Source organism: Pistacia vera, unplaced genomic scaffold (genome assembly GCF_008641045.1).
Source record: "Pistacia vera cultivar Batoury unplaced genomic scaffold, PisVer_v2 Contig372, whole genome shotgun sequence".
In the NCBI taxonomy this organism is placed as follows: Eukaryota; Viridiplantae; Streptophyta; class Magnoliopsida; order Sapindales; family Anacardiaceae; genus Pistacia; species Pistacia vera.
The window spans coordinates 143,099-215,187 of record NW_022196193.1 but is presented as its reverse complement, the minus strand read 5'-3'; the positions used below and the strand labels follow the sequence as shown (position 1 = coordinate 215,187).

The following is a 72,089-nucleotide window of genomic DNA, read 5'->3' as shown; positions in this document are numbered from 1 at the left end:
TTTGACATTGTCTAATAAAATTTTACTCACAACATAGGATTCATATATTTCTTTAAAATCAGTAACCTCCAGTCCAGTTCTCAAAATAAACATCTATTCACACAGTTCATTCAAAAATTTGTTTGTTTAATAATTGAATAATGATCCAATTAATTTATGGACTACTATATCAAACAACATAAAAGTTACTTTCGCAATTCTGTCAGACATTCTCACATCTACATTTTCCTGATATAACATTACTGAAAAATTTACTAAAATTAAATGGATAATGGTCCTACTGCGGGACCAACCACAAACATATGTTATACTTGTTTTTATCATTTAAAACAGTAACAAAAAATTTAATAATTTGAAAACTATAATTGATTAGAAATTTCATACTTTCATTATTATTTTAAAAAAAATAGATTTTCATATATAAAAGTATATCGAACTATTAATGTTGTGATAATCTATCTTAAAAAATTGTATTTCCTCAATGATGTATTACTATCAATAAACTATAATTCAAACAAATCTCATCCCATGAATAAATATTGACATAAAATCACATGAATTTCAGGGGACAGCATGCATTTAATTTTTTCGCAGTAACATCTATGAAGTAATACACTATCTACTACGGCTCAAAATATCAAAACTAAACCATAATGTTTTATACTAATTGTAGTAAACAATATGTCGAACCTAGAATTATACCTGATTATTAATCACTTTTTTGTATTTCTATTGTTGTTATGCGTTATGTATTTCGATCATATTTCATATTCCAAACATACAACTTGATCGTTCGTAGAGTCATAGGTTCAATCAATTTAACTATTTAAGAATAAAAATTTTGAATTGCTGAATATTCAATTCCAAATTTTTGAATGCCTATGTAATTATTACGAATCTTGTGGTTAAAAACCATCATAAAAATCAAAATATGATTGTTCTAATCTCGTATAATACACATATGGGATTACAACAATCATATCTTGATTTTGATGTCACTCATTAGTTTGACTTGTTTTATATAAACAAAACCTTGAAATTGAAGTTGCAACCAATATATCTGATTTCCCTGGAATGCTTCTTTTTTTTTTTTTACGTGAAATATTTTGTTCACTGTTTTATACTAATTTCGGTTTAATGTTATATTTATTTATGTTGGCATCCATCAATCAAGATAAAGTATTTACACAAGTGAAGTCGCAATTACACTATACACTTAATCCATCAAACGTGACATGATCACTTTATCAAGACTTCAACTTTTTTCTTGGGTTGCTTTTGTAACTCCTACTGTTGCTTTTAACATTCTCATCATCATTTTCTTTCTGTTCATTTCCTCATTCCCTCTCTTTCGATTTGTCTAACATGTCTGTATAAGAATTCTCTATTTTGTCTTCGGCATCATCAGCATCTACTCCTGCCACCATTTTTCAGAACACATCCTTGATTTTTGGTGTCAATATTTTGTATTCAGTCACGTCTGACATCGAGGATTGTGATCCATATTCTCCATTGTTTGCCTGTTGTTTTTTACAAAACATTGATATCACTTCAAAATTATGAAAATTAACTATTTAAGAATAAAAATTATATTGACCTTTTGGAATTCTCACAATTTATATTCATCCTCAAGATTCTCATCAATCGAAAAAAGTTTCGTCACAATATAAGATTCGTATCCTTCCTTTAGATCTATACTTCTCAACTTGATCTTAAAAACAAACATCTGTCCAGATAGCTCACTTAAAACTTTTGGGATATTCTTCTGATCATTACCTTGTTTGTTCAACAGTTGCGAATAATGTACCTCATCAACATCATGCCAAGGAGACTGGTAACATGTTTCAGTGATGTTCTATTTTCAAACATTTCCATCTCAATTGAAACTTGATTCGGAATCTTTTTCTGTAATTGAATTATTGGCAGAATTTTCATTCTGAAATAACAAAGAGTAGATAAAATGTTAAATATCATTCTATTCATGAAATTACTTTAAAGAACTAATTCTTAAACACATACTCTTTCTGTAGAGAATGCACCTCCCCAATATCTAAATTTATATAAATTCTACATGCTGAGGTTGTATTTAGATATAATCGTCTTGTATGGAAAAAAAAAACATAAATTAGTAATAAAAAATATATTAATTCCATGTAATATATTTTTATTACCTTGGAAATCTTTAACATTCATTGAAGTAACTATTATGACAATTGGGTTGGTACTCGCTGATTGCAAATCTTCACCTATTTCTTCAAAAAACTTTCCCCATAACATAATGTCAACTACTTCCCTGAAATTAATATCAGTGTAAATTATTTAAAGTGGAAGAAGAACGTAAAAATATTAAAAAAAACTTATTTTGCCATCTGTAATCTGATGTCTCTTTTTTTAGTCTTTATTGATTTGATCTCTTCAATTTCTCCTATTGCATTCAAAACTCCAATGATATCTACATATAATTTATCATACTTGATGTACAAAAACATTTCTCATGCATTTAAAATACAAATATTCAAATTAACTATACCTGATAATAACCTTGTATCATTTGTCCTATTCTGAAGATCATCAAGACCAGAAAGTTTCAAATTTATATCTCAGATTAACAATCCTCCGTTCTTTTAATTTTTGTACAGTCGTGATCATGAGAAATTGTATACGATATTTTCCCTCAACGGGTCTATAAGAGGGAGCAGATAGTATAACTTTTATATGTTTGATCAAATATATCGACCCTTCATGAAGCTGATTTTTAAACTTTGCAATCCTATTCTTTGGTATCGAGCCATGCATAACTTGATTCTAAAAAACCAATGAAAACCACAAATTTCAACAAACCTGTATAAATCGGAAATAAAATATTTACATTATTTTCAGAGTATATTTTATACCTATTGATCAATCAAAATCATGTCAAGGCTCATAAGTTCGTCACCTATTATGAAATTCCTACACTCCCACAATCTAGATACTCTGATAGTAACTATTCAATCATCTATTGATTCATCAATATCTTTAAAAAAAATTATTAGACACTGTTATGAATAGCCTGCAAAAAGAAAGTCATCCTTAATACAATTCAATAAAAGAAATAATGATACCCAATGGAGATTTTACAATTAAAGCAAATGTAGGTGTATCACAATTATAAATAAATAAGATAATGTTCGATTTTATAATCTAATTCATACTATAAATATTTCTTATCACAATTTAATAGTATGCAGCATTTTTTTATTCGGCACTATAATTTTAAACTCCAGAAAAGAACTTACTAATTTACAATTGTCACTACAATATTGTTTGTCAATTTCTTTATTACAATTCTATAATATTATTATACGCAAATTAGTAGCTTTTGTAGACGATTTCATAACCCAACATATGCAATGTTACAATAGAAGAATGAAAATAATTGAAGATATCACATTACCTATAACAGGAACTATATCTGAACTATGCCAACAATCTGTTTGTTTGTTTGTTTGTTTTTTGAAACAATGATTTGATGATGTACTTTCAAGTACCTTTACTTATTCCTCTTAATCGTGTACGACAACATTAACAACCACATATATGTAACAAACACATTAATTTAAAAAGTTATGTATAAAATCTTTCACATTTAGATAAACACTCTTCACACTTCACATTAATTTCGCATTAATGATAATACATAGCAAATACAATTTATCGATCTCTTCCGGATAAATGTCTATCCACAAAATTGCATCAACTTCAATAACACTTAATAAACAACTTAACAATAATAACAAAATTAAATAACGACTTGGATTTTTTTATTTTTTTTATTTTTTTATGTGGACAACTATAATTCTTATTTAAATTGCATTTGACACAAACTTATACTATTATGTAACATAAACAATACCATTTATTTCATCAACACTTTAATGAGAACACTACATTAAGAACGACATTAAATAGCAGAATACCAAACATCATCATAATACTGAACACATCAATAAAAAAGGAAGTACATTAACCCATAATTAAACCAAAATTTTGATATCCTGACCATTAACAGTAATATCACATTGAAAGTATCACATAACAATACAATACATCAATCAATTTTGAATAAATGTATATCTATAAGTATTTGCAGCGTCAACAAAATGTACCTACAAAATTATTAATAGTACAAATCCAATGCATCAAAAAGGAACAATTGTAAAGCTACAAAACACGATATCAACAGACTAACACTATTAAGAACAGTATTAAAAATTACAACACCAAACATGATCAAAATACCAAACATATCAATGAAAAAGTAAGTGTATTAACCCATTGGGCTACATGATTAGTTTGGCAGCTTGTTTGATACAATTTATCCGCATAAAATACCATGATTTAAAAACCACAGCTTTGACATATTGAATAAATTATAGCACAGCAAATGGTTTATTACAATACAAATCATAAACATTATAGTTTGTAGATTGATACTGAAATTTTATCTGGGGCAGACATTTAGCCACTTCAATTTTTTCACTAATATTATAGTTCGGCAACTTTGCTGATATAAACTCAAAGAGAAATTAAGCTACTCCATGTTTTTATTAATATTATAGTTCGGCATCGTTAAAAAATTGTCTAAAGAATTGTATAGAATTTGTTGCCTAACCATTCTCCATAATTATAATTGTTCCAAGCCTGCTGTGGTCGATAATTTATTGTCAAACCATCAATTTGGCTATAGAATGGTAATAGCGCAAATATTGATCCATAATTTTATCCATCATTTAAGAATGCTTAGAATTTCATCGAGACCCAAATTCCATTGCCAAACCATAATCACGATATAATTAATTACATTTATAATTTCTTAGAACTTTTCTAGGAACAGTGATAAACCATGAATTTGGATACTCACCCATGATTTAAGGATGGACAAAATTTGGATAGCTTTATATACGAACTAATGATGTACAAACACATTAATTTCAAGAGTTATGTATAAAACCCTTGACATTCAGATAAACACTCTTCACAATTCACATTAATTTCACGTTAACAATAATACATAGTAAATACAATGTATCGATTTCTTTCAGATAAATATATATCCACAAAATTGCATCAACTTCAATAAAACTTAATAAACAACAAAACAATAATAACAAAATTAAATAACGACTGGAAGTTTTTTATTTTTTAATGTGGACAGCTGTAATTCTTATTTAAATCGCATATGAAACAAACTTATATTATTATGTGACATAAACAATACCATCTATTTCATCAACACTTTAATAAAAACACAATATTAAGAACCACATTAAATATCATAATACCAAACATCATCGCAATACCGAACACATCAATAAAAAAGAAAGTATATTAACCCATAATTAAACCAAAATTCTGATATCCTTACTATTAATACTAATATCACATCGAAAGTATCACATAACAGTACACTGTACCTATCAATTTTGGATAAATATATATCTTACAGCAAATAGTTTATTACAATGCAAGCCATAAACTTTATCGTTTATATATTGATATTGAAGTTTTCAACTAAAAGAGACTTCAAGCCACTTCAATTTTTTTTATTAATATTACAGTTTGGCACCTTTAAAAAATTGTCTAACAAATTGTATGGAATTTGTTGCCTAACCATCGTCCATAATTATGATTGCTCAAAGCTTGTTGTGGTCGATAACTTCACTGTCAAACCATCAATTTGGCTATAGAATGGTAATAAGGCAAACACCAATATATAATTCATCCATCATTTAAGAATGCTTGAAATTTCAACAGATGAAGGTATCATCGAGGTCTACATTGCACTGCCGAATCATAACCATGATGTAATTAATTGCATTTATAATTTGTTATAACTTTTCTAGGAACACCGCTAAACTATGAATTTGATCGGAATTTGTATACCTTGATACAATTCCACCCGTTACTATATTGATCGCTTTCAGGTTATTTTTTATAGTTGAAGTATCAGACAATAAGATTTAAAAATATTTCATTGATGTAGGTCCAAAGGAAAGGATAGTAAATATTTTGTTAAACCCACAACTTAGAAAACATTATAAGGATGTCAAAATGGTTAGATCTTTGGGATGCCAATGCAACACCCACATATTGTTAAAAGATATAAAAAAAACTCGATTTTTTTGTTATAATTCATTCCCATAAAATATCATGATCTAGAAAGCACACCTTTGATATATTGCCTGAGCATTAATAAATACATAAGATTTCATTCATAAATCACAAAATTGAACCTCAACTACTATTGGATAATGCTACTTTGTGATAACGGTACACCAAGCAACACAAATCGATAATAGCTGAGGGTCGATTGTGTCACCTAAAAATAGAGCCAGCAAAAAACAATACTCATACAAGCCTTGTTAACATAAAACGTTCAGTCCCAAAACAAATACTCACATATCGATTCGGACACATAGATAGCATGATAGAAAAAAATAGTAAAAAAATATTTAAACAAAATACAAACTATCAACGTTTAATGTTACTCAGCGTCAACAATACAGGGAAAAACTAATTGCCCATAGTGTGAATATACCGACAACAAATACTCACTGTTCGGCTAAAACTATAAGCCGATCGATTCATGTTATTTCATGTAGTTCACATCGATCGGCTACAACCACAGACATACCAAATCAATAACCTCACCGAAGACTTAATAAACACAACTTGATACAGAACATGCTGACCATTGTATGAACACTTCAACTTTTTTCCCTGTAACCTGAAAACGAAATCAACAAAATCAACAAATTAACATCTCACACTGGTCGATCGGCAGAATGGACGCAATGTAAAAATGACTCTACAAATGAAATAACAAACATATATCCTCATCCCTTTGAAAACAAACACAATAAAACGTAATCGATCTTCATGTCAACATCGTTAATTAATAATTATCCATTTGTATAAAAACTAGTACCTGGAAACGGCAACAACAAAATTTAATTAATCTTCATAGTAAAATTATCAAGGAACTGGCTGACCGTATAGAAAGGAATACAATTAATCAATCAAATAATTTGACCGAACAAAAACAATCATTAAATCTAACAATAACTGTTAAAATAGATAGGAGATATATTTACAGTTTCACATTAAAATAGTTAGAAGATATACTTACAGTTTAGAAGAACAAATCAAAATAACAACTCATCTGACAGTGTCAATCATACAACATGTCTTGATTCTGTGCCGATTCATGATCTTTGACCTGTAAACAACAACATAAACATAAATAATTAAAAAAAAAACATGAAGAACATACATATTATTGATACAAACTAACATGACCTATAAACAATTAACAAAAGACCAGACATATTGTTGACGCCAATTAACAAATTGCGATGATCCACAACTGAACATGCGCCCCTTTTATAACCCCTTATTTAGACCTTCCAAATACCAATGCAATTAAATACAAATTCAATACGAAGAGAGTTTTCCAATGTCAATACAATGCAATAAGTAATAGCAATCCAATACATTTGTATACTTGTTATTAATTCACATCTTTGGAATGCCAATGCAATGCACATGTATTATTATTATTAATTATTAGATGATGCAATAAATACCAACCCGGCGTGTGAAGATAGAGCAATTTGACTGTTCAATGTGTCAAAATTGAGCAATTCTAGATCTTCCAAAATGTACCACATGGCGAACAATCCGCATGAGTATTCATGGCGAACAACTAACATGGGTATTCATGAATCTTAGAGTTAAAAATATCTCCTTAAACCACACATCCAACGTGGCAAGAGAGAGCGATTCTAGAGCTCCAAAATAAACCAATTTTAGAGCTAAAAAAAAAAAGTGTCATACGTGTCACTCAATTAGGCATGCTTTTACCTTTGGATTTGGAATACCAATTCAGCAATTAATATCTCTCTACAACATCACCAATAAAATTTAACCACATAGCAACCACAAATCCTATGTGTCAAAATGGAACAATTCTATGAGTTCCAAAACGTGCCATATGGTGAACAACCCACATAGGTATTCAGCTTTATATATATATATATAGATAGATAGATAGATATAGAGGGAGAGAGAGAGAGAGAGAGAGAGAGAGATGTTTTAAATATATTATTGAATTACAAATTAAACAAATAATTAAAAAATTAACAAAGCTTAAAGAGCAACAGGTGATATTACTATATCTAATATGTATATACAGTAAAACCTCTCTGTAGCAATAAATTGTACATAAGGGTCGTTTGGATCGGGGATAAATAAGATAACGGGGGTAATATTTGTTTATTTTGCAAGATTCCTGTGTTTGGTTTGCAAGTAATAAAATATTACGATAATCTTTTATTCCAAATAGTGGTTACTGTTGGTAATGTGGGGGGGTAACCTTATTACCTTGCTAGAGGCTGTTATTAAAACATTACCAGGGCAATATGATTTTTCTTCCCATTTTGCCCTTAATTAAAAACTATTTCAGACACAATTACCCTCAAATGTCTACCAAATAATAATTTCCAGCCCCCCTATATTTGAGAAATTAGCTAAAACACCCCAGCCAAAAAAAAGTTTAAAAGTTAACAAAATACCCCTAGCCACCCAAGACCACCGCCGGCCGTGACTCACCACCATCAACTGCTGGCGTAATGGTGTACGATAGGCAGGATCTGGCTGGTCATGCGCCGGTAAGGCCTTTTTTGGCCATGGATCTAAAATGGCTAGATCTATTTTTTCTATGGCTGTTTCACGGCCAAAGATTTGGTCTTTTCATTGCTAGATCTGTGGCCGTTTCACAGCCACATCTTTGGCCGTGAAAAGGCCATGGATTTGGGATTCATAGCCATTTCCAGCTTTGTTGGCTCATAGCCGACCATATACGGCCAGTCGTGCACCATTCCGTCGACTGCTGGCAGCGGCCAGCAGTGGTGGCTGGCAGTGGCCAGTAGTGGTGGCTAGCTGTCGGTAGTGACTTGGGGTGGGTGGGGGTGATTTTACTATAAATTAAAGTTTTATATGGCTGGGGTGGTTTAGCAAAATTTCAAATGTAGAGGGTTAAAAGAAATGATTCAAAAAATAATAATAATAAATACTATTATATTAATATTTAAAAAGGAGGGCAAATTAGTAATCTATATAATATACCCATCCATTTATCCTCCCAATCAAACATATTATTTACCAATTTATTCGAACCAACCAAACACATTTTCTAAACATTCCCGGTAATCTTCAATGTAATCTTTTTTTTCGTTAATATAATATATCTTATAATAAATCATTATATTATCCAAACGCCCCCATAGTCATAAAAAATTATAATCTCAATTTGGGATAGTTATAAATAAGAATAAGATTTACATTGTAATAAGTTATAATTTTTCTAATTCCCACCTTAAGGAAAATTGCCTCTACGTAGTAATAATTATCTGTATATTACAAAAAATATATATGTTATGCTACAATAAAGGTTTGAGATGAAATAAAATATTTATCTAAAGTTGTTTGGGACAATGATTTATGTTTTAGAGTTGTTACCACATTTTTTACCTTGCGAGTACGTAATAACTCGCTAGCATGGATACATTTTCATTGACGCGAAAATATTTTTAACTTCTCAAGCATGTTTAGAGCTTCATAACACAAAATTTTTTGTATTTCCATACTATCATCCTCAAGATTATTTCTTTTCTCTTGTCTAATTGCAGAAATGATTTCTTCTTTAGTTAAAGTATACACAATTTGTTGCTCATTTGGATGATCGAGGAAGACATTAATATCAATTCAATTAGTGTATTGAAGTTGTTGAATTTGATCACTCAATTCTGCAATGACTCTTTTATTTTCCTCATTCATTTCATTTGTATGCAATTCATCGATATTGGAGGTTCTAATTTTGCAGTGCTTAAAACCATGGCAATTGTCTATGGCTTCACATTAATTAACCATGTATTAACTGCATTTACAGTTCCATCAATGACACTTGTCTTTACTGGTTCCAAGACACGATCTTCTATCCGTTTTAAAAGTAGGCAGTTGAAGCGCTAAATTGAAATCATAATACTACTAAAACATGAATTATAAAATAAGAAATCAAAACAATATTTTTTGTAATTACACTTCTATTAAGTTATAATCTCCTTATAGTAATAAAATTAGTTAGTCTCACCATTATGACTATAGAGAGTTTTTACTGTATAATTTTAAAGTATATTAATTATATCATGTGAGAATATATAAACTTTATTATTAAAAGTGTTTTATTTTAATAATCTAAAAATTCTTTCATGACATAAATAGTAAGAATGTGCAGTAATCTCGCCTTATAATATATTTCATAAATTTAATTAATTTTTATAAATTTTCGTATCTTTTGAACATTAAAATAATAAGAAGCATAATCTAATTAAATACCGTTCTTAAAATTTAAAAAATAAAAATATTTTTATATATAAACCGGTTGACTAATATTATCTTATTATCTATCTCATGATATTTAAATTAATTGTTTTGCTTTTCATAAAATCTAATAATCTTTTATCTTATTCTAATAATGTAATAATCTTTCATAAAAGAACACTGTGTACATCTGCATCTTTTCTTTTGGGCTTTGGCCCAAGCTTCACACATATATTGGGCTTTGCTTTCTTTTCATAGGTTGGCTCATTCGGTTGTGAAGCCCATTAAGAAATGGGCTTAGTTCTTTGAGTTTGTAAAATGCCTCTCACTTGGCCATCCATCCAATCAACTAATCTATGATTACATACATACTCTATTATCATTTAAAATTAGGGATGGGTGCGATTAAAATTAGGGATGGGTGCGGGCCGAGGACCCCATTCCCCGTCCCCGTTGCCCACTCCCATGATCGTCCCCACCCCGACCATCCCCGGCCTGATGAACGAGGCTTCGCAAGGAATCCCCTCGCGCGGGGATTTATCCTTCGAACATATGAGTTGAAATGTTGGATTGCTGGAGTACTTGACAACTCCAACAAGAATTAATACAGTAATTATATTCAATCTTAACATAATTTATTAGGTAAATTGTTGAATTATTCAATTTTATGGAGGCTTAGGTTTAGTTAGCCATGTTCAAAATCCCCGGCCCGTCCCCGGATGCGGGGATTTTTCTAAGGACCATCCCCGGCCCTATCCTCGATTTTTTCAAGGATTCCCCGCCCCATTTGGGCCGGGTCGGGGCGGATCCCCGCAGGACCGAGGCAAACGCCCATCTCTATTTAAAATCAACCAATGTACCAACAGATACCGTGATATAGCATCAACTTAATAAATACAAAACAAGGTTGAATGACAAAGTAATATAAGATCGAATTATTTGTTAAGAGATCGCGTAACGGAAAACATATATTCGAGATGAATAACATAAGATTAAAATCACACAACATAAAGAGACATGATATTTATGTGGTTTAGTATAATTGATATTCAAGAATACACAACATCAGAAACTCAATACATAAAACAGAGCATAAATAATCCTAGTTTCTAACCACGCTCCCAGTACCTAGAGTGAAAACGATCACAGTTTCTAAGATACTCTCCCCATAGTTTTTAATAACCTTTTACACCAAATACTTTGTATTCTCACGTTCTTTCATAACCTTGAATTAGTTCTCACCCCTAATACGAGACGTTATAGTTCTAATAGGATTAATATTTAATAAGACTCCTATAATTATATTCATATTTATAATTGTATTTTTATTAAAGATATACAATTTTACATGGGAGCAAATAGGAAAATGAACCACAATATCCTAATATTATTTTATATTAATGTTTACAGATTCAACTGCATTAATCTATTTTTCCCCTATTTTATATTTTATTATTTTGAACTTGCCTCACGAGGCTACCACTTCATGTAGTAAAGTAATAGTATGGCTAAATCTGAAAAATTCAATAATACATCATATAGTATGAATTGATCTCCTGTAGACAAAAATTGAGTTGACATTGTTCCCAACAAAAATATCTCATTCAAAACAAAAAAGAAAATTAGTGGGAGGGACTATTTTGGTTGTGAAACAGGAGTCATAAATGGCATAAAGTTAGTGCTTTTCGGTTACGCTTACTTGTAAAACACTATTTTCTACAAAGAAAAGAATAAGAAGAATAGAAGCAACAAGTCACATCACATGATGAGGTGATCCCAATTATCTCTGTCCCCACCTCTATATATCTCCTTCAATCCACTCACCACCACTACACAAGCCTTCAACCTTTCATTCTTCTTTCTCACTTCTTCTTTGATCACTCCTGTCTCTTTCATTATCTTGAATCCTATTAATCTGATTTCTTCATCAAACTTTACTTAGTTTTTTTTTTTTTTTTTTTTTATCCTAAACACCAAGAACTGTTAAACTCCTCCCCTATCTTTCTCCACAATCCCAGCAACAAAACCCAAAACAACAAAATATTCTGTTTTTTTTAGATCATGTTTTCATCTCCTTACCTCTATTCTTTTGCCCTCTTTCTCTCTCTTTCTATTCTTTTCTTCTTCTTCGCCCCTCAAATTCTCCCTCCCAAACACTCCCAATCCATCCCCTCCCTCTCTGACGACCTCGACGATCTCTCCCTCTTCCGCAACGCCGTCGCCACCCAACAACAAACCTCCGCACGCTCCGCCGTCTCCTCCAAAATCTCCCATTTGTCCTTGTCAAATTCCAAGCCCAAAATCGCCTTCCTCTTCCTCACCAACTCCGATCTCGTCTTCGCTCCCCTCTGGGCCGCTTTCTTCTCCGGCAACAAAAACAAAAACCTCTTCAACATCTACGTCCATGCCGACCCCTCCGTCAAACTCAGCCACCCTCACCGCCTCTTCAACCACCGCTTCATTCCGGCCAAAAAAACCCAACGCGCATCGCCGACACTGATCTCCGCCGCCCGGAGACTCCTTGCCAACGCGCTCATCGACGATCCGTTGAATCTCTACTTCGCGCTTTTGTCTCAAAGCTGCATCCCTCTCCATTCTTTTCAATATATTTACCATTCCCTCTTCGGAAATTCTTTAAATCTCTTCCGCGCTTTCGCCTCTCAACATAAACACAAAAGCTTCATCGAAATTCTCGATGACGATCCCAACTTGCCGGAGCGTTACATTGCCCGAGGGGAGAACACGATGTTACCCGAAGTCCCGTACGAGCAGTTTCGAGTCGGATCTCAGTTCTTTATTATATCGAAACGCCACGCGTTACTTGTGATAAAAGAGAAGAGATTGTGGCGGAAGTTTAAACTTCCGTGTTTGAATTTGAATTCTTGTTATCCGGAGGAGCATTATTTTCCGACATTGTTGTCGATGGAAGATCCGACGGGTTGCAGCGGTTACACGCTGACGAGAGTGAATTGGACTGAGAGTGTCGACGGGCATCCGCATACGTACCAGGCGGCGGAGGTGTCGCCGGAGCTTATTGACACGTTGAGGCAGTCGAATTCGAGTTATTCGTATTTTTTCGCGCGGAAATTCTCGGCGGAGTGTTTGAAGCCGTTGATGAAGATTGCAAATGATGTCATCTTCAAGGATTGATGGAGAAATCAAACTAAGGTATGTTGATTGCTTGATTGCTGGTGTTATAAGTATTCACTTTCTCATTTTCTTTTCTTACCCGTCCGTCTGGTAACGTTACCGAAGCCTTAACGAAAACCATTAGAGATTAGACCAGCACCGCATTGACGATTAGATTACGATCTGTTTTTTTTTTTTTAATTAGGTAGATCATATTAATGGCTTTATTTAAGCTTCCAATTTCTTTAAAAAAAAAAAAAATTAGTTTGGGCAATTAGTCTTTTCACTTGTGAGAAAAACCCTATCAACATGAACTGATGATACCGATAATTTTATATATGTCAATCTTATAGTAGTTAACACCTGAAGTCTTTTGTATGTGAAAAGACGCTTTTGCCCCTCAAATAAACATTATTATCGGATGATTTTAGGCTTTATTTTCATTTAGCTTATATGAGATTAATCGGTTTGAAGATGGAGTTGAGGGGTAATTTATATTTTCGATATTTTAAAGACATCCTATGTGAAAATGTTTGTTTTATTACTTCAATCTTATTATTTGTTTGGGACATATCACATGCTTATGATAAAAATTAGTTTGGTGTTACACTAGATATACTTTGTTAATTAGGTTCATGGATTTGTTTGCACACGTTGAATTAATTTTCAAATCTTTAAGTAAGATTTAGGTCAAATGAGTTTGACCACTGCTGTTTTTGCATAGATTTTCGTCAATTAATGTATTGGCACGCGCGTCCCCTCATATTTTACTAATATCCCCCTTTGTCGGTGTTTGGGCCTTGTTTGTTCTCAGATATTTAAAAACACTTTTGTATATATATATATTTAGAAGATTATTATTGAGTACAAGAGTTTGCATATATAATATACTTTAAATATATTATTTATATTGGTATTTTTTTTTTTTTTCCTTTGAAGTTTGTATCTTTTAAATGATTTCAAAAAGTGTTTCATGGAACACACTTAAATAATAAAAGTTTTCTCAAATTTTTTTGAAATAATATAACTCTTTTTACTATTAGTAAACCATTAGCATGCTATTAAAGTTTGATAAATGTTAGATGTATAAAAACTCTTTCAAAGAGTTATGAGTTGATAAACATTTACTTGCTTGTCTTATTGACATTTATTTTAATACACAAAAATATAACGATAAAAGAATTTTCATATCTATTTTATTTTTTTGGCCTTTTTCAGGATGAAGAAAGAGATGAACTTGAGGTGTTGGAGTGTGAGTGTTTAGGGGACGTAAGTCATCCCAAAAACACAAAATAATGTTGGTGTTGGCGTAGATAGAAATAGTGTAATTTTGTTATATATGGAAGATGGGTGGGGGCTTAGCGTGGAGTGTGAAAAGCAATGCAAAGGCAAAGGCCCATTGCTTTCTGTTTCTGTTTCTCTCTGTTTTTTCTTGTTACTCTCTCTCCCATTTGCTCCTCCTTCCACTTCCAGTTCTACCAAAGGTGCTCTGATATTGTATATTGTAGCAACAACAACATTATTAATTAAATGCTATTGGGAATTGTAATTATTAGAACACTCACTCTCTCTAAGTCTGCCTTCACGTCACGTGTGGAGTTTATATTATAATGCAAGACAGTGGAGTCTTTGGATTCCAAATATAACAAGTTAGCATAATAATAAATAATTTTAAACCGAATCTGAGTAGCTTGTCTTTGTCTCTGCTTATCAACAATTTCATCACAAGAGTGTCAATCAATTTGAATAGAAAAATCATTAGGGATTTAAATAAAAAAAATAAAAAAACAAGGTCAATTTTAGATAAGGTGACATTGGCTTGTAAAAGTTGGCAGAATTTAGTCCAACTTAGGTCCATGTTCGATGGCCCACTGCACAGCCAAGTGGGCCGAAGGATTTATTTATCAAGTCAGTACGGAACCAATAAGTGGATGGCTCTGATACCAGCTTGATCTTTTCATCACGGATTACTGCGTGTGCGGAGGATTACCTCCCCTCGAATATTGGTTTCTTTAAGTTACTTATTGGTTCCAATTTCTGCGTGTGCGGAGGATTACCTCCCCTCGGATATTGGCNGTTTGTCGGTGTTTGGGCCTTGTTTGTTCTCAGATATTTAAAAACACTTTTGTATATATATATTTAGAGTTTGCATATATAATATACTTTAAATATATTATTTATATTGGTATTTTTTTTTTCCTTTGAAGTTTGTACCTTTTAAATGATTTCAAAAAGTGTTTCATGGAACACGCTTAAATAACAAAAGTTTTCTCAAATTTTTTTGAAATAATAAAACTCTTTTACTAGTAGTAAACCATTAGGATGTTATTAAATTTTGAGAAATGTTAGATGTACAAAAACTTCTACAAAGAATTATGAGTTGATGAAAATTTACTTACTTGTCTTGTTGACATTTATTTTAATACATAAAAATAAAACGATAAAAGAATTTTCATATCTATTTTATTTTTTGGCCTTTTTCAGGATGAAGAAAGAGAGTGTTTAGGGGGCGTAAGTCATCCCAAAAACACAAAATAATGTTGGCGTTGGCGTAGATAGAAATAGTGTAATTTTGTTATATATGGAAGATGGGTGGGGGCTTAGCGTGGAGTGTGAAAAAGCAATGCTAAGGCAAAGGCCCATTGCTTTCTCTCTCTCTCTCTCTGTTTTTTCTAGTTATTCTCTCTCCCATTTGCTCCTCCTTCCACTTGCAGTTCTACCAAAGGTGCTCTGAATCTGATATTGTATATTGTAGCAACAACAACATTATTAATGATTAAAACACTCACTCTCTCTAAGTCTGCCTTCACGTGTGGAGTCTTTGGATTCCAAATATAACAAGTTAGCATAATAATAAATAATTTTAAACCGAATCTGGGTAGCTTGTCTTTGTCTCTGCTTATCAACAATGTCATCACAAGAGTGTCAATCAATTTGAATAGAAAAATCATTAGGGATTTAAATTAAAAAAAAAATAAATTGTGGAGGTCAATTTTAGATAAGGCGACATTGGCTTGTAAAAGTTGGCTGAATTTAGTCCAACTTGGTCCATGTTCGATGGCCCACTGCACAGCCAGGTGGGCTGAAGGATTTATTTATCAAGTTAGTACAAATGCTGAATGAAAATTCAATAGGATAAAATAATGCAACACTTTTCAACTTTTTTTTTTTTTTTTTTTAACTTTTTTTGTGACTTAGGTGTTCGAACCAGTTTGTGTCCATCTCAACTAATCTTTGGGACCCTGAAGTTAATAGTCGGATAAACCTCTAGTGGCTACTCTTATTAACAACCGAGGTGAATCGAACTCAGAACCTCTTAGGTAATACCCCAAGAGTTCTTATTCAACTACTCAACCACCCAAGGGTGGTTAATAGTTATCAACTTCATTAGATTTTTTTTGAATTTTCCTTCTCAATATATATATATATAGTAAAACCTCTCTATAGTGATACTCTATATAAGAATAAACTCTACATAGTCATAAAAAATTATAATCCCAATTTGAGATAATTAGAAATAAGAATAAATTTTCTATTGTAATAAGTTATAACGTTTCTAATTCCCGTCTTAAGGAAAGTTGCCTCTACATAATAATAATTATTTGTATATTGCAAAAAACAAAAAAAAATATTCTATATTACATTAAAAGTTTCAAATGAAATAAAATATTGATCTAAAGTTGTTTGAGATAATGATTTATGTTTTAGAATTGTTTGAGACATCTTTTATCTGTGAGTATATAATAATTCGCTAGCATAGAAACTTTCTTGTTGCAGCCAAAATATTGCTAACTTCTCAAGCATATTTAGAGATTTTTTACGCAAAACTTTTTGTATTTTCATACTATCATCCTTGGGACTATTTCCTTTCTCTTCTTGTCTAATTGTAACAATGATTTCTTCTTAAGTTAAGCATACATGACTTGTTACTTATTTGAATGATTGAGGAAGACATTAATATCTATTCGATTAGTATAGTAAAGTTGTCCAATCTCATCACTTGATTATGTAATGACTCTTTGATTCCCCTCATCCATTTCATTTGTAACTTGCAATTCATCGACATAGGGGATCATAATTTTGCAGTGCTTAAAACATTGGCAATTGTATGACTTTATATCAATTGACCATGCAACAACTGCATGTACAATTCCATCAAGAACACTTATCTTTGCTTGTTCCAAGACATGATCTTTTATCTATTTGAAAAGTAGACAATTGAAGTGTTGAATTGAAATCCTAATACTGTACTACTAAAACATGAATTATAAAATAAGAAATCAAAATAATAATTTTTGTAACTATACCTCTATTAAGTTATAACCTCCTCATAATAATAAAATTATTTTATCTCACTATTATGATTATAGAGATGTTTTACTATATGTAGGTATATATATATCGAGCATATGTTCAATAATAAAATCCCAAAAAAAAAAAAAAAAAAAAAAAATTACTTGATAATTTCAGTAAATTAAATCAATATGAAAACAGAAAAATTTGTTGGAAAGTTAATGAAACTTAAAATTATTGATAATACTTTAATGATGTGTGTGTACATTATTAGATAGTATTATGATGTATTTTTTAATTATTCAATTAATTTTTCATGATCCCAGTATCGATGAAGAGATTATTTCCAAGTAATTAAAAAAAAAAAAAAAAAAAAGTTTATACATCTAAATTGATGTGACATTATCCTTTCTATTCATATTGTTGATCTTCATTTAACAAATTAATTTAATTTTTTGTTTACTTCGTTATCCATTTTTTACTATATTAATTATTTGTATATACAATATTTTGGAAGCAAAAACTTGTATTGGAAATTCTTGATAAATATTGCTGGTATGAATAGGAAAAGGATAAAAAAAGTGCAAGTGCAGTAGGAGAGAAACAAATTCAGAAAGTAAAAAGATAACGTCGTCCCTACCGTATCTACAGAGGGGCCAAAGGATCTGTGAATTACTGAATTATATTACTCCACTTGTCCTTAATCGTGGACATACCGATGTATACATGAGTGGGGGCTGGTGACCCCTCTCAAAAAACAAAAAATTCTTATACTTGTTTTAGTTTTTTTCTACATTTTTTTTTTTTTTTACATGTGAAATTTCGCATATCAAATTATTTGCATAAAACTATAAGAAATGATATAATAAATCTTCATATCAATTTGCTTCAAGAATTTGACAAAACACTTAATCTAGTTAATCAGAAAGTAAAATAAATACAGAGGACTAAGCCTCAATGGGGATACAAAATTAACTAAAACAAGAACAAGTACTTAAACATACATATGAATGCAGCCATGAAAGAGCAGCAATGGTGACTTTATTTTAACATTCAACGCCTACACGCACACAGAAGCAGTAGTAACTTAATTAACCTAATTTGTCTCAAATTTCAGGCCGGATACTTCTAGTTTGATTCCTGTGATTTCATCCAAACCCTCTTCCATTTCAGCTGTAAGAAAATTCTTCCAATCTCCAATGACGCCACGCCTGAAAAACAAACTTTTGGGTATCTTAGAATGAAACACAACTCCATTTTTGTTTACCTCCAAGCTCTTCATTAGCCTGTCCAAGCTTGATCTCCACAACACTTTATCAACCTCATCTTCATTAACAAATGGTCATCCAAGAAACGATGCTAGCCTTTTCACTTCCCCTTTCGGATCTCTTTTAAGATCTTCATACTTCAAGAACAATATCTTGTTAGGCATCTTCAAGCTATCGGACCAATACTGTAAAACATGATCAAGATTCGGTCCGAAGTAGTGAAATCCTTCGCGAAATTCATCATAAAATTTTTCTATAGGATATGGTTCAGAAATTGTTCCTAATACTTTGTTTATGTTGATGTAGTGATATTTTGCTGGAAATGCATCAAAGTTCCTGTTTGCAGTTTGAAAGGTTTTGGCGCCAATTGAGTTCAGTTGCTGCAGTTGGTTTGACGTGTGTAAGCTGAAGAATTTGGTGCTTTTTTGATGATTTGTTTAGGTGTGATTAAGACCTGTAAATGATGTGTTTTGTGTATGCTTTAGTTGGTTGTTAGAGTTTAAATTCAAAATATGAAAATATCCCTGCTGTAGTTGTTGTAATAGTGGATATTTTAGTTGCATTGTTGTATAAATTATCCGTCTTAATGTAATGTTATAAGCCTTCCATATATTCTTCCAGTTTTTGCTTTCTTTTCTTTGAATTCTCCGGCCATAACACCATCAAATGGTATCAAAGCCAGCTTAAGAAATCTGAAAAGCTCTTCCACATATAATCAACCCTTCACTTTGTCTTCAAGAATTCCACTCTGCCTCCAAGAACTCCCTTGTTTCAGACCATCTACTTGAACTAATGGTTGCTCAATCAGCCTTGATGTCACCTCCAGTTTTCAATGGAGAACACTATCATATATGGATTGTAAAAATGAAGGCTTTCCTCCGGGGTCAGGGTTTGTGGCAGTATGTAGAGGAGAATAGGCAGCCATCACCCTTGGGACCAAACCCCACCTTGAACCAGATCAGAATGCATGAAAAAGAAGCTGCCAAGGCACCGAGAGCCCTATCTCACATCCATGCAGCTGTAACCGACCTTGTGTTCACAAGGATTATGGCATATGAAACTCAAAAGGAGGCGTGGGACAAGTTGAGAAGGAATACATGGGAAGCAACACAACAAGGAATATGCAGGTGTTGAACTTGAGAAGGGAGTTTGAGTTGTTGAGGATGAAAGAATCAGAGAAAGTGAAGGAGTATGTTGACAGGCTGATGAGTGCGATCAACAAAATCAGGTTGTTAGGAGTGGAGTTAACAGATATAAGAGTTGTAGAGAAGGCCATAGTGAGCTTACCCGAAAGGTTTGAGTCCAAAATTTCTTCCCTTGAGGACTCTAAGGACATGTCTCAGATCACCTTGACTGAGCTTGTTCATGCACTCCAAGCTCAAGAGCAAAGAAGACTCTTGAGGCAAGAAGACACAAGTGAGGGTGCAATGATAGCAAATAAAAAGGGCAAGCCTGTAAGAGGACATAACAGGAGCTACTGGGGATAAAAAGGGGAAAGAAAAAAGCAATAGTCAGTGGGAAAAACCAGGTAGGGTGAAGGAGTATCCTGCCTACTCTCACTACAAAAAGAAAGGGAATTCCGAGAGGAAGTGCTGGTTTAGACCAGGGATACAATGCAAAGGTTGCAAGCAGTTTGGGTACATAGATAAGGTCTGCACGAACAAGGGAAGTTAGCTACCACAACAAGCTCAAGTTGGAGAAGATCAATCGCAATGTCAAGAGGCTGAACAACTCTTTGTGGCCTCTTTCTACGCATCACAGATTAGCAATGAAGCTTGGCTGATTGATAGTGGTTGCACCAACCACACGGCTGAAGACCTGCACAAATTCATTAATCTGGATAAGTTATATAGCTCTAGAGTTAAGATAGGAAATGGTGACTCTGTGGAGGTCAAAGGCATAGGAGATGTTGCTATCCAAATACAATCAGGTACTAAAATCATCCCTAATGTCTTGTATGTACCTGAAATTAATCAAAATTTGTTAAGTGTTGGGCAAATGTTAGAGAAGGGTTATTCTCTACATTTTCAAAATCAGGCTTGTGTTATATTAGATGGTGATGGAAATGAATTAATGTGTGTGAAAATGATGGGAAAAAGCTTCTCGATTGAGTGGAAGAAACCTGGTAATTTAGCTTTAACATCTAGACTGGAAGAATCATAACTTTAGCACAAAAGGCTTGGCCATTTTCACTATAATGGCCTCAAAGAGCTTAAGAGCAGAAACATGGTTCTAGACCTGCCTGAGATTGAAGAGAAGAAGAGTCTTTACAGTGCTTGCCAACTTGGTAAGCTCAATAGGCCACCCTTTCCCACGAATCAGGTCTGGAGAGCAACCGAAAAACTCCAGCTGATCCACACTGATGTTTGCGGCCTTATGCAAGCTGAATCCATGAGTGGAAGCAAGAATTTTGTGCTATTTATTGATGACCTCACACAGATGACTTGGGTGTATTTCCTAAAGCAAAAGAATGAGGTTGCTGTAGTATTTAAAAGTTTTAAGCTGCTAGTGGAGAATCAAACAGGGCTGAGTATCAAGACTATAAGAAGTGACAATGGGATAGAATACACATCAAAGGAGTTTGATTCCATTTGCAAAGAAGCAGGGATCAAGCATCAATTCACTGCTCCATATACTCCACAACAAAATGGAGTTAGTGAAAGGAAGAATAGGACACTCATGGAGATGGCTAGGTGTATGATTGTAGAGAAAAAGTTGCCAAGAATGTTTTGGGCTGAAGCTGTCAACATAAGGGTCTATATTCTCAATAGACTCCCAACCAAGGCTGTCAAGAATCAGACTCCATTTGAAGCTTGGAGTGGAGTCTAACCAATAGTAAGCAGTCATAAAGTATTTAGGAGTATTTGCTAGTAATGGTTCCAACAAATAAGAGGAGCAAGTTGGATGAAAAATCAAAAGTGGGAATCTTTATAGGGTATAACAGTCAGTCCAAAGGCTATAGGTTCTACATTCCTAAATCTAAAAGAATTGTAATTACAAGGGATGTAAGGGTTGATAAGAAATCAATCTAGAATTGGGAGGAGAAAAAAATTGATGAAGAATGCAAATTACAGTTGCCAACCGAAAGTCTGATTGATGAGGCTGAAATTGAAGAGGATGAAAAGCTTTCGGTTAGAGGGACCAAAACCTTGGCTGATGTTTATGCAAGAAGTAATATGGTTGTGCTTGAACCAAGGAACTATGATGAAGCTACTAAGTCAGAAGCCTAGAGAAATGCAATGTAGGAAGAGATGTCAATGATAGAGAAGAACAACACCTGGGAACTTGTTGACAGACTTGGAAATAGGAAAGTGATCCAAGTGAAGTGGATTTACAAGAAGAAACTCAATCCTGATGGATCAGTCCACAAACACAAGGCAAGGTTGGTGGTTAAGGGGTTTGCACAGCAGCATGGGGTGGATTTTTCAGAAACTTTTGCTCCGGTGGCCAAACATGACATTATTAGGTTACTTCTTGCTTTAGCAGCTCAATTTGGCTGGAAAATTTTCCAGCTTGATGTTAAATCAGCATTTCTAAATGGCTGGTTGAGTGAGGAAATTTTTGTGGAGCAACCTGAAGGTTATCAAGTCAAGGGTGAAGAAGATAAAGTGTATCTACTGAAGAAGGCCTTATATGGCCTGAAGTAGGCACCTAGAGCCTGGTACAACCAGATAAATGACTATCTAAGAAACCAAGGATATGCTAGAAGTCCTAATGAGCATACACTTTATGTTAAGGAGACTAAATGTGACTTGATTGTAGTCTCTTTGTATGTAGATGATCTGCTGATTACAAGGAGTAATGTTGAACAATTGAACCATTTAAGAAGTCCATGCAAAGTGAATTTGAGATGATTGATTTAGGAGAAATGACATACTTCCTTGGTATGGAAATAAATCAGTCTAATGATGGGATTTTTGTGTGCCAAGAAAGGTATACAAATGAAGTTCTTAGGAAGTTTGGCATAGAGAATTGCAAACCAATGGACACTCCATTGGTTCCCAATTTGAAGTTAAGCAAGGATGATGGTGCAATGAGAGTGGATGAGGGGCTGTTTAGAAGCTTAATTGGATACTTGCTATACTTGACAGCTACACGACCTGATCTCATGTTTGCCTCCAACTATCTTTCCAAGTTCATGAGTAATCCGAGTGAGTTGCATTTCAGGGCAGCCAAGAGAGTGTTAAGGTATGTGAAAGGAAGCATCGGGCTTGGCATTTGGTTCAAAAAGTCTGAAAATCTGAAGTTGCTGGGCTATACTAACAGTGACTGGGGAGGATCTTTTGATGAAATGAAGAGCACCTTAGGTTATGTGTTTTACATAAACTCTGGTGCAATTTGTTGGCTGTCAAAGAAACAGGAGACTGTGGCTCAGCCACAGTAGAAGCAGAGTATATATCTGCTGCAGCAGTTGTGAACCAAGCCATTTGGCTGAGGAAAATTCTGGCAGACTTGAAGCAAAACCAGGGAAGCCCAATCTAATTCTGTGTGACAACCAGTCTGCAGTTGCCATGGCCAAAAATCCAGTACTTCACGGCAGAACCAAGCATATCAAGATAAAATTTCATGTTGTGAGGGAAGCTGAGTATAATGGCAAAGTTAGTTTAATCCATTGCAGGGGTGAAAATCAAATTGTTGATATTATGACCAAAGCATTGTCCAAAGCCAAGTTTGAAGATCTTAGGCTCAAACTTGTTGTTTCCAACAAAACTATCAAGGAGGAGTGTTGATGCAGTGATATTTTGCTGGAACTGCATCAAAGTTCGTGTTTGCAGTTTGAAAGGTTTTGGCACCAATTGAGTTCAGTTGCTGCAGTTGGTCTGACATGTGTGAGCTGCAGAATTTGGTGCTTTGTTGATGATTTGTTTAGGTGTGATTAAGACCTGTAAATGATGTGTTTTGTGTATGCTTTAGTTGGTTGTTGGAGTTTAAATTCAAAATATGAAAATATCCCTGCTGTAGTTGTTGTAACAGTGGATATTTTAGTTGCATTGTTGTATAAATTATCAGTCTTAATGTAATGTTATAAGCCTTCCATATATTCTTCCAGTTTTTCCTTTCTTTTCTTTGAATTCTCCGGCCATAACACCATCAGTTTAAATAGTGCCAAAGTGACAAAAAAATGTCTTTCGAGTTTCGGGGAGAGATCAAGATTTGAAGTATCGAAGAATAAATCATATATTTTACTGTTCTTACGTGTTCATGAGGATTTTTCAGTTGAAGCTCATCCTCAACACCGCCATTTGGATCTTTATTTTTTATTCCCATGATGGAAACACAAAGGGCCTTAAGCCATGTAGTTCCTGTTTTCATAGAGGAAGTCAAGAAAATATCGTCAGAACAAGGTTCAAAATGAGAATGAAAGTTTCGAATACCTTGAATGACTTCGGCACTGTACCAAAAGGCTTGCAGTTGGTAAAGGATATGGGAGTTCCATATCAATTTCTTGGGAAGTTGATCAAGGAATTCTTGCTGCAACTATGAATCTTTTTTGATTTCCATGCCTAACAAGCTCAAGCTACTTCCGCTTAATGTTCTAAATTCATCGACAACATATATAGAGCTTGTCTTACTCTACCATAGAAAGTGTGAGGTGGATAGACCAATCATATCCTAACTTTAAATCGACTGATATAGTTAGATGAAAGAAAAACGTGATATAATTTTATTGGATAGATAGGCGATTTTATCTTAATTTTTCTTTCTGCAAAGTTTAGAGCCCGCAATACACACGGGAAACAGCATAGAAGCATGGTTTTAAAACTCAGGCTAGACCAACCGATCCCAAATGCGGTCCACTAAATGACTAAAACTCGTTTTAGCCATTGCACAGATTGACCTAGGGTTGAACCGATTGAACAATGTTGAATCGCCAGTTAAACCATTGGGTCAGAGAATTAGTGACATCAACATGACATAAAACCCCTAAAGTTAGCATAAAATTTATTAATTATTAGAGTTTTAAAATTTTATTACATCATACTGACATCAGTATAAAGTAACTAGTCCGACCGTTGGTCGGACTGTGGACTGGCCACTTGACGGGATCAAAGACGGGTATAAAAACTTTGCTTATAAGTGCTAGGAAAATTTTTGCACATGAGTTATTTGAAGGCAATTAATTTGGTGGGTGAGAGTCTGAGATAGATGAGACAAAATTGATATATATAAAACTAGCAAACTTTCAAAAAGTTTCAACTAACAAACAAATGGTGATGAAGAAGTGTGGTATAATATAACAATGACCATGTGTTACAATTCATATTTTTGTTACTTTTTAAATTAAATATTAAATGTTTCTAAGATGGGGTGGTTGGGTTTTAATACTATTGTGCTGTCAATCTGGAGAGGATAATTCCCTATTAGGAGAGAAGATATTTAGATTGGCTCAATTTATAAGGAAGATATTCATGTTGACTTAGATTCCAACTAAGGTAGTCAAAGACCATGCAACTTCCGAGTCCTACGTATTTGAATCTTATCTCAACTCTATCATGTAAATGAGTGCTATATAAACCCATCACAACTTGTTTTCAAGGGGGCTGGGCAATTGTTCTAAGCAATTTTTCTGAGGAATTATACTGTTCTTTGTAAGCTCTCAAAAACAATAAGATAACAGTGGACGTAGGCTCAAGTTCTAACTTGCCGAATCACTTTAAAAATCTCTCTGCCATTTACTTTATTGCATTTATTATTCATCCACTACTGGTTATCCGTAATCACGCGCACATCCATTCCGGTTCTAACAGGGTCAATCAAAATTCTCTGGTTGGTGCAGATTTATGTATCAACATTTTGGTGCTAGAAGGAAGACTTGATTCATACCAACTCTCCCTATTTTTCCAGCAAGTCTCAACTTCTTCAGCAAATCCCAGCTTCTTTTTCTAGAATCACGTTATCAAATGTGAAAATCTGAGTAGGATAAAGTTTGAATCTGGCTAAGTGGTAGACATAAGAATTGTATCCCTTCAAGTTAGATTTTTGACAGTCTAAGAATCATCCAAATATGAGGTCTGTAGCTCAAGTTATTGTCAAAATACTGAAGCCTGTTCCAAATCAGAGTTCTCAGATTGCACGGCCAGATTGCTCAGATTACACGCTTAGATCACTCTGATCTTCAACTTCAGATCGTGTGGTCAGATCGCTCAGATCGCATGCTCAAATCTCTTAGATTAGAAAGAGCTCCCAAGCTCCCAAGCTCTCCAAGGTTTCTGATCGAGCAATGCTCTCAGATCCAACTCTCTATGCTTTCTAATCAAGCAACGCTCTCAGATTAAGCTCTCATGCTTTCTGATCGAGCTATGCTCTCAGATCAAGCTCTCCATGCTTTTTGATCAAGCCATGCTCTTAGGTCAAGCTCTCATGCTTTCTGATCGAGCTATGCTCTCATGCTTTCTGATCGAGCTATGCTTTCATATCAAGCTCTTCATGCTTTCTGATTGAGCCATGCTCTCAGATCAAGCTCTCCATGCTTTCTGATCGAGCTATGCTCTCAGATCAAGCTCTCCATGCTTTTTGATCGAGCTATGCTCTCAAATCAAGCTCCCCATGCTTTTTGACTAAGTAATGCTCTCAGATCAAGTTCTCCATGCTTTCTGATCAAGCAATGCTCTCAGATCAAGCTCCCCATGCTTTTTGATCAAGCAATGCTCTCAGATCAAGCTCTCTATGCTTTCTGATCGAGTCATGCTCTCAGATCATGCTATCAGATCAAGCTCTCCATGCTTTCTAATCGAGTAATGCTCTCAGATCAAGCTCTCCATACTTTCTAATCGAGCTATGCTCTGAGATCAAACTCTCTATGCTTTCTAATCGAGTCATGCTCTCAGATCAAGCTCTCCATGCTTTATAATCGAGCAATGCTCTCAGATCAAGCTCCCCATACTTTCTGATCGAGCAATGCTCCAGATCAAGCTCCTCATACTTCTGATCAAGCAATGCTCTCAGATCAAACTCTCCATGCTTTTTGATCGAACAATGCTCTCAAATCAAGCTCTACATGCTTTCTGATCGAGCAATGCTCTTAGATCAAGCTCCCCATGCTTTCTGATCAAGCAATGCTCTCAGATCAAGCTCTCCAAGCTTTCTGATCGAGCAATGCTCTCAGATCAAGCTTTCCATGGTTTCTGATCGAGCAATGCTCACAGAGCAAGCTCTCCATGCTTTCTGATCTAGCAATGATCTCAGATCAAACTCTCCATGCTTTCTGATCAAGTTATGCTCTCAAATCAAGTTTTTCGTACTTTTTATCGAGCCATGCTCTCAAATCAAGCTCTCCATGCTTTTTGATCAAGCCATGCTCTCAAATCAAGCTCTCCATGCTTTCTAATCAAGCAATTCTCTCATACCAAGCTCTCCATGATTTCTGATCGAGCTATACTCTTAGATCAAGCCTTCCATGCTTTCTAATCGAGCAATACTCTCAGATCAAGCGCTCCATGCTTTCTGATCGAGCAATGCTCTCAAATCAAGCGCTTCATGCTTTCTGATTGAGCTATGCTCTCAGATCAAGTTCTCCCTACTTTCTGATCAAGCTATACTCTCAGATCAAGCTCTCCATACTTTTTGATTGAGCTATGCTCTCTGATCAAGCTCTCCGCGTTTTCTAATCGAACTCCTCGCACTCTTAGATCGAGCTCCTTATGCTCTTTGATCAAGCTCCTTATGCTCTCTGATCGAGCTCCCTGTGCTCTTAGATCAAATTCTTTATGCTCTCTGATTAATCATAAGCTCGCTCATTCGCTTGAGATCACGTGTTCAAGATCTCTCAGATCTCTTAGATTGCGGCAAGCATAATTCAAGTTCTTCAGTTCGAGACTACAGCCTATAGTGCGACAACCATCCAAATCAAAGACATGAGTTTTTGAAGCGTGATTACGCACTCCAAAAACTAGGGGGCTATTGTTGTACAGTTAATCCGGAGAGGATAATTTCCTATTAAGAGAGAAGATATTTAGATTGACTTAATTTGGAAGGAAGATTTTTAGATTGACTTAGATTCCAACTAAGGTAGCCGAAGATCATGCAACTTCCTAATCATACATATTTGAATCTTATCTGAACTCTATCATGTAAATGGGTGCTATATAAACTCATCATAACTTGTTTTCAAAGGGGCTGGACAATTGTTCTAAGCAAATTTTCCTAGGAATTATACTATTCTTTGTAAGCTCTCAAAAACAATAATATAACAGTGGATGTAGGCTCAAGTTCTAACTTGCCGAACCACTTTAAAAATCTCTCTACCATTTATTTTATTGCATTTATTATTCATCCACTACCGGTTATCTGTAATCATACGCACATCCATTTCGGTTCCGACAGGGTCAATCGGAATTCTCTGATTGGTGTAGATTTCTATATCAACAAATACTATATGGATATCATTTGACAATCTATTATTTCGAAGAGATTTTAGTCTTAAGCATTGTTGATTGGCTTGAGGATATCATTATGTACTGCCTTATTTGCCATTTGAAGATATTCATTCAAATCTATTTTTGTCTAACTCAAGATACTTGTTCGTACAATTTCAATGCCATTTGAAGACATTCATTCATATCTATTTTATCAATCTCAAGATACTTGTTCGTACAACTTCAGGAGATCGAATTAGTTTCCTAATTGTTTCTTGAGTGGGGGTGAAGCTTTGTTTGTGGAAATTATAGTGTGATTCTTAGCAGCTACTTAATGTATGTATGATCACAATCCAAATTGGATTCAAGTTGGTTTATATAACACCCCTAAAAAATTACACATCAGTCCCTAGAGGTTTGAATCTAGCAAAAACACCCCAAATGCAAATCATTGGTCGACTGATCGACCGCAACAACATACCAAATGCAAATCTCACTCATCCCTTGAGCCATTCCTCAGCAAATCTCGCTAAGATTTGGCTAAAATCGAACCATTTTAAGGCAAATAAACCACCGTCGGCGTTGACAACCCAAGTCAAATAGGGCATGTTTTCGACATCGAAAACACCCCTCATCATCACGAAAACACTCCTTTCATCCTCCTGACCAAAACCCATCTCACCCTCCCCTTGTAGGCCCTACCAATTGCCCGCAATAGCCTGCTATTGTGGCCGCACGACTTTTTCCTTTTTCAGTTGTTTTACTCACTGAAAATCACCTTCGTTGCCACCTTTCAACTCATTGACACTTCCTCTTCAAAACCTCAAATAGCTTTACCACCGTTTGCTCACCAATCATCGTCCATAAATCTAGGGTTTGCTTTTTCCATGGGTGAATAGTTCAAATTGGGAACCCGGCCTGGCTAAGGCCTCGGGTTCCGGTCAGACCAATTAAATCGATTGGCCAGCCAGGTTTTAAAACCTTGCTCAAAATACAATATGTTAAAACTTCTTTTTCCTTCTTTTTTTTTTTTACAACACATCTTTAAATTCTCATTAAAAATAATATTTATTAAGTGGGCTACTATCATAAGCATTATTTGCAGTTCAAACAAAATGTATTTCAAACAATTGTAATTTTTTAAATTCAAAATTAAAAAATTATATAATTAAATAAATATATTTCCTAATTGTTGAAATAGGTATTTCATATGAAAATGTATTTAAGAATACTAGAATCTCAAAAAAAAAAATAAAAAAAAAAAAAAATTAAGAAGTTGGGCCACCCAAGCTCCAACGGTGGCCTGCCAATGGGGTGCAGATGTCTACCAATGGGAAGGGTTTTGGTACAGCGTCTATGTTCTACAAACGATGTTAGCCCTCAAATCACACTTCAATGCTCGTTCTGACGATGTCGTCGTGGCTTCATCAATGAAAACAGGAACTACATGGCTTAAGGCCCTTTGTGTTTACATCATGAGCGACCAAAGCAAAGATGTGTTCATGATGAACTTCCAGTGAGAAATGTTGTTAAGCCTTTAGAATATACATACGCCGAAGATTTCAATTTTTCAGGATTAAAATCTCCCAGAATCATTGGCACTCGTTTGCCTTATAGTGATTTCCCAGATTCTATTAAGAATTCTGTTTGCAAAATTGTTTACATAACTCGAAACCCTATGGACACTTTGGTTTCAGTGTGGCACTTTCTCAACAATATCATTCTAGCAAATCAAGATCTGTATCCATTTGAAAAAGCTTTTGATGAATTTTGTAAAGGTGTTCGTTTCTTTGGACCATTTCTTGATCATGTTTTACAATATTGGTTGGAGAGCTTGAAGATGCTGAACAAGATATTGTTCTTGAAGTATGAAGATCTAAAGAGAGATCCCAAAGGAGAGGTGAAAAGGCTAGCTTCATTTCTTGGACGACCGTTTGATAATGAAGATGAAGTGGATAAGGTGATATGGAAATCGAGCTTGGAGAGACTAAAAAATTTGGAGGTGAATAAAAATGGTGTGCTTTACAATTCGAAGATAAAAATACCAAACAGTTCATTTTTCATAGTGTTTGATTTATATATATGTGTGTGTGTGTGTGTACATACATATGTTGTAATATTATTTATTTATTTTTTAAATAAGTTTTTAATCTATTGAATAATGTATTTTAATAGTTAATATTGCATTTAAAGTATGTTATTAGGAAAAAAAATCTTGTGACTTACCTTTATCGGATTAGGCCTATCACTTCAAGTAAGATTTAGGAATCAGGATCCTGATTGAAGTGGAAAGTAAATAGGATTTTAATTCCTATTTTAGATTGTTGTAGGCTAATGGGATGGAACCCGATTTACCTTCACTTACAGGATACTCAAACTCATAGGTTGGTCAATTCACAACATGGATTTAAGTGTATGCCTAATCGAAATTGGGCTAAAACATTGAACTATAATATGCTTATTTCATTATTATACCTCGTAAGACTCAATACGATTTTTTGCCCATACAATCTACACAACTTAATTTATATCATAATTTTAAAGAGAATTACACTAGTTTTATTGTAACAGTTGAAAAAAAAAAAGTATCTTTAAAATATGATCATTTATATCATTGAAACTTTATGCCTTTAAACCAAGGCCAGACCCATCTAGCTTCTTGTTTACAATTTTGTCTAGATTACGCTTCATCTCTGGCGTTAAATAGTTCTTCCAATCCCCAACAACACCGACCCTAAAATAGGAATTGTTTTGTGCTGTTGATACGAAGGAGCTGGTAAAAATACCATTTTTGTTCACCTCCAAGTTCTTAAGCCTGTTCAAGCTTGATCTCCATAAAACCTTATCCAGCTCCTCTTTATTATGAAATAGCCGTCCAAGAAATGAAGCTAGCCTTTTCACCTCCCTTTTGGGATCTCTTTTCAGATCTTCATACTTTAAGAAAGTATCTTGTTCGGCATCTTCAAGCTCTCGGACCAATATTGTAACGTATGATCCAGAAATGGTCTGAAGTGATGAACATCCTTTTTAAAGAAATCATAAGCTTTTTCTAAAGGATATGGTTCTTGATTTGGCCGAAGCGTTTTGTTAAAGAAATGCCTCGATGACACCAAAGTAGTGTCCTTAGGGTTTCGGACTACGTAAACAATTTTGCAGTCTGAAATTTTAATTTAATCATTCAAAGCATTGTAAGGCAAATGAGTGTAAAGAGTCTAGTAGATTTAAAACCTGGAAGATAATGAAGTTGATTTTGTAAATCAAGATCCGAGAATACATATTCCAAACTCCATATATAAGCATGAGGGTTTTTGAGTTGAAGTTCATCTTCATCATCACCATCAGAATCTTTATTTTGACTTCCCATGATGCAAATTTAGACAAAGGGCTTTAAGCCAAGTAGTTCCTGTTTTCATGGAGGAAGCCAAGATAATATCACCGGAACGAGGTTCAAAGTGAGATTGCAAGGTGTTATGCCTAAAAAAGTAGGCTTGACGCAGAGCCCGGTCAGCGTAAATGGTCAGAGCCTAGGTAGATCCTACAGCAATTCAGACGCTGCCACGTCGCATGCTGGCGTGAGCAGCATGCTCCTGCCAGTGTAATGGGTGCGTGCCAGACTGAGGAAAGGCTAGAGGCCGTCCACGTGCCTAATCCCTCTACTAAACGAGGAAATCACTCGAGTGGGTGAGCAACGGGATGCAAAGAAGGATTTGCACGGTATCTGCCCCCTTTTTACGGATTCTGTAATCATTATTCCTATTCATCCCACTATAAATAGAGAGCTCCTCTCCCGTTTGTGGGATTGGCTCATTTTCACTCTGTAATAGCTAAATTCTCTCTGTAATAGCTTATTCTCTCTTTTGTAATCATTTGCAAGTCAGCTCATTGAACGCGACCTAACCCTTCATATTAATACAACATCAATGGACGTAGGAGTCGCTTGCTTAAGCATCCGAACCACTTTAAAACATTGTTTCTTCACCTATTATTCATTTCACTATCCTCATTCGCGTGTGTCTTTTGGGCTAGCTCAGCCTTTCACACGTGCGTTTAGTTGGTGTCAAAATCATGCACCAACAGTTTGGCGCTAGAAGGAGGGTCTGATTTAGTATTCGTCCTTCATCAGGAGAATCTCTGACTAACTAGTCCTACAATAGCAAATGGCTCACCGATTCGAACCTGAGCTAACCAATCATGGTGTTGAGGAGATCCCCCAGGTACAAGAGGACACTTCTCTCGAGGTGCCCTCAGTTCCACAAAATGTCGTGGGGGATATCCCTTCAAGCTCACAACTTGACCCTGTTGTCATGAGCTACCTGGAGAGGTTCAACAATACTCTCCAAATGGTCAACCAAAGGTTGGACCATTTGAACCGGGGTATGCCACCCGAATCAAATGGGGCGGTGCAGCCGCCAAAAACGCTTGCAAGTCACATGAAAGCACAAAAAAGGGCAATAGCCCATGCCGCGCGTACTGTATCGCATCAAAGGAAAGGTAAGCAAATGGCGTACAGCGGGCCTAAGGGCTCCAAAGGGCTGGCAAACACCGACCATGTCCCAAGTAGAATACCCATGGCATTAAAGCTCGGTGACAGGTCGCATCCTAAGCCATCCCTTGCCACGTTGCATGAGCACTCCCATAAAAGTGCTAGGCGGGACGATTCTCATCACCGCCAGAATAACGATCCCGATCGTCATCGTGCAGGAGGTTCCCACACTCCGCAGGGTGGTTTGTACCACCGCGGAGGTCGTGAAAATTCCTCGCACCATTCATCACCATCATACGGCTCTAACCAGCGTGTGTCAAGAGCGACCGGAACTACCGGCCGAGGAGAAGAGGAATCCGACCTCTGGACTTTCCTCAACCGCAATTGTGAGGGTCGAACTCGCATGGGGGAAAACAAACCCCAGATAGCTTCGCTGTCTCAGATTGAGGAGCTACAACGAGCCCTAGATTAGCTAAAAGCTCAGCAAAATGAGCAAGGGCATGTCACAGCAGTGTCTCCCTTTTCTCCGGCGGTATTATTAGCCCTCTTCCATCAAGATTTAGAATGCTCGATATGCAGGCGTTCAATGGAAATTATGATCCGCAAGATCATTTGTATGAATTCAACGACCTGATGGAGCTTCACCAGGTTTCAAACTTGGTAAAGTGTCGTTGCCTGGCAGTAACTCTAACCTCTCATGCCAAACGGTGGTTCAGGTCGCTCCAAGCGGGATTGATTAGCTCGTGGCCTCAAATGAGCACGACGTTCCTAAGACACTTCCAAGCAAACAGGAAGTTTTCAATACCTTTGAGCTACCTCAGCAACATAAGGCAAGAGAAGGATGAATCCCTCTAGTCTTACATTGATCGATTCTACAAAGAGCTTCATAAGGTAGCTCACACTCCCGAAGAGTCTGTTCGGACTCTCATCATTGCGAGAGTTCACCCACAGACCGATCTGTGGAAAGAATGACAGGCTGAGGATGATGTTTCCCTCACCCGCTTTTACAACCTAGCAGAGAAATACCTCCGTATTGAAAACTCCATGGCAGTGCTCCACTGCCACGACCCCAACACTTCAAGTAGTGCACCTGGTCGGGGGGAAAATATGAGGGTTTATTGCAAATGGGCTAATAATGATCAACAAAAAGGAAAGAAACTGCGGTTTGAGCCCAAGAAGTCTTATGCTCTGGTTCCTCATCGCAATCACGACATGAGTCAATATACTCCTTTAAATGCATCTGTCTCGGCCATTCTTGACAAGTCAGAAGAGGCCAGTCTGCTCGGAGAGTTCGAGCCCATTAAAGGTCCCTCTTCATCCAAAAATAACAAAAAATAGTCGTTATCATCGGGACAATGGGCATCACACTAATGAGTGTTGAGCTCTCAAACAAGCAATCGAAAACCTTATCAAGCAGGGGCATTTCAAAGAGTACGTTGATGACTCTACTCTCACGAGGGAGAAAAATCAAGAGGAACCAGGAAAGAAGCGTCGTGATCGCAAGGGTATCTGTAACGTTAGAGTAATCTTCGGAGGGCCGCACCTCGCGGGAAATTTGTGAGGTGCCTAGGAAAGATATGCTCGTGCAGCCCATCACGACCCCATCAGTGTAATGAATACGACGCGGCGACCACCAAAGGTTCGCAAAGAGGAGGAAATTACCTTCTCCCAAAAGGACGCAGTCCGATTGTATCATCCCCACGATGACGCCCTCGTGATCACGTCCCAAGTAGGGCGCTTCGACGTCCACAGAATGTTACTGGACAACGAAAGTGTTGTGAACATCCTGTTCCAAACAACTTTCGAGAGAATGAATTTAGACGAGGCCGACCTGAAGCCTGCCTCGATCCCCCTATATGATTTTACCGGGGACCACCTGATCCCGAAAGGAACGATCTCGCTTCCAGTCATACTGGGTGACTCTGACGAGGTGACCAAAATAACAGAATTCTTAGTAGTGGATTGCCCATCCGCTTTTAATGGAATTCTGGGGTGACCTCTACTGAGAAACTTCAAGGCGGTCACTTCGATATACCATCTCAAGATGAAGTTTTCCACCCCGACGGGGATAGGGGAAGTAAGCGAATCTCAACACGCATCTCGCGACTGTTATGTAAAGGCAGTGCAGATAACGTGCAAAGGGAAGGGCATCTCGCGCGGCATTCCCCGGCAAGCAATGGCGATCAGCCGGATCGAACCGTAGTCTGGCCTGACCGAGGATAATATGGATCCTCGTATTCAAAAATGCCCTTCCAGTGGGCCAGTTGAGGATCTATCTGAGATGTCGGTCGACCAGAGCGAGCCGAGCAAAGTGTTGAGGATTGAAAGCAATCTCAACCCCCAGCTCGCCACCGAACTGGTCGACTTCCTCAGAGAGAATATCGATGTGTTGGCATTGTCGCATGCAGATATGGTCGGGATCAGCCTGAATGTTATTTGCCATGCCTTAAACATCGACAGTGAAGCCAAGCCAATTTGCTAGAAGAGAAGAGCGATGGATCCGGAGTGATATGTTGCCTTGAAACTTAAGGTAGATAATCTCCTTCGGAATGGATCCATCCGAGAAACGCTCTATCCGAGCTAGGTTGCCAACCCAGTTCTAGTAGAGAAGCCAAAAGACAAATGGCAGACCGGTGTTGACTTCACCGACCTCAACAAAGCATGCCCGAAAGATAGTTTTCCCCTGCCTAGGATTGACTTGCTTGTGGATGCCACCTCCGGGCACGAGCTGCTGAGTTTTATGGAAGCATACTAGGGATACAATCAAATTCTGATGTACGCGCCGGAAGAAGAGCATACCTCCTTTGTGACAGATCAGGGGCTGTATTGCTACAAGGTTATGCCCTTCGGCCTTAAGAACGTTGGCGCAACTTACCAGCAGCTGGTTAACCGAATGTTCTCCGAGCAGATCGGGAAGTAGATGGAGGTCTATATGGACAACATGCTGGTCAAGTCACACGTCGCTTCATATCATATAGCACATCTCGCTAAGATGTTCGATATCATCCAGAAATACAAATGAAGCTAAACCCTCTCAAGTGCTCATTCGGAGTATCCTCGACGAAATTCCTGGGATACATGGTTAACCAGAGGGGAATAGAGATCAACCTCGAGAAAATCCAACCTCTCCTCGATATGGAAAGCCCGACGTCCAAGAAGCAGGTTATGAGTCTCAATGGGCAAATTACGGCACTACGTCACTTCATATCGAGAGTAACAGACCGTTGCTTGCCATTATTCAAGTACTAAGGGCCAACAAGAAGTTTGAGTGGACTCCCGAATGCAAACAGACATTCTAGAGCATTAAAAAACACCTCGAAAAGCCACCTCTTTTATCCAAACCTCTCCCGCAAGAGATCCTCCTCATGTACCTGTCCGTCTCTCAGTTTGCGGTCAGCGCAGCTTTAGTTTGGGAAGAGAACAGGGTCCAATGGCCAATGTATTACGTGAGCAAGCGTCTGTTGGATGCCTAGACACGGTATCCAAAAATGGAGCGATTAGCTTATGCCCTGCTGATCGTTTCCCAAAAGTTACAACCTTACTCCATGCCCATACGATCCATGTAATGACCAATTATCCGCTCAGGCAGGTCCTCTAGAAATCAGAGGCATCGGGTAAATTACTTAAATGGGTCATGGAATTAAGTCAGTTCGATCTGAAGTACAGACCGAAAGCAACCATCAAAGGGCAGGCCGTTGCCGACTTCATATCAGAATTCTCATATCATCTGACGAATGAGTCAGAGCAACTGCCCAGCGAAGCCATTCAAGAAACTGCCCAAAATCTTTTGACCTGGAGCCTTTACGTCAATGGATCATCGAACAGAAAGAAAGCCGGGGCAAATCTTCTCCTCTTGAGTCTCGAAGGGGCTCGTGTCTATGGCATCCTCCTGTTTGGGTTCAAAGCGACCAATAATGAGGCTGAATATGTAGCTCTACTCGCTGGATTGTAGTTGGCCAGAGAAATGGGCTCGACTACGATCAGCATCCACAACGACTCCATGCTGGTTGTCAACCATATTTCGGGGGAGTGCTAGGCCAAGGAAGAAAATATGATCAGCTATCTAAAGAAGGCCAGGGTCGTACTCGAGCCGTTCAGGCACTTCACGATCACACAGATTTCTAGAGATAACAATTCTGTGGCAGATGCCTTAGCAAAGATAGCCTCATCGTTAGACTCGGATGCACCGAAAAACATTCCTGTTCGGTTCATAGAGGCCCCCAATGTTAGCTCAACCGAACAGGCCATGAATACTGCAGAATCAGTTTTCTGGATGACCCCTATCATTCAGTATCTCTGAGATGGGACCTTGCCCAACGACAAGGTCGAGGCAAGGACCCTGGGAACAAGATCTGCTCGTTACACCCTTATCAAAGACCAGCTGTACAGGCGAGGGTTTAGCGCCCCTCTCCTCCGATGTGTAACTAGCGAAGAAGTAGACTACATCATGAGAGAGATACATGAAAGGATCTGCAGTAATCACACAGCCGCACGATCTCTCGCCAACAAAGTTGTTCGTCAAGGGTATTATTGGCCCATGATCCAAGAAGACACCTACAACTTTGTCAAAAAATGTGACAAGTGCTAACAGTTCGTGAACATACCGCAAGCTCCTTCCTACCAACTGATAACCATGACCAGCCCCTAGCCATTCTCCATGTGGGGAATTGATCTCATTGGTCCCATGCCAGTTGGTAAAGGGGGAGTCAAATACGCGGTGATCGCGGTAGACTACTTCACCAAGTGGGTCGAAGCAGAACCATTAACTGTAATCACCACCAAAAAGCTCAAGGACTTCGTCTTCAAGAACATTATGTGCCGCTACGAGATTCCTCATACCCTCATCTTAGATAATGGCAAGCAGTTCGACAACGAGGAGTTCAAACAATTTTGTGACGAGTTGGGTATCCATAAAAGTTTGCCTCTATCGCAAGACCGTAAGTGAATGGTCAAGTTGAAGTTGTCAACAAAACCATCAAGCACACTCTAAAGGCCAAACTTGACGCGGCCAAAGGGAATTAGGCCGACGACCTCCCCGAAGCCCTATGGGCATACAAGACAACTCTGAGAACCTCTACCTCAAAAACCCCTTTTTCGCTAGAATATGGCTACGAAACGATGATCCCTATGGAGGTAGAGACCGGTTCACTTCGGAGGGACCTGTTCAACGAAACTGACAATGAAGTGCTTATGCGCGCAAGTCTAGACCTAGTTGAAGAACATCGCAGCAAGGGTCAGCTAAGAATAGCAGCCTATCAGTAACACGCTAAAAGGTTCTTCGACTCTAAGGTCAGAAGAAGAGACTTCCAGGTCGGCGACCTTGTCTTGAAAGAAGTTCTTTTCGGTACTAGGGAACCAAGTGCGGGAGTTTTAGGACCAAACTGGTAAGGCCCATACCGCATCGCCAAAGTGATAAGACCGAGGACTTACCATCTCAAAAGAAGGAATGGTTCTGTTGAATGGTTCTGTAGTGTCACGAGCTTGGAATGCTGAACATCTGCGACCATATTATCAGTAATTCCAAACTCAATTTTTCTTTGTAAAGATTTTACCTTTCTTAAGTCTTTGTAAATAGCAAATGTACAATTCTATAATTCTGTTCGTTTGTAATTATTATCTTCCCATGTGTATGATTTTGTTCGCACAAACTTGTTCCATTGTAATGGTAAAACAATTAGAGTGCGACCTCATGTGTAACAGTACGAAAATTGTAAATATTCATAACGGATTAAGAAAGCCTTGTCTTTATTCATAAAAGGAATACAAAAAGCAAGCATGGGAAAGGCAATACAAAAGTAAAGGGAATCAGTGGCCTTCATCCCCAATTCCTGGAGGAGCGACCTCGTCATCCCCAGGCTGATTGCCAATCACTTGGCCAGCTACGGGCTCTTCGGGGACATACCCCGAATGCTCCTCCTGGTCAGGTCCTCGGGTGGCCTCCGCTGCCTCCTCATCGTTGAGTTGCGCCATAGATCTAAGGATTTCCTAATACTCCTTTGGGAGGTCGAACATATCCAGTCCAGGATTCCTCGACCGAAAGGCTTAGATGGATTGAATTACCCATTCAACGGCCTTCGACTCAATCTCCGCCCCTTGACGCTGTATCTCTTCAGTCAACGAAGTGACTCTTCCCTGACTAGCTTGCAACTCGGCCTCAAGCGCCTGCATTTGCTTTTCGGTGGCCTCCCACAGCTTGCCCTTCTCCCGCTCTGCCTGCACGGCCCGCTCAGAGGTCGTTTTTAGCTCTTGGTCTTTCTCGCCAGCCTCCCTAGTGAGTCTAGCCACTGTCCTCTGAAGCTCTTTCATCTCCTCTCTATGCTTTTCTAGCTCAACTTTCTGGAAGTCCACCATGCGAAGAGCAGCGTTCCTCTCATTCAGGTACTGGTTCGTCGAAGCAGTGGATAAGTCTTTCTCTGCTTCAGTGGCTTCCAAGTCCCGTTTAAGCCGAGTGTTCTCTTCTTTCAGCACGACCATCCCTTCAGCGGCTCCCAGTTGGACCTTTTGTAGGGATAGTTGCATGGAGAGCAAGGCCTGCGAACAATAGAAATAACAAGTTAGTTTCTTTGCTACCGAAAAGAAGCAAAGTCCTCGCCGAGGATAGCTCGTCCTACCTTGCTTAGGTACTGAATGGATGTGGACATCAAGTCCACATAATCGGAAGCCATGAACTCCTCAAAAGCCTCTGCGAGCCCACACTCTAGCAGGGTAAAAACCACCGGCTACAGATGGTCTGGAAGTTGTCCCATTGAGTCAAGCATAGGAGTGTTCGTGTTCGTGCTCATGCCCGCGCCTGCACCTCCAGCAGGAGTCGTGCCGCCCACCGGTTCCTTGCCTGGTCTCCTCCCAGGGTTTGCGATCTCGCTTTTCCTTGTTCGCAATACCCCCGGGGCAATAAAGATATCAGTCATACCCCTGGTAGGCCCTCTCGAGCGAAGTGCTTGGTAGGCCTACGACCTCTCGGGCTGAACACCCAGGTCTTCCGGTTCGAACTGTGATTCTTTGGCCTAAATTTGCCTCTTCTTAGGCTGTTGGGCTGTCATCTTCTGCCTCGGACGAACATCTGAGGGCTGGGGAGCACCCGCAGGTCAGACCGAAGCACTAACCGACGCCTTTCCGACGGGGGGACCGGTGGGAGCACCTCCAGTCGGTCCAATGGCCCCCACTCTAGGGAAGGTGAATTGCCTTGCTTGTGGCAATCTGGACACCTTTGGAGGCATGGTCGCTGCATATGAACGTCGTTAGCAAAACAGTTCGATACACACACAACAAAAATAAACCAAGGTTGCGAAGCTTACTCGGTGGGGGCTTTAAGGTAGCTTCTGAGTTGAAAAAGCCGTATTTTCGCAAGTTTACGGTTGTCACAAGCAATCTAGCGTTGCGACTTTCTTCGGGCAAAAAGCCGAAGGTAGTAATCCTGTCTAGATCCGCAAGGAGCTCTAAACTGGTCGTTTTGTTAATTGCAAAGAAAATAAGAACTTGTTTGCAAAGACCAAAAAAAAGTTCACAAAGCGATAAGGAAGGAAAACCTACTCGGATCCTGGAAGTAGCAAAGGCCGTCATAACGAAAGAAAAAGAACTTCGTCTCATACACCCCCGCATTGCTTGGGTAACTATGTATTCCCGCTCCAATGGTGGTTCGCCTGGAAAGGTAGTAGGAATCTTTGTCCTTACTCTTTTTTAGGATATACGAACAACCAAGCTCTAGCGCAGTTAGCTCACCCAGCCCGTTTTCACGGCACGCAATGTACATGGCCACTGTTATCATGTACGCGTTCGGTGTGTGCTACAAAGGTGCAATCCCGAAATGGTCGAGGACCAGCCCTCGTGGAAGATTCTGAGCTGTGCGTGTCCTGTCTCAAAAGACCTCCATGCTAATAGCGTATTAGTCTATCACCCTTTGGAGCTCTTCGTCAGTAAGCATCGACAGGATCTCTTGAGGGGAACTCGCAGAAGCATCTTGCGCAGTTGAATTGGTCCCTTCCTCGGCTCTAGTCGTTGAGGGGTCCATTCTACAATGGTCTACAAAAGCAACAAGCAGGGAATCGTTCAGTCCTCGTACACTATTCTGTACGATGACGTGGAAGGAAATAATAAATATTTCCTCCCTTAAACCCTAGAAAAACCGTAACAGAGTACTTTTAGAGCCACCATTAATAGCTCAATCCCGAAGAGAGTATTTCATCTTCGGTCAACTACCGACGAACTATCGTCACATGACGACTACCGAAAACAACAATAAAAGTAGTAGAAGGACAATCCTTACCTCCTGAAATGAGAAGATCGATCCTTCTGCTTCAAATATCAAGTGCGCACCGGTCTGAAAAGCAAAGAAATAGAGTTCACGAAAATCTCTTGCTCTCTCTAAAAAGATGAATATTGTGGCATTGCCTGAAGTAAATCTGGGTTTTATAGTGAAGGAAAAGGCGCTTTGGTTTCCCAGATTCAAACGACGTTTGGGCAAAAAATGTATCTGACTGTTGATCATGACCACATGTCGCGAATCAACAAAGAAGAGTGACCATCACGCCTCAAGAAACCAAATCGTCGTTCTTTTCTGTTGAAAAACTCAAGCGACAGCACGTTCTCCCTCCTCCACATTAAATGCGCCCACGTTCGCATTTAATGCTCTGATAGGAAATGTCGTTTCAACATGGCTCGCATTTAATGCGCATGGTTGTCACTTATTGCGCATAAGGCACGTCTGTCAGAACAGAAGGCATTTCATTAAATGCACCTGCAAGCAAAAGCGTAAGGGAAAAACACCTGAAGAGGTCGTTATGAAAAACACTATTCGTCTTGTAAGTTGTGAAGCGACGTAACTCTTCAATCTCATCTCATCAGTTGCGAGCAACGTGATCCTTTGTTCTTAACAAAACCTGCTAAGGGTAATCAGGTCACAGAATTCAGTCCAGGTCGGCATAATCATTATGGCACTGAATACGATCTAAAGTCAGGTCGCTGACTTTATAGCGAATATTGTTTCAGGTTGCTTGTGTTGAAATATGTTCTTGACCTCTTTGCAAGCAGGTGTAGTCAACCATTATCTCTTCAAACGCATCAAGTCAAGGCATAATTATGTAGTTTCCAAGGTTCGATCCTCAAACCTTAAAAACTAGGGGACTTCTATAATGCCTGAAAAAGTAGGGCTGACGTAGAGCCCAATCAGCGTAAATGGTCAGAGCCTAGGCAGATCCTACAACCATTCAGACGTTGCCACGTCGCATGCTGGCATGAGCAGCATGCTCCTGCCACTGTAGTGGGTGCGCGCTAGACTGATGAAAGGCTGGAGGTCGTCCACATGCCCAACCCCTGTACTAAACGAGGAAATCACTCGAGTGGGGTCAGCAACGGGACGCAAAGAAGGATTGGCACGGTACCTGCCCCCTTTTTACGGATTCTGTAATCATTATTCTAATTCGTCCCACTATAAATAGAGAGCTCCTCTCCCGTTTGTGGGATTGGCTCATTTTCACTCTGTAATAGCTAAATTGTCTCTGTAATAGCTTATTCTCTCTTCTGTAATCATTTGCAAGCCAGCTCGCTGAACGCGACCTGACCCTCCATATTAATACAACATCAGTGGACGTAGAAGTCGCTTGCTTAAGCATCCGAACCACTTTAAAACATTATTTCTTCACCTATTATTCATTTCACTACCCCCATTCGCATGTGTCTTCTGGGCCAGCTCAGCATTTCACACGTGCGTTTAATTGGTGTCAAAATCACGCATCAACACAAGACTAACGTATCTTTTAAAATTTCACCGCGTTTCCAAAAACCTTCCCATTCGTAGAGAACTCGGCACTCCAGAATAATTGTTTGGGAAGTTGATCAAGTTCTTCTTGGTTTAACAATGAACTTGTCGTCATTATCACAAACTAAGAAAAATTAACAGTTTAATTTCCTGGAAAAAATTCATGATACCCCAATATATAATTGTAAAGCCTATGTAAACATTTATTGATTATTGTAGATTCTGGAACAAAAATATATTTCTTACTATGTATGAGTTACAAGCTTTATCCAAGATTGGTTTGGCTGAGATTGAGATTGATTTTGATTTGAGTACATTATACATACAATATAACTTCCATAAATTAATATTTGATAAACTAATAACCTCTATTGTATAATAACAAGTTGAAAGGTCCGCGCTAGGCCTGTAATCGAACCGAACACGAACGAACACTCCCATTTGAAACTCATTCGATAAGCATGAAGGAATTTGTGTTCAAACTCGAACGAACACAAGATGACTGTTCGAGTTCGTTTGATTAACAAAACGATCAGTTCGTGATCGTTCGACTTAACTCGTTTGACTAACTCGTTCGACTAACTCATAAATATCTGTTCGAATAATTCGTTCGATAACTTTTAAATACCTGTTCAAATAAAAAATATACACCAACTTTCCAATTCATGCTCTAAAAAAAAAATATACAACAATTTATAATTCATAACCATTTAATTCAGCATTTGAAAATAAACCAACTCTCTATCTATATTTATATTTTAAATAAATCAATAAAAACTCAATAAATTAAAATAAGTAGCCATCATAAATAATAAAACTTCAAAATAAATTTAACAGAACAATAAATCGTTCAAAACAAATTTGGTTCAATATCAAACATGACACAAACAAAAGGAATTTGCATTTTGCATAAACAATACAGCACAACCAAAAGGATTCCAACAAGAGTGAACATGCCACTATATAGTACATAGTGTGAACATACAAAAGAAAAAAAAAATTGAAAATCATTAGTAATAATAGACTGATTTTAAATATGGCTACACTTAAAAAAGTAATCATATATCAATATACTTGATTCAATTGATGGGAAGATCAATCTCCAATTGCTCCTCTATCTAAAATACACAAAGGAAAAAAAAAAATTAAGTTAGAATAAACATCAAACCATTAAAATAATTAAATCATTAGTGGTATGAGGGTTTATTGTATTATATGATCAATACAAATGTGTGATTAATTTAGGTTTAATTAAGCTATTATGTTATTAAATTTGGCATGCTATATATCACTTGAGTATACAATATGTTATGTTCATAAATTTGTCATATTATATTTAATTAAGCTATTATATTATTAAATTTGTCATGCTATATATCACTTAATTATAAAATATGTTATGTTCATCAATTTACCATACTATATTTAACTAAGCCATTATATTATTAAATTTATTCTACTATACATCATTTGATTATACAATATGTTATGTTCATCAATTTACCATACTATATTGATTATTTATTAATTGAAATGATATCTTATAATATTTAATTATTGATTACATTTGGAAAAATATGAAGCTATTATATTATTGGATTTGCTATATCATATATCACTTGATTATACAATCTATTATGTTATTAAATTTGTCATGCTATGCATCATATTAATTTATTACTTTTTAATTAAAATACTATATACTTATATATTTAATTATTGATAACATTTGGGAAAAAAAAAATCCAAAGATATTATATATATAAGAAAAACAAAAGCATCATAATATTTTATTATTGATTACCATAAAAAAAAATTCATCCAAACTAAACCAAACATAATATAAAAATAAAAAAAATATAAATTATAATAATGTATACCATGTTTTTCGAACATAAATGAACGAATAATCAAACAGATTATTCGCGAACGGATGGATCAATCGAACGTATAATGTTCACAAACATAATTGAACGAACATCCCATGTTCGAACTCGAATTGAACATATTATCGAACAAACATCGAACTGTTCGCGAACAGTTTATTATCAAGTTGAGTCGAACAGTTATCGAACGAACATCGAGCTGTTCGCGAACAGTTTGGTTCGTTTGTAGCCCTAGTCTGCGCAACTTATGAAAGTGGTTTTGAGTTTTGATACCATGTTTGTTTGAATAATTAGATGTTTCAATTGGTTGATATCTACTATAAAAGTACAAACATTATATAGGTTGGAGATGATCTACTGAATCTTCTAATTATGTTAGTTATAAATTACAAAATATACTAATATAGTTAGGAAATTATACAATATAAATAGTATCCTAAAACTGACAAAAATAAGAGATTAAAAAATATATTAAATATTTATATAGAGAGAGAGAGATATTTAAACAATCAATACATTAATTTAATAAAGAAGTGATAATTTTTATAAAGAGATGACAGCGTCTATAATGTATTGTGTATAACTGTATATCATATTATTCATTTATCAAGTCAATATATATATAGTACCATATGCATACATTATTTCTCATTCATCAATCTAAATTATCAATGTATATAATTTTTAAATAATAGTGTGTATATGTAATGAAATTTTATTGATTTTATTGACAAACTGTTAAGAGTTGAAAAAGATGAATCCCTTTACACCTATTCTCATATTGGCTTTTGAAGCTAAAACGTGTCAAACTTTTCATTGCCGTGAGCCCGTAACCAATAAATACAGACATTATATATACACAATAAAATTTGTTAACTTATGGACAAATTTGTAAACGGATATTATTCTAATTATTTAATGAAAAAACCCTCAAATCCGATCATCATTGTTTGTGTGATTTACTGTAGTTTGGTTACAAATTATTCTTCTGATTTTTGGTTTTCGATTATTGGTTCAACATGTGGATTTATTTTACAAAAATGTTAGACAAAATACTTGTTCGGCAGGTTCGGCTAATGCCTTCTTACAATTCAACATCCACTATTATGGTTCACCACATGGCTTCTCATAATTTGGCAGTGAAATTGATGTTTTAGCAAAAGAATACAGAACATTAAATTACATTTAGCAAAAAAAAAAAAAAAAAAAAAAAGAATACGAGACATTAAATTACATTTAACAGAAGCTATAGTACTACTCAATAGTCAAAAGAGTTATTACCTTTAGCGCAAAATGGATCAGCAGATGACTTAATACAATCCTACATCACAATTGTAAACAAAATAATGAGTCCGCATGGTTCGACATGTACATTTTATTTACAGAAATATTAGACAGGATAATGGTTCGGCATTATTCGACTATTGACTTCTTACAATTCAACAGCCAATATTATGGTTCACCAAATGACTTCTCATAATAATTATGTAGTGAAATTGATGTTTTAGCAAAAGAATACAGGACATTACATTAAGCAGAACCTATATTACTACAAAAGAGTTATTACCTTTAGCAGGAACTATATTGTAACTATGAGGAGAAGTTTCTTCTTTCCACCAATCGTATATACCTACATCAAATTACAATAAAAAATATTGTCAATAAAGTGACAGTAACAAAACATATCAAATATATACAAATTAAAGATTGAGCACCTCTCTTTATTTCTGTTAATGATGTACCAAAACATAAATATATTTCTACATTTATAGGAATCTCATTAATATGAAGAATACAAAATATCAATCCCTTCATGTTAGGGCCAAAAAATGTCTTCGGCCCAAATAGGCCCAAAGACGAAGACACCTTCAACAAAGCTCGGAATCATGGCCCAATTCCGATTGGGCCCGCAACCGATTTCGCCCACCAGGTCCGTTTGGTACACCTACCCAGTTGCCCACTACTTAGACCCAATCACCACAAGCCCGGTTCATTTAGGCCTCACCGTCGGTTTATCTAGGCCCAAGCCCTATGATCCTAGACCACCTTCTAGACTTAAGATCTACTTGGAGCCAAGGGTCGCCTACTTACCTTGGTACTACCCAAACTCTATCAAAGAGGTCCATCACTATCCTAATTCAGCTAAGATCCGTGTCTTAGACCCACTGGGACTCCCTTTCATACTAAGGTAAGGAAGCCAAATGTTCTCCTTTTTCACAAAACCTCAACTCCAAGGACTCACAGTCCTACCAGGATTTGAAGATCCTACAATCGCTATTTAAACAGAGGTCAACCCTCTCACAAGGGACACAAACATTACGCCTTCAGACCCTGCAGTTCTCACTCTCGAGAATTTCGCATCACAACCGTAGTTATAGTCTTTGACTAGACTTTTGGTAACCTTCTCTCTCCCTAACCCTCACTAAATTAGCCTCACTCGGCCTTGCTGACTTGAGCGTCGAAGTGCCTACGAAAAAACCACCCCGGTGTTTCCCGTTCGCTTCACGCTTGTTTTCTTGCGTGTTTAGGTACAGCGGTGTTTTCTTCATGCTTCTCTCTCCCTAACCCTCACTAAATTAGCCTTACTCGACCTTACTGACTTGAGCGTCAAAGTGCCTATGACAAACACCACTCCGGTGTTTCCTGTTCGCTCCACGCTTGTTTTCTTACGTGTGCAGGTACAGCAGATTGCTAGTGGCCTCAACCTCATGGGATTAGACCCTATTTTCATAAAGGTATATTTTTTTGCATCTATAGTTTGGCGCCCACCGTGGGGTCTCTGGCAATCATTCATCTTTCAAACCCTACTTTATAAGGAAACTCCCTATGATTGAAAATTCAGATAACACCAATCCTAGCCTCGAGGCCAGACTCGAAGCTTTAACTGCCCTTATGCAACAACACTCAGACAAGGTGGCAGCATTGGAAGCTGAAAACACCGCCATCTAGACCGAAAATGCCTCCATCCGGGCCGAAAACTAGTCTGTAAAAGAGAAGGTAGGTCAATTTTATGACCTTGAGCTTCAGTCTTGTTAGGTATAACCCAATCATTTCCACACATCAGTTCCGTTCATGCAGCCTCTCCAGACTCTAGATCATAGACCAACGATCTTGGATACAAGATCGCAACAACTCTATTCATCACTAGTGGACGATTCAGCCCTAAATCCAATTGTGCGGGGACTACCAATGGAGCCACTCTCGGTCGACCTGCTTTAAGCACGAGATCAAGACATCCAAGTTACAGAAAGCCTACCACAACAAGAGCCACCCATCTTTGCCATCCCGTCTCATCTCCAATCAACCATTCCTACCCAAACCCCATTTGGCTCGATTCATCCTCGTGGGTCGAGTGGGCTCCCTCACCTTTAATCCACCCCACTTGACTCCATCTATCCCCACGGACTGAGCGACTCCCAAATAACCCCTCTAACCATCCATGCAGGCTGAAACACCCGATTAGTCACAATGGGAACCATCTAACCGGAGGGAATGAATGGAGATCCGAGTTACCAAGCGGTACATGATGGAATGGTTCGCCAAGCTACCCCACGTGACTTGACCCAAAGAAACGTATCAAGTGTGAATCACATGACCAACCAAGCCAATCAGGCCGACCTGGTGGCCTCTGCCTCGCCCATGGAGCAGATATTGGCCAAAAGATTGGCTAACATAAAGGCGATGATGAGGCGTATACCTAGAGTACCAATCCCAACCAAAAAGAGCCAACCTCACTGCTATGTCGATTCACCCTTTCACTGCTATACCGATTTACCCTTTGTGGATGCAATCGCACTAGCCGAGATGCCACACAAATTCACCATCACTAGCATGAAGCCTTACGATGGCACAACCAACTCGGATGACCACATAGCCTCATACAAGCAGCGGATGTTTGCTACCTCGATACCCCGAACACTAAGGGAAGCCTGCATGTGTAAGAGCTTCGGCTCAAGCCTCTCCAAACCAGCCCTTCAATGGTACATTAACCTTCCAAACAACTCAATCAACTCATTTTCCCAACTCACTGACACCTTCGTTGAACAATTCGCCAGTAGCAAGAAACTAGAGAAGTTATCAGCTGACCTGTACATAGTCTACCAGAAGAGGGGGGAGTCGTTGAGAGAGTACGTCAGCAGATTCAACAAAGAAAAAATCTCTATCCCATCCTATAATCCAGAAACAGTGGTAGATGCTTTCAGAAAGGGCCTCCTCCCAAATGGAGAACTATACAAAGACTTGACAAAGCTCGGCTGCACCACAATAGAAGACGCCTTAGCCAGAGTTGTGATCCAAATCAGGTGGGAGGAAGATGAGGTGAATCGAATGAGGCATGCCAGATATGATGACCGTCACCAAAGGCAGAATGAAAGAAGGCCAGAGTTCAGATCGTTTGAGCCCCCTCCCCGCAATTCGAGCAGAATAAAAAAATCATACGACTGCCAGTCAACTAGAGCCGAAAATAGACTATCTGGATCAAACCAATTCAAAGTTCTAAAGTATAACCTCAACGTCGAACCAGCCCATGTCGTGGCAATCATGAAAGGAATGAGACCTACTGTAAAGTGGCCACCCAAGCTCAATCTCGACGCAAAGAGGGACACGACCAAGTGGTGCGAATTCCACGGCGATCATGGTCATAACACCGTCGATTGCATTGCCCTAAGATTGGAAGTCATAGCACTACTGAAAATGGGACATCTCCAAGACTTATTGACAGAGAAAGCGAAGAATACAGTCGGCAAAGAAGCTCGAAAGAAACATCTCCCCCTCCACGAGAACCAACACTAAAAAGGTTCTACTCTATTATCTCTAGAAGGTCAGAAATCAGTAGGGTGAGTTATTCCTCAGCCAAGTGCTATGCCCAAGCCAACCATCACCTAGAAGTCTGGTCCATTCATCCATCCCCTCGGGTGTAGACCAACCAAGTCATTTAGTTTGAAGATGACGAGCCAGTCACCCTTGTCGCCCCTCATCATGATGCTTTGGTCATCTCCCTCTAGATCGCCAACATCCTAGTCAAGAGAGTATTCGTAAACGAGGGATCCTCAACAAACATCCTCTTCCTTGAAGCAGTGAAGGCCATGAGACTGGATGAATCAAACATCAGCAGATAACCAACCATATCGGTCGGGTTTAGTTCTGAGCAGAAGTACACCATTAGTGAAATTTCCTTACTTGTCTACGCCAGCGGAGTTAACAAGCAAACCATCTTCCTAGTGCTCGATTGCCCCTCACCATACAACGTCATCTTAGGTCGACCCTGATTCCACGACATGCGAGCTATCTCATCCACCTTCTATCAAACTATCAGGTTTCCAACAAAATGGGGAGTAAGAGAAATCAAGGGCAATCCTAAGGCCTCTAGAGACTGCTACAAAAACGCCTTCAAAGGCAAAGGTCATGCTTCATAGCAACTACAATCCCATCTAACCCCTTCGACCGAGTCAGATCAACCATCCATGGAAGAGTTGGATAAAGTATAGATACATCTGGATCACCCCAACCGAAAGACCCAGATAGGCTCTCGCCTTAGGCCTAAAATAAGAGAACGACTTATAGATTTCCTTAAACAAAATCAAGACTACTTCACCTGGTCCCACGCGAACATGACAACAGTCAGCCCCAAGGCAATCATCCACCACCTCCACACAGATCCAGATCACCCTCTAGTGAAGCAAAGGCAAAGGAAGTTTGCACCAGAACACAACTAGGTTGTCAATGAAGAGATTGACAAACTACTGAGTAACGGACTGATAAGAGAAGTCCACTACCCTAATTGGCTAGCAAACGTTGTGGTCGTGAAGAAAAAGAACGGAAAGTGGAGGGTCTACATAGACTTCACGAATTTGAACAAAGCATGCCCCAAGGACTCCTTCCCACTCCCACATAGCGACATGATGGTCGATGCGACAATAGATCATAAACTCCTAAGTTTTATGGATGCCTTCTTAGGGTACAATCAGATTTTGATGCACACAGACGACCAGGAGAAAACAACCTTCATCACAGAGAGGTGAACTACTACTACAAAGTAATGTCTTTTGGTCTTAAGAACATCAGGGCCACCTACTAACGGTTGGTCAACAGAATGTTTGTCAAACACCTCAGAGAGACCATGAAAGTATACGTTGACGACATGCTCGTCAAGTTCTTTATGGCCAAGCAGCACCTCCTTTGCAATTGAGGAATCTAGCTCCCTGAAAAACCTGAAAAACGTAGCACTGGTCAGAATAACGAAAAATCTGGNTAGCAAAACGTTCGACGACAAATTTTGGAGGAGCCTTCAACGTGCGTTTGTTTCTCTTAACTCATGTTGTATATTTATGCAGATTTTAATTTAATATAAATTGTTAAAATCATACCCTTGATCTTGGCTCATGTAAACGATCCTGTTATATTAATTTTTCGTTTCCGCTGCGTATTCGGGACCGTTTACTAACAAGTACAACATGAAGCTGAATCCAGCCAAATGTTTTTTCGGGGTCTCATCAGGAAAATTCTTGGGATACATGGTAACTCAGCATGGGATAGAAGCCAACCCTAACCGAATCTAGGCGATCCTCAACATACCATCACCAACTTGCATCAAAGATGTCCAACACCTCGCGGGATGAGTAGCTGTCTTGAGCTACTTCATCTCCAGATCCGCTGGCAAGTGCCACCATTTCGTCGTCACACTCAAGAAATCCAAGAAATTTGAGTATACCCCCACCTATGAGGAGGCCCTACAATAGTTAAAGAGGTACATAACCTCTCCTCCGCTCCTTTCCAAGCCCGTGGTTGGGGAAAAGCTTTACACCTATTTGGCGGTCTCAAAGACAGCCATCTCAGCAGTATTAGTCTGGGAAGACAATGCGAAGTAGCTACTGGTTTACTATGAAAGCAAATCACTCCTCGATACTGAGACACGATACAGGCAGCTGGAGAAACTGGCACTCGCCCTCATCGATGCATCCAGGAAGCTCATACCATACTTTCAATACCACTCCATAGTCGTCCTCACCTCCTTCCCACTCAAGAAGATACTCCATAAGCCAAAGTTATTAGGCTAACTCACACAATAGATAGTAGAGCTTAGTGAGTTTGATATATCTTTCCACTGGCAGACTTTATTGTTGATTTCACCCCGAACACCACCATCCAGGCAAAAAAGGAGTTATTGTGCATGAACAGCGGATCGCATTCGAAGTGGACTCTCTCAGTAGATGGCTCAAGCAACGTGAATGGAAGTGGGCTTGGCGTTGTACTTATTACACCAGAAAGGGATATCAACCAACGAGCCATACGATGTGGGTTCAAGTGCACAAACAATGAAGCCAAATATGGAGCTCTCATCGTTGGACTCTCTCTAGCCAAAGAGATTGGAGTAAGGAAGTTGGAGGTAAAATCCGACTCTCAACTCGTAGTCAACCAACTACAAGGCACTTACCAAGCCCGAGACTCGAAGATGATAGCTTACTTGAACTTGGTCATAGAAATGCAGACTGCCTTCAAAGAATTATCCATCACCCAAGTCCCAAGAGCAGAGAACACCCATGCTAATGCCCTTGCCAACCTCGGCTCAACCCTTCAAGGCTCCTCCTAATCGTCCATTACACTACTGTTCTTCCAATGGCCAGTCGCTTGGAAGGAACACCCAATAAACAAGTTGCCCAAAGAAGTAATGGATGTCGAACCGGCCAACTCCTGGATGACCCCAATACTCAAATACTTGGAACATAATGAGCTCCCAACTGACAAGAGTGAAACATGTCGACTAAGAGTGAAAGCCGCAAGATTCACCATATACGAGGGCTAACTCCTTAGGAAGTCACTCTTTAGCCCCTACCTTAAAGGCATAAGCCCAGAAGAAGCCAAGCAAGTTCTCGCCGAACTCCATGAAGGAGAATGTGGAAACCATGCAAGAGGATGCAGCCTTGCCCACCGGGTGATCACCACTGGTTACTATTGGCCAACCATACACACTGACTCAGTAGCCTATGTGAAGATATGTGACAACTGTCAGAGGTTCGCCCATGTCTCACACCTCCCACTTAAGCGACTCAACTCCACTCTCACACCTTGGCCATTCATGAAGTGGGGGATGGATATAGTCAGAAAACTCCTGACCACACCCGGGCAGCGGGTCTTCATGTTAGCTGTCACTAACTACTTTACTAAGTGGATTGAAGCCGAAGTACTCACCCACGTCAGAGACCGAGAGGTAAAAGCCTTCATCTGGAAACACGTCATCTGTTGATTTGGAATACCGAAGGAAATAGTCACCGACAATGGATCCTAATTCATCAATTCAGGCTTCAAAGACTTTTGCGACATGTAGGGGATCAAGCTCAGCTTCTCTGCCTCCCGCAACCCCCAATCAAATGGCCAGGCTGAGTCATCAAATAAAACAAGCATGCAGACTTTAAAGAAGTGCCTCTAGAAAGCCAAGGATGCATGGGTAGACGAACTACCCAAGGTCCTCTAGTCCTACCGGACAACATCCCGCTCGTCCACGGGCGAAACCTCTTTCTCCCTTATATATGGATATGAAGTAGTCATCCTAGCCAAAGTATCGGTCCCCTCAACCAGACTCCAATGGTCAAACAAAGAAGCCAACAGCTAGAACTTTTGTCAGAACTTGGACACAGTCAACGAACTACACGAGCGAGCGAACATCCGCAATGTAATCTACCAGCAGCAGGCCGCTCGGCACTACAACCTTAATGTCCAAGTCAGAACTTTCAAACTAGGAGACTAGGTCCTCCACAAAGTCTTTCAAAACACTAAGGACATCAACTCTGGCTAGCTCGGCCCTACCTGGGAGGGTTCCTACAAGATCGCCAAGAAAGTTGGGAAGGGCGCCTACAGACTCCAAACCCCCGAGGGTAAAGACATCAGTAACAGTTGGAATGTAATCCATCTCAAACATTACTATTTTTAGTCAGACTTTCTCCTTGACATTTCTGTTTTCTTGTTTTTGTTTTTAAAAAAGAATGAATGGGCCTATCCACCTCTTTCACCATCAGTCGGCCTCATGGCCTGAATTCAATAAAAGAACTATTCAGTGATAGAGCAACATACACCTTCAATCGGCTCAGACCGATTCATCGGCATACACCTTCAATCGGCTCAAACCGATTCATCAACTTACATCTTCAATCGACTTAGACCGATTCATCAGCATACACCTTCAATCGACCCAGACCGATTCATCGACTTACACTTTCAATCGACTCAGACTGATTCATCAGCTTACACATTCAATCGGCTCAGACCGATTCATCAGCTTACACCTTCAATCGGCTCAAACCGATTCATAAACTTACATATTCAATTGGTTCAGACTTATTCATCGACTTATACCTTTAATCAGCTTAGACCGATTCATCGACTTACACCACCGAATGGCTCAGACCGACCTAGCAACTTAATGGCTTACATATCCGGTCGACCGTACCGACACGCTGCCACGACACTGGCGACTCAGCCACTTGGCCTCGTCCACATCACAGTACAAGTAGTCGGTTCAACCTCCATACATCTACAAGCAATCAACTCATCCATCCACGAGGAAAGCAGCAAAATGGAAACACAAGCAGAAACACAAAGCCTTTAACGGCTAAATATAAGATAAATAAAAAAGCCTCAGGCGGCTAAGTATCGGGTACAAGAAAGGCACACACGCCATGAAAGGGCATCGTAGGCCCCCAAAATACATGAGAAAAGGAAAAATAAACCTAAGGGGCATCATGGCCCACATCGTCAGTGGAAGTCGTCTCACCCGTCTCTAACTTAGTCACCCTATCACTAACCCTAGCGGCCGCCTCTACAACTTGGTCGCCAGCATCCTCCGTAACCGATAGCCCCAGTTGGCTAGCAAGGTCGAATATTTGATCATCTACTCGCTCCTCTGCAAAATCCACACGACCAGTAGCCTCCTCCTATTCCATCTCCTGCAAGAGTTGGATGTCCTCATCCGGGTTCTAGTGGGAGGTGTTCCCAGCCTTTTACTCCAGCATCAGCTCTCCCCCAACCCTGATGATGGCATCATCAGTGATATTGAGGCACTACTCCCTCAGGGACTCGACCTCTGCATTCTTCTCCACCAGCTCCTTCTTCAATCGTTCAAGCTTGGCCTTGACCTCCCTCAGTCACTGCTGGCTCTCTCACTAGGCTTTCTAGGTCGTCGCCTCTCTATGTCGTAGATTGGCATTGGATTTGGATACATCCTGTACCTCTTCTCCAACGACATGATTGATTTCCTGAGGTGTAACAGCTGGTGAAAGCCTGCATGACAAAACAACTCGATTAGTACACAATCACTATAAACACAATAAGGAAAAAATCTGGCTCATACCTGGAAAGCGTGGGAAACCCCCCAGTCAGTAGTCGCGACAATACCCATTTGGTTCAGATAGCTCTCATCCGCTGGGAACAGAAACGAATTAGCCAACTTGCTCATGGAAACCGCGTCCGAATAGGTCAACGCGGAAGCCGGGATACTAAAAGTAAGCATATCAGTCTCCTCATCCAAGACCACGGTCTTGGATGACCCAGCCCTGGCCACAAGTGTCCGACCTGGTGGAGTCATAACCACATCCTCCACCTTTCTCTCCTCTTTGGCCGAAGAGTCCCTCTTTCGCTTCTCGTGACGTCTCGTTATAGATTCACTCACACTTGGGATGATCAACTTCTTCATAAGCTTCTCTGCAATCGTAAATTCCTCAACAGTTAGTGGCTTCAGCCTCGACTTACTGGACAAAATATGATTGCAGTAGCGGATGAGCAGCATACTCCAAGTTTGCTTCAGTGAAGGGAAGGGGATACCTCGCTGAATCGCACCCACTCCGACCCAAAGGTGACTTGTCTTTAGGCTCACCTCCTCCAACACGACCCGTCAACCCCTTAACGCTTTGGGAATAGCAAGAATCTTTTGGGTCTACACGTCCAAGCCATCCCCACTCTGTCCAGTATGGTTGAATTCAAGATCTGCAGAGAGGAAACACAATAAGATTTTAGTAATCAAAACATGGGTAAAGACAAAGTTTCTCACCAATCGCTCGCCAGGTGTATGGAATCTCACCCTGGCCTCTTTCCCCAAAGACCGTTTCACGCCTCATGAAGAAGAAACACTCCTTCCAATTTTTATCACTCAATCGGAGGCCGGTCATGAGGTGAGCCTGATCATGCCTAAGGTTGATCAAGTATCGGCCTTTATCCTTGTCGTTTTCCTTTAGGAAATACGAGTATAACAGCTCTTGCAGCCCAAATGTAAAACCCCTCCCTAACCGGGTATTTCCTAAGTATCCCTTGGCCATTGAGAACCTAGGAAACGCACGCCTAGGAAAGAAGTTTATTTTAAAATCCTATTTAAAGAATAAACCCGTAGTTTAAAAATATATATAATTTTTAATTTAATTTCTAAACTATAATAAGTTCATTGTACAAGTCAAAAAAATATAGTTTCTTTCTTGGAGTAAATTATGAAATCCATAGTAGTACTTACTAGAACATACACACTTTTACAAAATTTACTAGCAATTTGATAAAATTTATTAACACAAACATATATACTCCATTATAACATGGACATATTTACTGCATTATGAGATATAAACATAATTACTACACTAAATACTAGCAAAACCATGCAATAGTCAGCGTCCCTCGGAATCCTCTCCCAGCTTCATGCATTAATCCTTACCTGTAAAACATTTTAAAACATTTCGTGGGGTGAGCGCTAATCGCTCAGTAAGGGAAAATGGCCATTTATAAACTATTAAGGTTCATTATACAAGTATATTACCTAGGACCTTACCTACCTACAAAACATGACCTTCATTCTTTGACAAAACAAGTTCATAAAACATATCATACACTTTGGACTTTTCTCATAAACATAAGTCATAACATAACCATACAGAATATAACATAGAACATATATGACTTATGAAATATTCATATACATGGCATGCTTATTTCTTTTGTCTTTATACTTGATGTTTTAATTAATCTTTGTTATCCGATCAGATTCATTTGAACCATTACCTTGTTCTTGGTCGTCACCTCAAAGGACTCATGGTTTCCATAAGAATTCCATTCCTCTGATCTTGATTTATACCTCAAGAGACTCATGGAATTCATTCTTTAACATTTCATAAGTCAACTAAATAAGCTATATGCATTGCCATTATGAATGCAAACATATGGAATAACATCTCCCATGCTCAATCATACTATTCATTCATTTAACATGTACCTTTGGCCAATTGCACAACTCATCAATCAATTTAGCAAAACTCTATGACATGAATATTCTCCTACTAAATTCCTTAACTTAATTCATTCAATTTCTCATACAATACAAGGAATTTCAATAGTAAGATTATTCAGGGGTTTATTAGAATTAAAAACAAATGGGAATTTCCATTAAGAAGGTGGATGCCATATAGTTCGTCCCTTTTCAAGCAATTTTTCCCTTATCTTCCAATTCGAATTGATTTTTGGCTAAAACATAAAAGTTTTAGGTCTATTTCTCAAATTTTTAATACTTCAAGAATCAACTCAATCGGACTTCTATAACTTCAGTTATGACCGATTCAGTGAAGCATGTACAGTATAAGTCTTAAAAAGCCAAATCCGAATTCTATTCATTTTAACCATGTCACCTTCATTTGCACATTCATATCATTTGCCATATCATTCTAAGTATAAAAGGCCATAAAAACCTCCCTTTTTACAGAACCAAAAAGTGCCAAAACATCGTCCAACTACAAATCTCTTAATTGGCATAATCATCCTCCATATGCACACATACACCAATCAACACACCCATTTAAACAACTCATAACCAAAACATAGCATCACACTCATATTAACATAAATAAATGTAAGTTTCATAAACCCTAGGTGTTATCAATTGTAGTCATAAGGGAGATTTTTTCCTTACCTTAGTATTCAAAGCACAAAGACACTCCTCCTTAGCTCCAAAGGTTCACCCTTTCTACCTTATACACATTACCACTTATGAATTTCTCTTTTAACTAAAAGATCAGAACAACTAGGGTTTTGAAACTCACCTTAAACCCTGAAATTGAAGTTCTTTAAGTGTGGATGGTGATCTCCTTTGAAAACCAACTTGAAATCCTATGAAAATTTGAGAATAAAATGCTTGGATTAGTGGCTTTTATGGTGGATTTGAGAGATGAAGAAGAAGACGATGCATTTGGGGTGTACAAGGCCGACTCCTCTCTCTTAAAACCTTGTAAATATTTATTCCATTGGTACTCTATTATGATTGGTCAATAAAAGTTAGATATAAGGGTTATTGGTCTTAAATTTTTCATATAAGGGTGTTTTGGTCATTTCTACTTTGACTTCTTTAAAACACTTAACAATTAAGCAATCACATTAGGTAAATGACTAATTTACCCTTAGTGCACTTTTATGGATACTTAAATCATATGGATTTTTATAAAAAGACCATTATACCCTTGGTTACCGTTTACGCCATTTAACCATATCAATCAATTTTATGACCATTCTACCCTCATTTCTCTTCAAGGACATCACCTCTTACACTTTATAATGGCCACATCTCAAAATGCATGTAAATTGACCATTTTACCCTTCCATTCAACAAAAAAAGAAAATTACTTGAGAAGGTAAATTTCATACCTTAGGGCATTAGAATAATAATGCGGGGTTTACACCAAACAATTACCTGATTTCGCACACAGAGGTCCTCCAGAGCCATCAACAACCTCCACCCATTCGGTATAATCTAGGTCGGCACAATCATGAAATGGTTCAAGACCTCCCAAACAAGACGAGGGATGGGAAGCCTTAGCCCGTCGTGGAACCATTTCTCATAGGCGCTCACCCAACCTTTTGCCTCACAATCGACCCACTCGTATGACCTTGGCACCCTGATTTTGACAGACTCCGGGATATGATACATCGTCTTGATCTGCCATACATCACTCTCCTTCAATAAGGGCGGATAATCCCTACTCAATATCGCGCTACTAGGCCGACTCGGCTCGTCCTCGAAGCCACTGCTAGTGAAGGGTGAAATCTTGGAATTATCAACTTCATCGGAGTCTTCCCCACTCCTCCCTTGCCTATCCGACTCACCATTACTTTCATCATCACCATTGTTAAGGCATTCCCATACTCATTCCCAACTTCTATCTCTGCCCCACTCAAGTCGCTCGACTTTGACCGCGAATTGAACACTTTGTCCACTCAACCCGGGCGACCGACTGACTTTCAATTCAAAGTTGAACCCTATTTCGAAAGCCCTACTCGCCCAGAGCTACCAACCGATTGGTTCTCAAAACAGTCTAACTCTCCAACCTATATGTGACCTTCGGCTCGGTCTAGGCGACCGACTACCTGCTTACTCAGAACCACTTATGCAGGTCTTTCACCACTCGGTCTGGAAGACTGTGCGACCCAAGTAAATAGCCCTTACCAGAAACCACGCTTCTTCACTCGAAGCAACGCACTCGACTCGATCAAGTAGATCGAGACGAGCTGAATGGGAAACTAACGTAAACAGATTTCATCTTTTACCTCCCCCAAACCCAGAATCTTTGAACCCATACGAAAATTTTTGTGTTTTCTTCATTCACCCCAAACTTCAAAACAAACAACCTAAGTCGCCACTAAATCTACCCCACCCAAAAATGAAGAAACACGGCACCTCCTAGTTTTTTCAAACCCTTTCAAAAAGCTAAAGCAAACTTACCAAACCCCACTCAAATCTCTCCAAAAATGCTACACAAACAAAAAGGAGAAGAAATAGAAACAAAAAGCAGTGCAAAAAACCAATGTTTACCGTGAAAATGGCCAGAATCCACGAAAGAACGTCCACCGCCGCTGAAAAAACTTGAAAACAGGAAGAAAATGCAAAGAAAGAGAAATGAGAGATGAAATGAAGACGCACAGTCACCTCCTCGATTTTATGGACAAAGGTTGGAAAAAGAGACATGTGGCAACCTTGCATTAGTTATGGAACAGAGCGACTCTTCGTTTTCCCACCCAAACCAGGAGCGATCTCCACCACACATGTGTAGCGGATTCACACGCACTCGGAAGACATGACCCCATGCACACGCCTAGCTTAGTCGCTCGGCTAACCTGACCAAGTAGGCATGTCTATCATACAAATTGTCCATTTCCTACGGCCAAGCAAACACATTCTAACACTTCACACCCATTTAGTATGCCCTCCCAACCAAACGGAAGGATCAGAAGTATTACCCTGACCCTTAGGCCCCGTGACAAACCCGGCCAAAAAGTTACAGAGCACCCAATTACTCGGTCATCCCGACCGAACGAGCCAATCACGAGTGGGAAGTGCACATACACCTTTTCATTTGGATTTGACCAATCAGCCTAAGGTTCCACCACTGGAATGACCCTAACGCATTCCACTCGGCTCGTTACACCGACTGAGGACACCTTCTTGGGACAGCTCGCACACCCACTCACTCGGCTCGATACACTAAGTGAGGACACCTTCATAGGACGTTTCACGTATTTTCCCACCCGATGCGACATACCAGGTGAGGATACCTCAAGCAAATTCTTTCATGCTTCCTCTCGATCCGATGCTCTGGGCGAGTCTATCAAGGTCAACTCCACTCCCTCACTCAATTAGATACACCAAGTGAAAGCATGATGATGTTTCGCCTCTACCTGCTCGGCTTGGTGTACCGATTGCATCACCTACAACAAAAGCTATACTATTCATTCTCGCAAACAAAGAAGCAGCACGTTCATATGTTCGACCAGTCGGTCGTGAAGGTCGACTAAGTACACCTCCATGCAACGTCTACTCTCTAAGTTAAACACTCCTTAACTTAGAAAGTGGGGGGCAAACTGTTAGGGTCAAAAAATATCCTCGGCCCGAATAGGCCCAAAGACGAAGACGCCCAATTCTGATTGGGCCTGCAATAGAGTTTGCATATAAGGTCCGTTTGGTACACCTACCCAGTTGCTCACCATTTGGACCCAATCAGTAATGGCCTTATTCGTTTAGGCCTCACCGCCAGTTTATCTAGGCCTAGGCCCTCTGATCCTAGGCCACCTTCTGGACTTAGGATCTACTTAGAGCCCAAGGTCGCCTACTTACCCCGGTACTATTCGAACTCTATCGAAGAGGTCCATCATTACCCTAAATCGTCTAAGATATGTGTCTTAGACCCACTGGGACTCCCTTTCCTGCTAAGGTAAGGGAGCCAAAGGTTCTCCTTTTTACAAAACCTCAACTCCAAGGACTCTCAGTCCCAACAGGATTCAAAGATCCTATAGTCGCTATTTAAACAAAGGCCAACCCTCTCACAAAGGAGACATACATTACACTTTCAGACCCTGCAGTTTCCACTCTTGAGAACTTCGCATCACATCCGTAATTATAGTCTCCGACTACACTTCTGGTAACCTTCTCTTTCCCTAACCCTCACTAAATTAGCGTCACTCAGCTTTACTGACTTGAGCATCAGAATGCCTACGGCAAACACCACCTTGGTGTTTTCTGTTCGCTTCATGCTTGTTTTCTTGCGTGTGTAGGTACAGCCGATTGCTAGTGGCCTCAACCTGACGGGATCAATCCTTATTTTCATAAAGGTAGATTTTTTGCATCTACATCAACCACATAAAATAATTTGCATCTTTAACCAAAAAGTCATTTTAAGGTGTATTATTTCAATAAAGGAAATTTTTTGTACTTTTGTGAATTTCCATATATATCATGAATTTACGAGAAAATGTAAATTTTGTTATTTGTACACATGAGATATAAGGATGGCAAAAAAACCTAACCTGACTTGAGCCTAAGACCCTAAGCCTCAAAAATTCAAAAAGCCCAGCTCGAGCTCAGGTTGTGTTCATAATATTTAAACCTACTCCTAACTAACGATAGCCTAGTCGAAGCCTGGAGGTTTTGCCATCATACACTGAAATGGCATATTTAGGCCGAGTTTAGGAGTCAGAACTGGACTGTACTAATTTCTTGGGACATAACTGGATTGGATAAGACTGCCTAAAATAGTAAAAGGATGTTTGTGCTGATATGTTTGTACTAGAGGGACTTCTGTTTTAGACATAAAATATAGGATGCGTTTGGTCCAGGGAATGTTAGATTACTGCGAATGTTGGATTACTGGAATCTTATATTACCTTGAAGATTACTGAGAATATTTTGGAAAATGTGTTTGGTTAGTTGGAATAAATTGGTGGGTATGTTATATTAATATGTTTGGGTAGGAGGAATAAATTGGTGGATATGTTATTTAAATTACTAAATTGCCCTCTTTGTAAATATTAATATAATATTAATTTTTGAATAATTTAATTTAACCCTAATATTTTAGATTTAGCTAAAACACCCCCGCTTATATAAAACTTTAATTTATAATAAAATCACCCCCACCACCATGTTGCCACCACAAACCACTGCTGGAAGTCGCCTAAAGTCTTTGTGAGTAGCCCACCATGACCGGGAGGCTCCAATATGTCATTTCTGGCCATATTGATGGCTGAAAACACCCCAATCGAAGTAGAATGGCCATGGATCTGGCAAAAAATGGCCATAATAGATTTGGCCAGATCTAGTCTAATATGGCCGTTTTCGGCCATCAATATGGCCAGAAACGGCCATATCGGAGCCTCCCAGTGACTCTCGATCATTTAAAGTGGCTCCGACGACTTTCCAACAAAGATAGGCGTGGTTGGCCCACTGTCGATGATGGTGGCTAGGTGATAGTAATGGTCTATAATTTTTTTTAAATATAAGGGCATTATTGTCCAAAAACTTAATTAAACAAGAGTAAAATTGTAATGGTGGATTAATGTAAATTGATCTTAAAACAAGGGCATTATTGTCCAAAATTTTTATTAATAAAGAATAGAATTGTAACAAAAATAAGATTACCAAGGTAATCTTACAATACCTAAGAAAATGGAGATAATCAGACTACCTCCAATATTACCAACAGTAACTACTATTGGTATTAGAAGGTTACCGGAATCTTATATTACTTGACAACCAAACGTGGTAATCAAAGTAATATAAGATGACATAATCTCAATAATCTGATATACCCGCCAACCAAACGCCCAATAGGGTTTTCTTTGTAACTATCTCACTAATTGCTTTTCAGGTGGTTCTTCTTCTTCTTTATGTTTTTAAAGAGCATAATACTATATATATATAATATTTTTCATACAACATGATGTAACAAAAAAATATTAGGTTAAATAATTTAAAACAATCAATCATTTTTTATCATATCATATTGTATGAGAAATGTTGTATGTGTAGTATTACTCTTAAAAAAAATCAAATATTAAATAGTAAATATGCTTGGTTGGTTGGTGAAGAAGCCTAAAGAAAATATGCTTTTGTTCACGGCTTCAAGGTACGACACCGTTTTGATGCCTTTTGGCTTTTGGTTTTCTTTACTATTATTCCAACTTTTCTTCCCCTTTCAACTTTCTCCAATTGGTTCTTTTCTTTACCTGTACACTTTTTCTTGTTGAAAAGAAACTATAAGAAAATAAACTTGAAAAAAGAAAGTGCTTTTATTTAAGCACTAGGTGGGATTGTTATTGGAGGCTTGAAGTTATTGGAGTTCTGGTTGGTCTTCTTGCTTTGGAGTTCCTCTGCAACAATGAAAATCGTCGCTTCTGTAAGCTCTAAATTTATTTATGAGTTTTAGTAGAACATATAGGTTTAAGAATAAAAGGGAAATGAGGATTTTTCATATTGGTGGGAAATATTTTTGCTTCTCTGAGAAGAACATTTTTTTTTTTTTTTTTTTTTTTTTGCTTCTGTTTGTTTCTGGGAAGGGCTGTTTACTTCTATTGAGTTGCTGGGAGAATGATTTTTTGCCTATGTTGGTTGGTGGGAAGTCTGTTTGCTTATCTGGAAGTGCTTTTTTTTTATCTTCTGCAACAATTCTCACTTCCGTAATTCTCAATTTTTGTTTTTGTTTTCTTTTTTTTGGAGTTTTAGTGAAGCATATTGATTCAATATAAAAGGGAAATTCGGATTTTTTGTTATTTTTTTTGCTTTTGCTTCTCTGTTTTGGTTGGTGGGAAAATATTTTCCTTCTCAGGGAAGTGCTTTTTTTTTGGGCTTGTGTTTGGTTTCTGGGAAGTGCTTTTTACTTCTGTTGACTTGCTGGGAAATGATTTTTTGCCTATGGTTGGTGGGAAGTTATTTTCCTGCTCTGGGAATTCCTGTTTTTTCTCTTTGGTTTGGTCAATGACGAGATGGGAAGTGCTTTTAACTTCTATTGCTTTGCTGGAAATGTTTTTTGCCCATGTTTGGTTGCTGGGTAGTGTATTTTTCTTCTGTTTGGTAATTGGGAAAGTCCTTTTTACTTCGTTGGATCGCTGGGAAATTCATATTGCCTATGCTGGGTTGCTGCATTTTTGGTTAAGCTGGGAAGTGCTTTTCCGTTCTGTTTGTTAGGTGAGAACTAGAAAGTGATTTCGTTTGTTTTTAAAATAGAGTGTTTCCTTATGTTTGTCAGTTTTAATTGCTGGGAATTTTCTTTTCAGCTGGGAAGTGCTTTCTCTTTCTCTTTGGTTGTTTAGGACAGTTTAGGAAAGTGCTTTTCCCTTCAGTTTGTTTGGTGAGAACTCAAAAGTGCTTTTGATTGTTTGCTAACCAAATAGAGGTAGTTCAGGTTTTTCTTCTTCCTTCTCTTTTGCTTTTTGCCTTTTACGTTTTTAATAAAATTTCTCTGCTTTTGAAGAATCTTTATCAGGAACCCCTGTTTGGTTGCACGGAGAAAACAAGGAAAACTAAAGATTTTCAAAATATTAAATGTTTAATTCTTGTTTTACGTTCTTAACACTTTTTGTTTTACTAGCACAAGTATTTAAATTAACATTTTTATTTTCGTCAGATTTTTAACTTTTGACCGTATCCAAAATTGACTTTACTGTAAGCCTTTGTTAAAAGAAAATGTGCATATTAAGTTTGTTTGTTTCAAAATCTGTTTCTAGTTTCTAGATGGTCGCTTAATTTCACTTAAGTCATTTTAAACATGAATAAAACTTTTGATTGTTTCCATTGACCATAGACTTGTGCTTTTGGTGCCCGGACTACTTGTGCAGAACTTCAATTTTTCTTTTTTTCTTTTTTTTTTTTTTTGAATAATCAGTGCTTTTTTTTATTTAGAATAAATGTTGTGTTGATGGACATATTGATGTGTGACGGCTTCCTGATTAGGCTCATAGAACAAGCTTTTATAAACTATGTACAAAGAGTACTGTTATGTTTATGATGTATTTTTCACTATCCGATTGAATCATTAGACCACTATGCAACTAAAATGTAATTACAAATGTCAGGCTTCTGCACTGTCGGATCCTGTAAGTAGATCGTGCCTCTTCACTCTTTTTATTGCAGTTTCTTTGATCTGTGGCGCATACTTCATTGGCAATGCTGCAAAGGATCACAAGGAAGTAAGTATTTCTATTTAAATGAATTCTTGTTGTTGAGTATGTTGTAGAACGGAATGACATAGAGTTGGTTTTTATCGTTGACAAGTGGTGAAATTTTTATAGATCAACGTAAATTTATTCAAAATGCTCTGAAAAATATGCCCAATGCAAACTTGACCAGACAATGTGTGGATATGACTGATATTGTTTTAGACACTAGACTCGGCCCAACCTGTTTTAGAGGAGCAAATATTGGTCTTGAGCTTTGAGATATTTCCTTACATTTGTTTTGTTTTCGATTTTATGTGCAGAGGATAATGAGATGGGGAGTGATTAATAGTATGCGGAAAGCAAACTCTAATGCTTGCAAGGTTTGTCCATTAGAACGTAAAAAAAGATTTCATTCTGTTAGTGGCGCATAAAGTTACCTGAAATATTTTCTGATTTTTTCGTCCTTTCTTCCTTCGGATTTCTGTTACCCAGAATCAGTGCAGGTCTCCTGGAACTGAGGCATTACCTCAAGGAATCGTTGCCAAAACGTCAAACTTGGAGATGCGGCCTTTATGGAGCTCCACTATGAAACTTGTATGTGAAGCCATTTTTGGCTTTTAAAAGTTCTCAATTTAACTTGTATGTAACACCTAGATAGCGTAGTTGACGCATATACACTTTCTGGCTGCATTATTGATCATCTTTTCTTGTCTTCTAAATTTTGTGCCAGAACAATCCAAAGTGTTCCATGAACTTGTTGGCCATTGCGGTTGGAATTAAGCAAAAATATGTAGTTGACAAAATTATCCGAAAGGTTTTGGTGACTACTCTCGCACCTTTTTTGCTTTCAGAATGATCTCATCAGGTCTATTCTTAATACCCTGTTTCTTTGTTGCAGTTTCCTTCAAAAGATTTCGTTGTTATGCTTTTCCATTATGATGGTGTTGTGGATGAGTGGAAAGATTTAGCATGGGCCGAGCGTGCCATACATGTATCTGCGGTGAATCAAACAAAATGGTAACAATAGTTTATTCACCTGGATTTTGTGTGGTCATGCTTATGCATGTTTACTTAATTTCTGAACTAGATGGTGCTTTATGACCTGATAGGTGGTTTGCAAAACGTTTCTTGCATCCAGATATTGTTGCCGAGTACAATTATATATTCCTCTGGGATGAGGACATTGGCATTGAGAATTTTAATCCAAGACGGTAAGCAGGATCTGACCTAACCTTTTGGATTGACTTAGGCATTCTTGAAGTGATCACAAGAAATAATTAACTGTGAGTTTCGTAAAATATAGGCTATATAGCATATGAACGTTTTTAATTACCATTTAAATTTTATTTATACAAATTCTAGTTCTTTTTTTCTTTTTCAAAATTATAAATTGGTACATTTGATTAATTACTTATACATGAGTAAACAACAATACCTCTAAAGACTATGAAACCTGTGGTTCCTTCATTGCTGAACTTGTTTTTCCCTCTATATGGTTCCCTTTTTTAAATAACTTTTATGTTACCATTTTGCTATTTTAATGAATTGGGAGCCTATTTGGCCATTTTGAACCTATTTTTGTGATTATACATTGTTACTGAACCCTTTGTAGATATTTATCCATTGTTAAAGAAGAGGGACTCGAAATATCTCAGCCAGCCCTCGATCCTGTTAAGTCAGAGGTACATCATCCAATCACTGCACGTAGAAGAAATTCAAAAGCTCACAGGTTTGTGTCAAGTTAGTTAATTTGCTTGCACAATACTATTTAGTCAATGTCGTAAATCAGTGTCCCTGTTCCAGCACTTCAGTTATTCTTATTATGAAATCTTGGAGACTTTATTGATCAAAGTATTAATTTTTCAATTTATGCTCGTAAGGCATCTGATGAGTCCATCATTCTTTCTCAAACTTCTTAACAGGAGGATGTATAAGTTTAAAGGCGGTGGACGGTGTGATGCCCACAGTACTGCTCCTCCATGCATTGGGTAACGTGTCACCAACTCCATGTTCACTTTTTTTGTTTTTTTCATTAATTGTTGTTTTTGCTTTCTGAAAATGATCCATACTAGAGCAGAGAAATAATGCTGGTTCTAATGCAGTGAATAAAATATGTTATGCAGATGGGTAGAAATGATGGCACCCGTGTTTTCGAGAGCCGCATGGAGATGTTCATGGTATATGATCCAGGTATAAGCTTCAATATAAAGGCTAGTCAATGTAGTGTTAGATCATTTCGAACTTAAGATGGCAAAAATTTCTTTTTATCTGGTTATTTACTTTCCTCGGTTATGAGTTCTCGGTTAAACTTTTCTGGTACTTTTTCACTCAACTATAACTCATTTGCTTTTGGCAAATTGTTCTCTAATTATTTAATTTCCTTACAGAATGACTTGATCCATGCATGGGGCCTGGATATGCAGCTCGGCTATTGTGCACAAGTAGCTTTCCGACTCTTATATACCTTTTCAAATTTCGTATTTTATAGCCATAGCTGCCATCCTAATGATTTAAGAATACGTTTCAGGGTGATCGAACCAAGAATGTTGGTGTGGTTGATTCTGAGTACATTGTCCATATGGGCCTTCTGACACTTGGTGTCACTACAGAACATGAGGCAAGTAGTCAAATTCATATCAATAGCATAATTTTGAGGCTGTATTACTGTTTTAACTGTCATCTCTCTTCTGCTGTCATTTTTAACATTTTGACATAAAACCTTTAAAATTAGACTTCGCAATGACCTCTAAGATCCATGCTGGTTTGTTTCTCACTTTGCGCTGTCTGCTTCATGCAGTTAAACCCTGTCGGACAAGCTCTATCTAATCAGGACAAGTTATCGAACTTGGAGGCACTGGTATGTGTACTTTGAACCTCAAGTTGCCTTGCATCACATTTTTCTTCGTATTCACCTTGTTTGAAATTGCAGCCACCATCATCGCCCCGCAGATTCGATAATAGACCGGAGGTAAGCCCACTTCGGTACTGTAATACTAGAGTGTGCACATGCAGGCGCAAAGAATGAACCTTTTGATCTATTTTTAGCGGAACCATTGTCCATAGCATTTGCTGAGTAACAATGCATTTGCAGGTGAGAAGACAGTCCTTCATTGAAATGCAGATCTTCAGAAAAAGATGGAGAGACGCTGTGGAGGAGGAAAAATGTTGGGTTGATCCATATCAACAATTCGCAAACCAAACTAGTCATTAATTCTATTTATCGCGCATTCATCCGAGCGCACACAAGGCCATTCAAGACGTACAGAACATACAGATAACCTACCATGCATACACATACAATTCTTTTGGTGACACCAAACGCCTTCAAACGGCTCAAATGCTGGTGACCTCTTATGCCTGTATGGGGTAACAAATTCATGTTTTTCTCTATTGTAATTGCTTCGTTCTTTTTTAAATTATTAGGGAAATCTTCGCCTTTCCAAACAAGGAAAGAGGAGATGTGAAAACTTGGCCTTTTGTTCATTGATTCCTTGTGGATATAAGTGTTTATATGTTATGCAGTTGAGACTTTTTGTAAAAATATAGTTTTTGGCGGGTGGATTGGAATTTATCCTAATTTTGGTGTTTCATTTTTAGTAAGAATTTTTTTTTTCTCTAACTTCATATTTCTGATAAAAATTTATGCAACATTACTACGAATTTTATGTTAAAAAATAAATAAATTATTTCTATATTTAGAGTAAATATGAGAGGTAAAACATGCTATTGTACGAGATCTGAAATGAATAATATCTACTTGATTCGGTTAAAATTATTAAAAATTTTGTCAAATCCGTAAAATGAATGGTATTGAATATTTGATTCAACATGAACTATTGTAAGTGATATTGGCTCTGGCTTATAAATTTTTCATGGAATTTCTAACCTGTAATGTCGCAAGATGGATCATATAGTAGTATCGATAACAACACAAGATTTTTTATTCTTGGACATAGATACAAATAATGTCCAATAGGAAATTCATGCGTGTCACTTATTAGATGATGAGACAATTGGCTACCTTAAAAGAGTTATAATTACTCTTGTCATTTATTTGCGTACAACCAGCTTCGATGCATACAGTTAGGAGTATACCGGAGCACGAGGCTTGTAAGACCTCGTTTTCAAGACAAGTTCACGAGTTGTTTTGCTGGACAAGTTAAAACAATGATCCTCAACAGGTTCCTTCAGGAAACTTGTTACAATTTCTCCTTCGTGATAAGATCAAGTTCAAAATGATTGTGGACAAAGATTTATAAATAAGAGTAATTTTACACCACAATCTCTTTTCACAAACCTTTTTTTACAATCTCGACGTGACAGTTCGTAATTGGTCAACCATAAATTATCAAGTAAGCTCCATTACAAGTTAACCAATTATGAATTGTCATATCAGAGTTGTGAGAAAAAGTTTTTGAGAAGAAGATGTAGATGTAACATTTTTCTATAAATAATTCCCTTGTAATATAAAATAAAACAAGTTCAAATCTAATTGGGCCTTGGCCCATTTACTTTGTATTGGGCCTCGGCCCATTTACATTTCCAAAACCTAACCAAAAAATTATTTAAACTTCATCGTCTCTTTGAGGTTTAAGCATTCTTCCTCTCGCTTCTCTCACCAGGTTTAACCACTTCTCACTGACTTTTTCAATCTTCCCAAAATGCTCCTCCACCGCCTCCTCCGCCGCTCCCTCCACCGCCTCTCCTCCCCCTCCTCCTCCTCCCCCGCCGTCTTTGTCCACCACCACCACTTCTTCCACAACCTCACCCACGACCCCACGACCCCACAAATTAATTCCAACCCTAACCCTAACCCTCGTCCCATTTCTGCTCCTCCTCTCACCCGCACCTACGCCTTCTCCTCCACCGAAGAAGCCGCCGCCGAGCGCCGCCGCAGAAAACGCCGACTCCGCATCGAGCCTCCGCTCCACGCTATCCGTCCCAACCCGACGCACCCACCTGTCCGCGATCCCAACGCCCCGCGTCTCCCAGACTCCACGTCTGCTCTCGTCGGCCCCCGCCTCAACCTCCACAATCGCGTGCAATCTCTCATCCGGGCTGGCGACCTTGATGCCGCTTCGTACCTGGCGCGTCAGGCCGTGTTTTCGAGCACGCGCCCCACGGTGTTCACGTGCAACGCGATCATTGCTGCGATGTATAGGGCGAAACGGTATAGCGACTCCGTTGCATTGTTTGCGTTTTTCTTTGATCAGTCTGATATTGTGCCTAATGTTGTGTCTTATAATAATTTGATTAATACACATTGTGATGAGGGTAGAGTGGATGAGGGTTTGAGAGTTTATAGGAAGATTATTGAAACAGCGCCGTTTAGTCCTAGTGCTGTGACTTATAGGCATTTAACAAAGGGTTTGATTGATTCTGGGCGAATCAGGGAGGCGGTGGATTTGTTGAGGGAGATGTTGAATAAAGGGCAAGGCGCAGATTCGTTGGTTTATAATAATTTGATATCTGGGTTTTTGAATTTGGGCAATTTGGAGAAGGCAAATGAGTTGTTTGATGAGTTGAGAGAAAGGTGTTTGGTTTATGACGGGGTTGTGAATGCCACTTATATAGAGTGGTGGTTTAAGCAAGGGAAAGAGAAGGAGGCGATGGAGTCATATAAGTCGTTGTTGGATAGGAATTTTAGGATGACTCCTGCTACTTGTAATACTCTTTTGGAGGTTTTGCTGAAGTGGGGACAGAAAGTGGAGGCGCAGGCTTTGTTCGAGCAAATGTTGGATAATCATCAGCCACCTAATATCCAGGCAGTAAATTCGGATACATTTAATATTATGGTGAATGAGTGTTTTAAGCTTGGGAATTTTTCGGAGGCAATTGATACTTTTAAGAAGGCAGGGACACATCCAAAATCCAAGCCTTTCGGTATGGATGTTGCAGGGTATAATAATATTATTGCAAGGTTTTGTGAGAATGGGATGTTAGAGGAGGCGGAGAAACTGTTTGCTGAACTGTGCTCAAAGACTTTGACACCAGATGTCACGTCATTTAGGACGTTGATTGATGTGTACTTGAAGGTTGAGAGAATTGATGATGCTTTGCAGATGTTTAACCGGATGGTGGAGAGTGGTTTGAGGGTGGTTGTGAGTTTTGGGACGAGTGTGTTTAGTGAGTTCGTTGACAAAGGTAAGGCTGCAGAGTGTGCCCCAATCTTGACGAAAATGGGAGAGAAAGATCCTAAACCGGACTTCTTGATATATGATGTTGTGGTCCGAGGTCTATGCAATGAAGGCTTAATTGACTTGAGTAGGGATATAGTTGATCAAATGATAAGGCACGGTGTTGGTGTTACCCCTGCACTGCGGGATTTTGTACGTGAGACTTTTGAGAATTCTGGACGAGGTGAGGAGATTGAGAGAATTCTAAATATGGATAGATGGGGATATGCTGCTCCTCGTCCACCACCTCTAATGACTGGACCACCACGAGTGCCTGGACATCAGCCTTTAGGACCCAATCAAATGTCAGGACAGCAGCNCTTGTCCCATTTCTGCTCCTCCTCTCACCCGCACCTACGCCTTCTCCTCCACCGAAGAAGCCGCCGCCGAGCGCCGCCGCAGAAAACGCCGACTCCGCATCGAGCCTCCGCTCCACGCTATCCGTCCCAACCCGACGCACCCACCTGTCCGCGATCCCAACGCCCCGCGTCTCCCAGACTCCACGTCTGCTCTCGTCGGCCCCCGCCTCAACCTCCACAATCGCGTGCAATCTCTCATCCGGGCTGGCGACCTTGATGCCGCTTCGTACCTGGCGCGTCAGGCCGTGTTTTCGAGCACGCGCCCCACGGTGTTCACGTGCAACGCGATCATTGCTGCGATGTATAGGGCGAAACGGTATAGCGACTCCGTTGCATTGTTTGCGTTTTTCTTTGATCAGTCTGATATTGTGCCTAATGTTGTGTCTTATAATAATTTGATTAATACACATTGTGATGAGGGTAGAGTGGATGAGGGTTTGAGAGTTTATAGGAAGATTATTGAAACAGCGCCGTTTAGTCCTAGTGCTGTGACTTATAGGCATTTAACAAAGGGTTTGATT

At 38.3% G+C, this 72,089-nt stretch overlaps 7 protein-coding genes and 2 pseudogenes across 7 annotated transcripts in view; 8 read left to right on the top strand and 1 right to left on the bottom strand.

Moving 5' to 3' along the window:
* The first annotated feature begins 12,281 nt into the window (after positions 1 to 12,281).
* On the top strand, positions 12,282 to 15,103 carry LOC116140433 (glycosyltransferase BC10). Its single transcript, XM_031426064.1, has 2 exons — positions 12,282 to 13,590; positions 14,770 to 15,103. Exon 1 carries the CDS (start codon positions 12,484 to 12,486, stop codon positions 13,570 to 13,572), a length of 1,089 nt encoding a protein of 362 aa, XP_031281924.1. The 5' UTR covers positions 12,282 to 12,483; the 3' UTR covers positions 13,573 to 13,590; positions 14,770 to 15,103.
* A 5,106-nt stretch (positions 15,104 to 20,209) lies between these two features.
* LOC116140401 lies at positions 20,210 to 21,275 on the top strand. Its single transcript, XM_031426040.1, has 2 exons — positions 20,210 to 20,566; positions 20,874 to 21,275. Exons 1-2 carry the CDS (start codon positions 20,210 to 20,212, stop codon positions 21,273 to 21,275), a joined length of 759 nt encoding a protein of 252 aa, XP_031281900.1.
* A 1,669-nt stretch (positions 21,276 to 22,944) lies between these two features.
* LOC116140400 (uncharacterized mitochondrial protein AtMg00810-like) lies at positions 22,945 to 23,496 on the top strand. Its single transcript, XM_031426039.1, has one exon. The coding sequence runs from the start codon at positions 22,945 to 22,947 to the stop codon at positions 23,494 to 23,496; it is 552 nt and encodes a 183-aa protein (XP_031281899.1).
* Positions 23,497 to 23,623: 127 nt separating this feature from the next.
* LOC116140399 lies at positions 23,624 to 30,852 on the top strand (annotated as a pseudogene).
* Positions 30,853 to 31,090: 238 nt separating this feature from the next.
* On the bottom strand, positions 31,091 to 38,921 carry LOC116140398 (annotated as a pseudogene).
* A 9,162-nt stretch (positions 38,922 to 48,083) lies between these two features.
* LOC116140397 lies at positions 48,084 to 49,382 on the top strand. Its single transcript, XM_031426037.1, has one exon. The coding sequence runs from the start codon at positions 48,084 to 48,086 to the stop codon at positions 49,380 to 49,382; it is 1,299 nt and encodes a 432-aa protein (XP_031281897.1).
* Positions 49,383 to 63,083: 13,701 nt separating this feature from the next.
* Positions 63,084 to 68,262, top strand: LOC116140431. The gene is made up of 15 exons (XM_031426061.1): positions 63,084 to 63,274; positions 64,950 to 65,063; positions 65,354 to 65,413; positions 65,526 to 65,627; positions 65,764 to 65,847; positions 65,932 to 66,050; positions 66,143 to 66,244; positions 66,646 to 66,762; positions 66,956 to 67,021; positions 67,157 to 67,223; positions 67,421 to 67,474; positions 67,561 to 67,650; positions 67,831 to 67,890; positions 67,963 to 68,001; positions 68,125 to 68,262. The coding sequence occupies exons 1-15, from the start codon at positions 63,257 to 63,259 to the stop codon at positions 68,242 to 68,244; spliced, it is 1,212 nt and encodes a 403-aa protein (XP_031281921.1). The 5' UTR covers positions 63,084 to 63,256; the 3' UTR covers positions 68,245 to 68,262.
* A 1,381-nt stretch (positions 68,263 to 69,643) lies between these two features.
* Positions 69,644 to 71,533, top strand: LOC116140396 (pentatricopeptide repeat-containing protein At1g10270-like; the record flags this gene model as incomplete). The annotated part of the gene is made up of 1 exon (XM_031426036.1): positions 69,644 to 71,533. A coding segment is annotated over exon 1 (1,839 nt), but the record flags the coding sequence as incomplete, so codon positions are not given.
* A 1-nt stretch (position 71,534) lies between these two features.
* LOC116140394 (pentatricopeptide repeat-containing protein At1g10270-like) overlaps positions 71,535 to 72,089 on the top strand; it is a gene marked incomplete at its 5' end in the record, with an annotated part of 2,903 nt that continues 2,348 nt past the window's right edge. Inside the window, one exon of the mRNA XM_031426035.1 lies at positions 71,535 to 72,089. This exon is cut by the window's right edge and continues 2,348 nt beyond it. Coding sequence (XP_031281895.1) covers positions 71,535 to 72,089 — 555 coding nt within the window.

Excerpts from the sequence above, each read along its gene's own strand:
- LOC116140433 (XM_031426064.1), top strand. The coding sequence starts at position 12,484 with ATGTTTTCATCTCCTTACCTCTATTCTTTTGCCCTCTTTCTCTCTCTT.
- LOC116140401 (XM_031426040.1), top strand. The coding sequence starts at position 20,210 with ATGGGAAGCAACACAACAAGGAATATGCAGGTGTTGAACTTGAGAAGG. Across the intron at positions 20,567-20,873 it reads CAAATAAAAAGGGCAAGCCT|ATTAGCAATGAAGCTTGGCT; the intron begins GTAAGAGGACAT and ends TACGCATCACAG.
- LOC116140400 (XM_031426039.1), top strand. The coding sequence starts at position 22,945 with ATGCAAAGTGAATTTGAGATGATTGATTTAGGAGAAATGACATACTTC.
- LOC116140397 (XM_031426037.1), top strand. The coding sequence starts at position 48,084 with ATGAATGGAGATCCGAGTTACCAAGCGGTACATGATGGAATGGTTCGC.
- LOC116140431 (XM_031426061.1), top strand. Across the intron at positions 67,224-67,420 it reads GTTCATGGTATATGATCCAG|AATGACTTGATCCATGCATG; the intron begins GTATAAGCTTCA and ends ATTTCCTTACAG. Across the intron at positions 67,651-67,830 it reads GTGTCACTACAGAACATGAG|TTAAACCCTGTCGGACAAGC; the intron begins GCAAGTAGTCAA and ends TGCTTCATGCAG.